The 71,277-nt window shown below is 40.7% G+C and overlaps 5 protein-coding genes across 5 annotated transcripts; 2 read left to right on the forward strand and 3 right to left on the reverse strand.

Annotated features, from left to right (window-relative positions):
* Window positions 1–70: 70 nt before the first annotated feature.
* On the reverse strand, window positions 71–2,663 carry sp5l (Sp5 transcription factor-like). The gene is made up of 2 exons (XM_023425113.1): window positions 2,307–2,663; window positions 71–1,915 (listed from the first exon to the last, which is right to left on the reverse strand). Exons 1-2 carry the CDS (start codon window positions 2,358–2,360, stop codon window positions 878–880), a joined length of 1,092 nt encoding a protein of 363 aa, XP_023280881.1. The 5' UTR covers window positions 2,361–2,663; the 3' UTR covers window positions 71–877.
* A 19,044-nt stretch (window positions 2,664–21,707) lies between these two features.
* slc26a10 (solute carrier family 26 member 10) lies at window positions 21,708–27,768 on the forward strand. Its single transcript, XM_023425096.2, has 18 exons — window positions 21,708–22,129; window positions 22,491–22,601; window positions 22,803–22,960; window positions 23,096–23,260; window positions 23,365–23,517; window positions 23,608–23,690; window positions 23,796–23,943; window positions 24,041–24,154; window positions 24,707–24,784; window positions 24,875–24,970; window positions 25,583–25,689; window positions 26,007–26,076; window positions 26,279–26,461; window positions 26,576–26,630; window positions 26,771–26,859; window positions 26,968–27,022; window positions 27,200–27,306; window positions 27,388–27,768. Exons 1-18 carry the CDS (start codon window positions 21,865–21,867, stop codon window positions 27,424–27,426), a joined length of 2,076 nt encoding a protein of 691 aa, XP_023280864.1. The 5' UTR covers window positions 21,708–21,864; the 3' UTR covers window positions 27,427–27,768.
* Window positions 27,769–30,543: 2,775 nt separating this feature from the next.
* b4galnt1a (beta-1,4-N-acetyl-galactosaminyl transferase 1a) lies at window positions 30,544–46,920 on the reverse strand. Its single transcript, XM_023425180.2, has 11 exons — window positions 46,748–46,920; window positions 42,684–42,895; window positions 42,378–42,560; window positions 40,994–41,100; window positions 40,790–40,827; window positions 40,495–40,675; window positions 35,584–35,676; window positions 35,305–35,492; window positions 34,455–34,595; window positions 32,336–32,573; window positions 30,544–32,190 (listed from the first exon to the last, which is right to left on the reverse strand). The coding sequence occupies exons 2-11, from the start codon at window positions 42,893–42,895 to the stop codon at window positions 31,979–31,981; spliced, it is 1,593 nt and encodes a 530-aa protein (XP_023280948.1). The 5' UTR covers window positions 46,748–46,920; the 3' UTR covers window positions 30,544–31,978.
* A 1,128-nt stretch (window positions 46,921–48,048) lies between these two features.
* Window positions 48,049–54,948, forward strand: c1galt1la (core 1 synthase, glycoprotein-N-acetylgalactosamine 3-beta-galactosyltransferase 1, like a). Its single transcript, XM_023425056.2, has 5 exons — window positions 48,049–48,302; window positions 48,778–48,894; window positions 49,463–49,717; window positions 50,786–51,450; window positions 53,551–54,948. Exons 3-5 carry the CDS (start codon window positions 49,507–49,509, stop codon window positions 53,893–53,895), a joined length of 1,221 nt encoding a protein of 406 aa, XP_023280824.1. The 5' UTR covers window positions 48,049–48,302; window positions 48,778–48,894; window positions 49,463–49,506; the 3' UTR covers window positions 53,896–54,948.
* On the reverse strand, window positions 54,863–57,051 carry tac3a (tachykinin precursor 3a). The gene is made up of 7 exons (XM_023425057.2): window positions 56,805–57,051; window positions 56,278–56,393; window positions 56,087–56,186; window positions 55,835–55,864; window positions 55,691–55,744; window positions 55,488–55,554; window positions 54,863–55,152 (listed from the first exon to the last, which is right to left on the reverse strand). The coding sequence occupies exons 2-7, from the start codon at window positions 56,377–56,379 to the stop codon at window positions 55,134–55,136; spliced, it is 372 nt and encodes a 123-aa protein (XP_023280825.1). The 5' UTR covers window positions 56,380–56,393; window positions 56,805–57,051; the 3' UTR covers window positions 54,863–55,133.
* Window positions 57,052–71,277: the final 14,226 nt, after the last annotated feature.

Genomic DNA, 71,277 nt, shown 5'->3' on the forward strand with positions numbered 1-71,277 from the left:
AGTCACAGTCAGTCAATAAAGATGTAAGAAAATAACATCATTCAAAACAGTGGAATTGTTTCAGCAAGGACAGTGTTTATTAAAATTTACATGCGGCCATAACCCCAATAAAATTGTTCATGATATTTATACATTGTTTACAAAGAACTTGAAATGTGTTCAAATGTTTGCTAATCTGGAGCAGCGGTGCTTCACATTGCTGCTTAAGAGCAGACGAGATAAATCAGTAGATCAGAGACTCTCGTGTTTACATTTCAAAAGAGATCCCTACCTTGAAGCAGACAAATTAGGAAAATCTTTTTGGAATAAGAACCTAATTAGCAACGGGCAATTTTCCATTCTGAACCTGTTCAGAGCAGAAATGATCATTTCTATACAGCAACCTTTTTACTGTACTAAGGCATTCATTTATTTTGAATGTGGCGATATGGACAAAATATTAAGGTAAGTCTCGTGGAATTCTGCCACATCCTTCGCAGAGATAAAATATTTACATCGTCAAGCTTGAAAAATGTTTGATTTTCAAATAAGTTGAAAATTTAGACAGATTGTTCAAAGGCATTAAATCAGTGTTGCTCCAGGTGAAATTTGTGTGAAAAGTACAACGAATGCAGCAAAACACTCACAATGTCACTGGAAAAGGTTTCAAGTTTTCTTTTAAAGGTGGCTTGCCTCAAACAGCACACAGTTACTTTTGTTAAAAATGGTCTCTAAATATATTTTTATGGTACTACTTGAAGTCAAAAGTAGGGTTTTGACAACTGAAGATGTTCGGGGAGCTTGATGCTTACCCTCTAGTGCAAACCTATGGCAGCAAGTGTAAGTCACACAGTCTGTTCATTGTTGATTATCATTTTTAAACAATGGACCACAGAGGTTACTCTCTCTTGATATTGGTGAGCAGAGGGTCCGTGCTCTGTGAAGGCTGCCCAGACCGGCTCTTCCTGGTCTGGTGGGTCTTGACGTGTTTGGAGAGGTGGTCACTTCTCATGAACCTCTTGCCGCACTGCTGGCACCCAAAGCGCTTCTCCCCCGTGTGTGTGCGGAGGTGCCGCTGCAGCTCGTCTGAACGGGTGAAGCTTTTACCGCAGAAGAGCCAGTTACAGATGAAGGGCCTTTCCCCGGCATGCCAGCGCAGATGTGCCTTCAGGTGAGAGGTCTTCTTGTACACTTTGCCACACTCCGGGATGTGGCAAATGTGCAGTCTCTTCTTTCCGAACTCTAACCCCCCACCATTCGCCTGGCAGTTGGGGCATTTGCAGCGTCGGCAGCGGCGTGTGGAGCTCAGCAGCCCCTTGGAGGTGCCCTGGAGAAGAGCCGCTATCTGGGGCTGGTGGCCCAAAACAAGCTGTCTGCCCAGGGAGAAGGGATGGTTGGAGGGGGTGGCGTTGGTTTGGGGTAGGCTCCACCATTGCTGCCCTTCCTCCACATGGCCTCCAGGCAGGTGATGCCTGGCTGAGGAGTTCTGGAGGAAGCTGGGGAAGTTTTGTCCCACACTGTTGTGCTGAGGGTAATAGGGGCCGCTGGACTGCGGCTGCGAGGACAAGACTTTAACAGGGGACAGTTCGAAGGAGTAGGATGAGGGAGGTTCAGCTGGAGGGGTGAGAGGCAGCTCATGGTGGTGGTGGTGATGGGGGTGATGATGATGGTGACCCAGGCCAGACTGCATGTGTCCAGGGAACTGCACCTTGGGCACCGTGAAGGTCATCTGGTGTGTGCTGAGGGCTGTGCTGGGCGCCATGTCGTTGCTCCAGAGCTGAAACATTCCCGATGTGGAGCTGACGGTGCCCTCGTAGGGGAACTGGGAACCTTCTGAGCCCATAGCGCCTCCCACCTGCCAGGCCTGGCTACAGGTGGTGGCCAGGAAGGAGAGGGCGTTAGGTGCTCCCTCTGGAGAGGAGCTGGGCGTCCGGTCCTGCGTGGTAATTCAAAAACACACATCAGATTACATGAGCCACCATTAGGACAACTTAGTTTTAAATCTACTTACATTCAAATAAGCATTTTCTTTTATATGAAGCTCTCCTAAAACGTTCAGAAATAGACTCTCCATGTAAACCAAATTAATTACCAGTTTTCAAATATTTAATTTAAACATTTTCCTGGTATTTTTTGCTCTTACTTGACTTCATCTTAATGTATTCAAATTATTTTACCACTACAACAAGTTAAATCATCTCGCACCGATCAGGCATCAAGCCTCTTCATTCATTTCGCACAAGTTGTGGAGACGTTTCACCACCGCAAAAGCAGGAAATATGTAAATCCGCGTGCACTGCCTCAATAAAGACGGTTACACAACAAACCTGTAAGAAGGTGTGCAAAAAGTTGTCAGTCCTTTGTATCGTCAGCGCAGCCATCTGTGCTCGCGCTCCCTCTCAACGCACCTGCAACACAAACTGCGCCGGGAGGCGACGACGCACAAAGTCTCAACTACAGCTCTCAACGCGGAAGAAAAGGATGCTCACATTCGGGTCTTGGATCCCTCCGACACTTAAGCAGAGCAGACTGGGGAAATCCCGCGTCATTCAAATGTCCACTCAGTCCAGTAGTTTCTTTTTTTTTTTTTTTTTTAGTATGCTAGCAGTCCAGATCACTTGGTGCTGAAGCAGCCGAGGATGCGCGTCTGAAGTGAGAGGCAGAGAAGTGCGCAATAAATCCTTGCGATCATCTCAAAGGCGTCTGAGCTGCATCTTCTCTTTATAGAGAGAAAAGATCCTCTCAACGGGGTCTCCAGTATGATGCAGGAGAGCCAGTCAATAGAGAGGAGATGAGAGGGCGGGAGGAGGGGTGGGGGGGCTGTTAGGTGAAGGGGTGGGCTACTCATAATTTCACTCAATTTCAACCAAATGCTGACCCCAAGAACTGACTCCTCCTCCAATTGTTCTGAGAAAAAAAAAAGAAAAAGAAAAGAGATTTGAGACAAGATACAGAATCTTCTGCAATTTATACTTTGCAGATGATCTAACTTAACTTCTCTTGTGGACTTTTTTTTATTTTCAAATAAACTGATACAACAACTCTCAACCTCCATGATTAAAAAAACCCCAACATTTCTAGTGTTTCAGCAACTTGCACAAGAACAAAATGCTTAGTCTGTTAAAAGATCTAAGATTAATATAGCCTGCTTAGTCAAAAATATTTTTCTCTCTGGGAGTATTTGCATACCGCTTCAACTCCACGGTGGGAATTCAAGTAAAGATAGTAAATAAATAGATTTTTTTATTTGTGGTAACAATCAGTGATGCTATCTTAAATGAAAAGTTGGGCAAAGTATGATCTCCATTCAGCAAATACAAGACAAACAAGCATCAATATAATATTTTACAGGGAGGAATAAAAGTAGCCTTGAATTTTACTTTTTTGAAATCCTACGTCTTGCATCACTTAATGAAACAAAGAAGGGTGAATGCTGAATCAGAGAGGTCGATGACAGGGCGTAAAGGTGAGTACATTTAGTTCAGTTTTTGTTCATGAAATTCCTGATGAAAACACATACATGCATTTTGGTTTAGTTAAATCAGGCATTTCACCGTAGGAAGCCGTATTCACACGCTTAACTGTGCTCAAGTGAGGTAAACCACGCTCTCTTTAAAACTCATCACCTGCTGGATGAACAAAACAAGAGAAAAACGAATTAACAGAAGGTAGTTTGCTGGTTATTTCAGTTTGTGTTTGATTATTAGTTTTCTCAAGGTGACACGTGACAAACTTTTTTTGTGTCTTAATGCAGCCTCTGTGAAGCCAGGCAGAGTGTTTTCCCTCACAAAGCTAATTGATAAAACTCAATCAAAGCCTCAGAGTTCTCACCAGTAGGTGACATGTCAAATAGGCTGCCCTGTGTGACATTCTCACATTTCAGAGTTCAAGTAGAGGCCACTTCAGATGTGCTCCATTAAATGCAGATTGAGGCTTAATCTCATTCTGTAAATCTGTTCACCATTACAATATTAAGAGTTTAAATCCAGGCTGGGAACCTGTTTCTCATGTAAATTCCTAGTTCCTCGCTTATCTACTTCTCTCTGTTTTACAGACTGTGATCCTTAAATAAACATACCCCCTGGGAGAAACCACCTAAAATTAGAAAGAACTGAACAAAATGTATATTTTCTAAATGAATTTGAACAGAAATGTAAGCTTTATTGTGTTGCATGTAGTACTTCCACGTAGAATTAACAGCTTTTAAATAAATAAATGAAAGAGAGGGAAGATAACCAGTAAACTGTACCACTTGGGTGAGGCCTTTTGAAGTTACTGGTGCCAAAGCTGAGCAGATAGAGTGCAACCAACAATATGTCCTTGACAAGGAGACACATCAGCCTGAAACAAAAGATTTCTCCAGACTCACAATGACGTGCAGAGTTTAGCTGCAGCCTGTTAATAAATCACACTGATTGTGTTTATTTTAGGTGCGTACAAAACAGAGCAACTATGAAAATCTGTTTTATTTAGCAGTAATAATGATACTATTTCTTTATAGAAATATTGACAGGATGTTAGATCAGATTAATATTACATTTAGCTGATGCTAATAAAACATTTTAATGACTTCTAATTGTCCCATTGTTTCCTAATACCTCCTGCTTGAAATTTAAACTTGACTAAATCATTTAGGCAAGAGCCAACATCTGCCGATCGATACAGCTATGATATAAAAAAAAATGTGTTCATGATTTATGATACAAATTTCCCATTCAAATCTTAACAAACACGATGCAGCTCCAGCAGCTATGAGAAAAAACACGGATTCCAAATTAAAGTGAACATTTGGGATGAAAGAAAACAGTAGTAAAATGGCAAAGAGTGAGGAGGACATGAAAATAGGAGTGTATCTCACAGGCAGAGGTACACTATGTCTCTGGTTTATTACGGAGCAGAAGTTGTTAATTACCCTGATTCTTATTTCCTGTCCCCTCTCCCCCACGCCACCCCACCCCCACTGTACTGCTTCCCAGATGAGTGGCTTTGAAGTGCAAAGTACTCTCTCCTCACTTTGAACTGTGAAAACAATGCTCATGTGGTGGTGCTTACCTTCCCCATGTTACCTCATTTAAATAGACCTGGATACGGCTTCCACAGTTTTCAAGGGAAAACTCATTTCCAGAGAAAGAGGTCCCTGTGTTCATTAAACAGCTGGTGAGATTGCTTGTAATCAGGTCCGCTCCGTCATACATTGCAGGCTGCTCTGACTGGGGTGGCTACCAGCAACTTCAACTTCAAAACTGACACAGACCCAACAGGACGATACAGACGTTCTTATGCGCCTATTTCTGAACAGCAAAAGACAGAAAATAAATCCAAGATAAAAGAACAACAGATTTTAAAACACTACAGTGATAGTTTAATGTTCTGAATTCTGCCAATCCAGGACGAATTTTTAGTTCTTTTGCCAACAAATGGTGTTGTTTTTGTTGCAGGCATCATCTTACTCTTAAGCTCAGAACATAGAATATGCAAGTGGCTACTCAAGCTGGTTTTATCATGCCTGGGGGGCAGTTTAAAAGCCTCAGATCACTAAATTGTCCCAGCTGTCTTGACCATCTGCACTCGAAAAGGGCAGCCACGGAGGAGAGCAGCCTTTGTACTGGTGGCCATGTCAAAAAGCCAATTTTACAGCACTGTGCTGACTCAATAGCCCTCATGTGACAAATGTGGCCTAATGGATGAGACAGACAGCATGTAAAAGCCTGCTGCTAACTATAGTGCCTCACTCTTTAACCATTCAGCAATCTAAGACAGGACAAGATGGGACGTAATTACCATGACACTCGGTTTCATTGGGATGAGGAGCAACACCAACAGCTGGACTTTACAGTGTAACAATTTGATACCTCATTCAGGAGTCTCTTTCCTGTTTCCTATTGAGGAGTGTTTGAGAGGGAATCACTGAACAGAGGCTGATGTTTGAATTACTCAGGCACACTTAAGGTTCAACTCTGTAGACTGGAGAATTTGCTCATTTCGCATCAATCATGACGCCGTGTTGCGGTTTCCTGCTTCAGTGACGACATATTATTTCATCAGTTGTGTATGTTCATCTCTTCAGATGCACATCGTCCTGCACCAGTCGTCGCTGTAGACTGGTCCTCTCTGTGTTATTTCTGTTCTCAATATCTTCCTTAATATGACATCATTTTCAAAATGTCTATTTGTTTCTAAGAAGATAATGGAAAAAAAAAACAAACAGATAAAACAACAGTTTTTCTTCTTCTGCGTCTAATCACAAATGTGAATGAATTCTGGAGGAATACCTCACCCTATTCAATTTTTCATTCAATTATAATTTTTTTGGTGCGGAAGAATAATTTTATTTCCAAAAAAGATTTTAAACTTATCCAAATTAATAATTAATAATTTTATTTTCCCTTATAAGCATTGTAGCTTTCATTGCGTAAAGGAATTTCATCTAAGGTTTTATCACTCAAGCGTCTTCATTTAGTTTGCAAATGAAATAAAATGGTAGATCCTAACATGCCGAATCCAATCACACATAAATTGAATCACAAAACACAGAATTGAATATTTTTGCATCACTACTCGACTGCCTTGCTATCGCAGCAGGATTCTGTGGTGATTCCCACCCCTGTGCTACAGTTTACATTGCTAGGTATGTAAGAAGCAGAAAACTATAATAATTCCCTCATCTCTTGTCCATTAGCATGTACGAAAACCCCAAAATCTCCAGTCTTGGGCAGACACAGGCAGACAGCACGCATCTCCACTTGTCAAAGAAAACTTTTATCAATACCAAGAGCACTTGAAGTTTGTTTGCATTTTGTTTTCCAGCACTCTTAACAACTTCAGAAGTCAGATCACAGGAGTATCTGATCAAAGCGCTTCGTGGTTAGTTCTGGAAACACAGGAGTGCTACACCACGCTTTGATACTCCACATCAATATTTCAATTCAACAATCACTTGACATGCACCCATACTCCCAGAGACGAAAGACGAAAGGGGATAGAGAGAGAGATCCAGGGAAGATGGAGGGGGTTTGGGAAGTACATATAAAAGGAATAGACTGAAGGAATCAGTGCCTTCTTCACCTTTGTGGTGATGTTATATAAAATGAACTGAATTGCCCTTTACTCTACTAATATAATCTACTAGAACACTGTATGGCGGCCCAAGATAAGTCAATAGGGTTTTATCATGAGACAGATTTTGGTCAGCAAACAACTTCGTGTAACAAAATGAAAATGAAAACCACAAATCAAACAACAACTTTTTGTTCAGTAGACTCAAGATCCACACTAACTTCACTTATATATCAGCACTGAAGCTAAAACACTTGTCACAGACTGAAAATCTGAGGCGAGGATGTGTTTCATGTTTTATCAAAGGAAAGTAGTACAGGAACTCTGCAGTGATAAAGATGAATACAGTCCATCTGCCAAATGTCACTTTCATGGTACTTCATAATCATTTCATCATCTCGACAGGATATGACATGCTTTGAAGGTTTCGGCCTATAAAATATGGCGTTTGATCTGAAAAGAGACTTGTGGCAAAGTTGCATGAAAAGACGTGTAGTCAATCAAGAGATAATAAGTGACACTTCAACTAAAGTCTGAAGTGTGGTTCACAGAACACTGTAAAGGAGAAATAAATGGAGTCATTTACAGTTTACAGCTATTTAGATGAATAGTTTAGAATTTGGAGAAATAAGATTTTCCTTCGTGCAGACGGTTAGATGAGACGATGGATACCACTCTCATGTCTCTTGGCTCAGTAATAAAGCTGGACGTAGCATTTCGTAGCATAGCTTAGCATAAAGACTGTAAACGGAAAATTAAAATTAAACAAGACATACAACATGTTAATCAATGATCTTTAGATGTGTGGGTCAGTGGATTTGGTCAGGGCCAGGTTAACTGCCCCCCCCCCCCTTAACAGTCTGTATGCTAAGCTAAGCTAACTGGCTGCTAGCTGTAGCTTCATATTAAGCGTATAGTCATGAGAGTGGCATCAATCTTCTTATCTCACTCTCATTAAGAAAGAGAATCAGTGTATTCTTATTCCTTTAACCATAAAAACAGCTCTTCTGGGCTCATTGTTTTAATGTGTATTCCTATAATCATACATATATACATCTGTAGTGTATACTATCAATCAGACCACAATAGCCTACATTTTTCAGCAGCAATGTATTCTTCATGTAGATAGTGTATGCATGTATATAAATATATTTATAGCTTCCTGTAGAATAATATGTTTGTGTTTGTCTGCTTTGTTGTCACACGTCTGTATTTGCATCCGCTGAAAACCAGAGTCAAAATCCTTATAACTGTCAACATACTGGGCTGATAAAATTGATTGTGACTGCTGCTTGATAAGATACACTGACAGTGTGTCTGTCAATTGTCTGACATCCTCTGTTAATTTCCTGTTGGTGCTTGAAGTATCCACTGTTGCACCCTTTCTGAGCATTATGTTAATTCATTTCCCCACTACAACATTTAAAATTAATGATAACTAATTTACCAGGAAAAAAAAAAAGAATTGTTTATTCATAGGGTTGGCTGTGTAAATTCCCTAAAAAGATGAATTCCCTGCAATTGCCTGTCTGTACAATGCCACATAAAATGAATAATAAAAAAGCAAATGCAGAGACAAAAGATAAAAAGAAACAATGGGATTATCAATCATAAAGCGTCTCCAAACGCATTTAAACAAAGATGAACAATGGTAAATAATTAGCCGTAACACTTGACGATATCATTTACAGCCATCAAGTTAATGTGGGTATTGCATGCAGGGACCGCTGCCAGTTGATCTTATAGCTGTGTTCAGTGGCTGTGGCAGATGTGAGCACCTGTCACCTGATACTGGCGTCTGATCTAAACTACTGTACTCATAGGGGACTCACTCCAGAAGGATATATAAAAAAAAAACTGAACAACTTTTATGCATCACCGCCATGTTTAACCCTATTTAACCTCACATTAGAAAATGATTGTTGCAACAATAACGTTTAGCACGGTAATTTTCTTTTGCTGAAGGCCTGTATATCACATTAAAACAGGAAGTCAGACCTAAAATGTAATTGAGCCCGTTTCATAAATATTACCCAAGAAGCCCAAACGCACCATCTAGGAAGAGGGACTCGGATCTCGTGGCAAAGGCTCAAGCTGATATCAGAAATGCAAAGCAGGAGCAGAGATACAAGGGCTACATGTGCAGAGGAGTGCCGCACAGCCAGAGCAGTAGATTTATTTGTAAATGTACGCCTGTGATGCCACTATCTGTTAAGCCCCTCAGTCAGCTCAGCCTGCGTAATGTGAGGGGAAGTGTCACCCTGTCACCACCATGCCAGGGATCAGCCTGCTGTTTGTGTGTACTGCGAACCAAGCCAAGCTTTGAGGAGGAGGGGAGAAAATGACACAGAGGCTCTTTCATCTAATCCTTGTGGTGTAATTTGCACCTCAGTAAGTTTAATTGATGACTACTGATCAAATGCTTGCCTTTGAAAATAAAATCTTTGGGATTGTTTTTTTCCCCCTTCAAACCTGCAAAAAGAATTCTTAATGTACCTGATGAGAGGTTTCTAACTGATGGATCAGTTTGTGAGAGTTTGAACCTTGGTACAGTATGAACAAATAAAAAAAAACTCCTGCCAATATTTTGTGTGCATTTCCTTTTATTCACCATATTAACTTTAGAACTATACAAACTTCATTAAGCAAACTTGGAGGGACTTTTCTTCCTCTCAACGGCAGAGCAGCGGCAGCAGGAGCATATGCACCTGGGTTCTGTGTGCGTGTACTACTTCCTCCAGAGATCCCACCTGAGCATCACTGTCATTCAGACAAATGGATAGTGACAGGCCAAGCTTATCAGTGTCAACGTCAGGCTGCTCTGCGAGACTTTGATTCCGCACTTTTCCCACAGCTGAACAGAAGGTTGTGCTTTGCAAAACAAACCAACAAACAGGGAACCTGAAGAGTGTGATGAAAGAGTAAACAACATGGCCCGGTAACATGCCCCACAACCATGACACTTCCTAAGTAGGTTACCATGGTGGGTAACCCAATTTAACACGTGCGTCTGATTGTACTCAGAACATGCTGAGAACTTCAGGAAGTTCACAGCGTCCCGGCGTCGCGAGGCTGATGGAGATTGATCCGTCTCAGGACCTTGGCCTTGAAAGCTCAAATGGGCCCACCGCTAATGCCCTTGCATGTGTACATAGCAGTTCATTATCAAGAAAAATTATAGGGAGTCAATCTATTGATGTTGCTTAACTAATTGTAAAGCAGGGGATTCAAAAGCAGATGTTGCATTTCAAAGCAGTTGTGAGCAAGGAGACAGGTTATGATTTATGCTAAAATGTGTGGCTTCAAAGCGTCGAACGCGGCTTCTAAACAAATTGAACAAGTCAAGAGCTATTCACCCAGGACCAGGAGGGAGCCCAGCGCTTGTAGATCAGAGGCGCACGGCTGCCGCTTGTAATATCACTCAGTGGAGGAGGGGTCCCACTGGGGGGAAGCAGCACAGAGAGGCTAACACTGAGCAGTGCTCACACAGAAAGGAATTTATGTACGAATGCAGCTGCAACACCTGTGCGGAAAATACACCCCCCCCCCCCCCCCCCCCTCTCTCCGCTCCCCTCCTGGAGCATCATCCACACAGGGGGAGTGGAGAGGGGTGGGCAGCACCTAGAGACTTGACATCCTTTCTGTGGATGGCACTATTATTTGGGAGGAGATGGAAGAGATGGTAGAAGATACTGGGCCTATGTCAACATACTGATGCAATTTTAGTAAACAAGGATGCTTGTTGGGAAGATTGGAGGAATGGGGGAGGCTTTAATATGTGTTTATCACTGTCTTCTGAAGGAGGCAGGCTATGTGAAATGTCTTTGGGAAAAAAGATTATAACTGACTGGATTAATCTCAGATCTTTCAATAACATCATAGGCCAAACTTGCAGATGTAAAGAAATAGAAGTGAGGGAATTTAAGAAGTCATGATGATGATGATGGGTTGTATTAAACATTTTTATATTTGATAAATGTGAGTTTTTTTTTATTTGTTTGAAATATACATTACATACAGGATGTGATAAATTTCCTAATGATACACAGTGTATGAATAATAGTAAAATGCTTAAAAGATTGGTGTATTATCCTGAATTTTATATTTCAGAAGTGTTCCTCCTTGTTGACATTACCATACATGTAAAAAGACAGACTGCATGGACTTCTCTCATTTTTCCGTCTGTTTTCTTCTATTTGATGCAGCCTAAATTGGGACGGGAGAAACGAATTGCTAAATTTTTAATTAACTTCATAACATCTGCACTTGTGCTTTGAGAGAGCAGCGAGATTTCCTTTTAACCTATTCCAGCACATTTGCACACCAAGGTAAATCTTGATGCTGGCACTCTTACAGAAAGGAGGAAAAAAAAAATCAAAAATGGAAATGAACTCTCACTTGTGTGTGCAGATCAAAGAGGCAGAATTATTCAACTTTTTGCCATTGCTTGATCTTCAAAAAAGAAGAGAGAAAAAGTAGGGGAGATCTAGATGGATGAATCAGTTTGAGTTAGAATGTTCTTCAGTTGTTTTATGAGCTTTCTTTTTCTTATCTGGTGTATTTACTTGTACATCATGATTTTAACGTCTCTGTTCTGGGCTGTGCTGGTAAAACAGACATATGCTCAAGTGTTGCTTAGTCCATACTCCAAAGCATACTTTAAAATAAAAAAGAAAAGTTGGAATCCCACCTCTCTTTCAATTAATGTGACTAAGTCTTTTAAATTCTCCTGCCACTGGTATTTTTCTGAAAAGGGTTGACTCATTAAGAGAGAATGAATGAAAATAAAATATTGCTGTTAGTTTTAATAACTGAAACACACTATTGTATCAAATCTAAACGCAACGAATGCAGATGCTCCGGACTCTGTTCATGCTGTGCAGTTCTATACAGCAGTCACTTAATACCTACATCTTGTACACTCATGCAGCTCATAATCCCTGCTGACAAATATCCAAATACTGTGCTGCTGTTAATGCTGAAATATCTGAATTACCCTGCGTGAGTCTCCCACACTATTACCATTCCAGTAATAATGCTAACTCAAAACGTGACCTTACAATAAATGCTTTTGTTTTTTTTGTTTGTTTGCACAATGTCTCCTCTCTGCTGTGAAATAAAATTCTTCACTGTGCACGTGTGTAAATTAGAAGGGCAGTTGAATTGCGTTTGATTTAATCAGTTGCATCAATAGATTTGGAGGGAATCAGTCCACTCTCCCCAACATTATTTTCCCCAACAGTGTTATAACTATACTTCTTTTACCAGGCGCTGTGAAGTACCATACAGTTTATTACCATCCCACTAGAGAGGGCTGTTGGGGAGGCTGACAGGACACTCACTTTACAGAAGACAAATATTTACAGGTTCATATACACATTTGAAGGAAAGAGGGATCTGATTTATCATTTGCTTTAAGTCGGCTTACACCTGACTCCTCTGTTGTTTTGATACCTTCCCCTCTACTGTCACAGTCTTTCCTGTCAGGTCAGAAGCCTATGAAATCGGAGCAGTCAGTGAGCCCAGCCCCTCGCCCCCACCACCACCCCACCCCCGGTCGCAGGCACCTGCACGGGCAGTCCTGACTGATGTTGGTGATATCACAGCACACCCAAAGCTCCTTTAACAAATCTCCCTTTGATACAGCACACACAATGATGTCTCTATAGGAAAGCCCCTGACCGCTCTGTGTGTGTCTCGGTAAGAGAAAGAAAATGGCACGGGGGGGGGGGGGGCACAGTTAAATGAAACTAATCTAGTTCTGGATAGAAGAAAAAAACTTTGCTGCATTTGTTTTACCGTCGCTCTCCACAAGAGGACACTGCTCCCATGTTGTATCTACTCCATGCTGTTACAGTACATCAGCATTTCTCATGTTGTGTGTTATTGTAAAATTTGTGATCTTTATTTAGTATACATAATAATTCTGCAGATTCATTTCTTTTATGTAAAGACCCTTTATATTCTCCAAATAACAAATCATGGAACTGTATAATATTAAATGTCTTGACACATACGTTTAACAAAAGCTGAATTCAAAATGTTAATGATAAAAAACAAATCAGAGATTTCAGAGAAATGATAAAAGAGGCAGCTCTAGTGTTTCTAGTGTCTACATTTACTGTAACTCCCTGCAGTTTGCTTACGGAGGATGGCAAACCGACCTTACTGAACTAAAGACAATGTTGGAGATAGTGCCTGGCAACAAATCAGTGAGTAAAGTATCATTATATGACTACTTTTCAAAACAAAAGTTACCAAGTGATTCACAATAAAAGCATTAAATATCAAACAACCAGTAACAAACACAAGAACAGCAAAAGAGAATTTATAAAACAGAATTAACATCAGCAACAAGCAAAAACATCTAAAGCGAGGGAATATATGTGAGTCCTGAAGAGCTCAAAAGACAAACCAACAAATGAACAATTGTAGAGTCTATTTCAAAAACCTCTGCACAAAGACTTTAAAAGTTTTTCCTCTTCCACATTTTTTTTTCAGTTCCTGTTAGTGAGCTTGAATCTGGCCGGTCTGAACAAGCTTGACAGGCTGGCGTCGTATTGAACTGTCCTGCCACTCTATGCAGAAGGACTTTGAGCTCATTTTCCCATGCAAACATTTACAAAGTCTGCTTTGTTAAACTGAATCTGCACTTCTGTCTACATGAATATCTTTGCATTTAAACAATTATAACCTCATTTTAAACATTCAACTTCCAGATGTTTAAGTTTTTCCTTCATTTGATGTGTTATGTTTTTTCTTCCTGTCCTGATTTTCCTCGCACGTTGTATGTCTGGTTGTATGTACTGTATTTGTTACATCTCCTGTTTGTGCTGTGTAATGAATTTAACTTGACTTCCACGCAGCTGGCTGCAGAAAAAAAGGCTCTACTTATTAAAGTCTGTTGATTTGTAATTAAATTCTAAGAGTATCAAAACTTATCACTGTCACTGATGTGTCACTATTGTACTTCTGCGTCCATCAGTCACTCACTTAGACAGGTCATCAGTCTACAGGCCGTGCCATTAAAACATACTTAATACTTTGACCTGCACAAATCACTAATAACTATTCAACAGGCCTGTTTGGTCTAGTTGGCTACAGTTTCCATCTAAATGTCTCGTAAATACGCTGAGCTTTTATGCATCAATCAGTGTTTTCAGAACTCCTTTCTTGAGCTATTGACATGTTGAACAAAAAAGAAGTAGAAAAAAAAAAAAATCAGGAGAGCCTCATCACAACCAGTGAGGTGGGGGGAGCCCCCAGGCTCTTGGCTTTGTCTGCCTGTTGAGTGGGGCCATCAGATAACAGCCAGGACAATGGCGCTCCATTCTGAGGGCTCTCTTAAATGAGCAGGAAGCAGCGGTGAGCGCCTAGCGGAGGCTTCTGGTGGACTCCCTGGGGTCCGCTCAGCCCTGACGGAGCACGCCACTGCTGAATGGCTGGAGAGCATGAGAGGAAATGAGAAGCTGGTGGCCACCCAGCCGGAGCCACGGGTGGCCTTTGATGCTGAATAAGTTCGGATGGGAGCAAGGGAAAGGTGATGGAGAGGCAAGAGGAGGAGAGAGGAGAGGAGAAAAAACGGAAAGGAAAGGTGGTGGCAATGGGTAAAAGAAAGAGAGAAATGATGAAAGGAGAGGAGAGGAAAAATGTATATGTATGTATGTATGACCTGTGCCATTTTTTTTCATTGTATCATGCATGTGACACTCGCCTGGCTTTATATTTTGATAATTTCTCAGCTAAGATACGTAATAATCTCAAACAATGCATCCATCTTTTTTTCTGGTCAGCACACAAACAGACGATTTCTGCTACTTTGGCATCAGTTCGAATTTTCTGCATGTGACACTGATTTGAGAAAAGAGGAGATGCAATAAAAAAGCAAACTGCTGCCTAGAAATTCATCCACATTAACTTCATCCAATGTTTTTTTTTCTTTTGTACAGTTTTTCTCTCTCGCACAATATGCAGTAATACAAAAGCCCTCTTTCTGGTTTGTCCTTTGTTCTCTGGCTTCAAATGTGTGTGCATGAGTGATGGCATGGTGTGGCAGGAAGGTGACCACCAGTACAGCCCTGGGTCCACGTCTCCCCACCCTCCACCCTGCTGCTTTCAGCCTGGTACGTGCTGTGTAGGGTGTCTGGTGATGCAGCAGCCCTGTGAACCACTTCATAGAGCTCTGACGTCAGGAGAATCCAGTGTTGGAATATTACTGAATGGTGACAGAGTCCTGTCCTGGACTGTGATTATTTATACTGTTTTATGCACTGGATGAAGATTAAAAGATTACAACAGCAAATCATATATTAATTACATTACTTTTTATTAGAAAATAATGTTTTGGTTCTTTTTAAACCCTTTTGTGATAAACTGTAGTGTAAAAAGATGTTTTAATCCTTCGTCTTAGTCTTGATTAAATGAAAGGTTTCTGAAGTTTTTGAAAGAAATACCTCCCAGTCATAATCAGTTTGTACCGTACGCACGTCTGCAAGGTGCATGGGAGAGGTAAGATGCTTTTAAACAGCAGTCAGCTTGTGTCAATCAAAGTATGTCGTCAATAGAGGAGCTCAAAATTAAAGGGTCACTTCACCCACATTCTGTACAGCTCTTAGTTACTGCACATGTACCTGTACATCTCTCTGGTCGTGCACAACAAGTATGATACTTGTACAGTTAGATGGATCCGTAATATCATTCCAACATGGGATGCTTAGATTACTTTAGAAAAGTGTACTTGGAAAAGCCACAGAGTTTAGATTGATGCTTTATTGTGTGTATTTTCACTTGTGAGAGAGAAAAGGTTCTGAGGCTAACGACTAACTGATGTATTTTCCAGATATAAAGCTGTCTTGTGAGTTTTAGGACCAGCTCCCGTGCAGTGGCTTAATACTGCACAGTGGACGTGCCAGTGAACTGAACTGGGCTTTTTCTATGTAACCTCACAAAATACTGTAATGTAGTTAGCTAACATTGATGCTCCTTCGCCTCTGAGTTAACACTATATGTTAAGTAGTAAGCCTGTTAGCCAAATATGCTAATGTTGGGGCTTATACCTTTGAACATATAAACAGACTGTTTAATTATGCCCTCACATTTTTGCTGTTGGGTTTTTGATTTAGAAAGGTGATAAAAAAAAAAAGACATTTGACTCCAAACTTTGCTAAGCTGTGATTGGACAGTTACTGTTTGAGGGAGGTGATCAGCAGATGCTCAATTACAAAAACTGTGAACGTTTTTCATTGGAACTACTTTCTCTATAGGTCTTGTAAAAACTGTGAAGTCAGTAACAGGGAGGTCTGTGGATTATTTAGAGTAACCAGGACACTTTCTGGAAAGAGATGTGACTTAAAAATTTTAAATAATATTTTTAATGCTTTGAGCACCATAAATGAAATTCCACACTCCCATTGTGTTGGGGTAAAAGCAGAATATCTTATCTTATCTCTAGCCTGCCATTAGAGGTAAAACACAGGGGGGGGGCATATATTAAATAGTAAAAGCTGTTGAGTCAACATTTTGGGCCATGAGCACAACACACCTGGCCTGAACTCTGTATGAGGTAAGCCTGGCTGCACTGGTGATTCTCAAGGACCCACTCCATCAGAGTCTCACGCACAAGACAAAATGCTAGAGTCACTATGGCAGATTAGACAACCCCCCCGCTGTGGCTGATTTCACAGTCTTTATTTTCCATCATCATCAAGAAACAGGTAGAAACTGTACAAGTACTAGAGATGTGCTGAACATTTTAAGATGGAGCCTGTTCTCTTTTCTAGCCCGCTATTTTATGCGCATGGCATCTGGGACTAATTATTCTTTTCTCTAGCGAACATAAACCAGTTATGAGAAATAATTTACAGCAGGGTGTTGCCTGAATGCTCCCAATGACAACACAAACGTTCCTTCGTTGTGTTGAATGCTATAAGTGCTCTACAGCTGAAAGTGAATCTAGAGTTGGCACAAGTGTTGAGGTGAAGCAGACAATGCAGCAGTGGCTCTTACAATGTGGTTCAAGGCTGTGTCGCCGTTGTGTACTTGAGCTGCACAATGCTTTGGCATGGGCTAGGAAGTGACACATCCCATAACCAGACTCTCCAGTCAACCCATGGCCTCTGTGGGTCAAAACAGCTCCCCTGCATGGTTTAGTAAATCTAGCTGCTATTCTGAAAGTGGTACAAATTCAACAACAAAACTGAACAACAAAACTGCTGATGGCAGATTTTAAGGAGATTGTGAGGCAGCAAGAGTAACTTGGACTGTCAGACAGAAATACCCCGGATCAGACTAAACTAAAGTGAATGGGCGGCAGATGGAGGAAGGTCAGATGGGAATCCAGGTCTCACCTTTTGTTCTCTTCAGAAGACCGACAGGCTGCTTAGGCATGGCATTGACCTTTTTTATTGTCTGTTTTGGTGTGGTTGGGCTTCAACATGGAAGAGCAGAAGAGATCACGCTCTTTAAAGTGCACTTCCTTCACCAGCAGCAGACCAAACAATTCCTGTACATGTGTTTAAACAGAGGGGAACGGCAGTATGAGCATGTGCTGATCCAAGATTAAAACGGATTGGAATCTTAAAAATCATCATCTTTGTTGTTACCTTAATGAGAACACAAAACTTAATTGTGGAGGATGCTTTGTGAGCACATGCTGATCCACAGTTCCTCGGGGAGCCTGAAAGTAGGCGGGTGCTGCCTTACCCGCCCAGGAGATGCATGACCCAGATGTCTGATGAATGGACATGACCAGCGTAGGTGTGGTGGAGGTCAGGAGGCGTTCATCAAGAATGAACAGGAAATCAGCAACTCACTCCGAAACGTACTGGACTCACGCGAGTAACGTTTTAACAGGGAAGGTATGAAAGAAAAACTGAAATCCTTGATGCTTCACAACCATGCCTGGCCTCAGCTGTGTGAGAATTAGGGATATTAACACGGGAGGGAAATTCGCCACAGATCTTTGACAATAAGTAATTAGATTATAGTGTGTTGCCCTATAAATCAAGATATGGCTAATTACAGGTACAGCCAAGAACAGAAGAATTAGCATAGGAATAAAAAAAGTCTTCAGTTAAAGAATGCAAGATTTGTTTGATTATTGTATTGCCTAAATAATAGAGCTTGACAAGCAACTATAAAATATACACTTTTCGCCACACATCAAAGGGGCTGTTAGACAAATTCCTGGGTTGTGCTCAGCTCTTAACCCCTGCAGAAAACTTTGTATAGCGTGAGTGACAAATCACAACAAATTCGTGAACCGACAGGAAGAATTCTTCTGAGAGGCATGATTCTTGAGGTCAAACAATGTAAATACCTGGACAGGCACTAATGGATGGAGAGGAGCAGAAAACGGAAAGGGATGGGAGAGGTAAGGAGACAGGGATACAAGGAGAGGCTTGGCTGCCAGCAGTCAGCCTCATAGACAAGGTCATTTCCAAAGTAACATGCCATGGGGGGTCGGGACAAGCAGCCCATAAAGCAGATAAAGAACAATAGCAGGAACTATAGGCCACAAAATGACTGGAGCCTCTCCCTGGCTGAGAATAATAGAAAGACCCTGTAAGATCAGGACACACACTCAGCATGAAGGAGACAGGGTGGATGAGATATTTTTATAATTTGATTAATGCTAATGCAACAAGCAAAGTGGGATCATGAGGTTATGCTGCCAAACATAACTACAGTTGCCATCAAAGTGTATGTTTTTACAAACCTCTCGACACTGCATAAGTGTTTTCTTCAGAAACATCAACACTGTAAATGGAAACACACACAACAGAGTGACAGAAAATGATTAATTTTTCGTCTAATTTTACACATTCAAACACTGGAAGTGATCTTACACAATGTGACTTCACATTTAAAATATGCATGTATTGTCACACGAAAATGGTCATATCACTTGACACATTTTTAGTGCCCGCAAAAAGGTGCCGGTACCCTGTTTGCCTTGGTGCCGTTAAGCTAATTGAACGCACACTGGATTGTATAAATGGCCTGTTGTGCCACTCAGGTATTCACATTTTCATTGTTTGAATACATAAAGAGCTTGTCTGTGTTTTGATGGAGCAGAAGAGTTTTCGTCTAGTTTGGGGTTAACACTCCATATCCTTTTCCATTCAACACATTGTTCCTTTTACCACTGATTAATATCTTGTTTAAACAGCCCGCAGACACACCAGGCCGTCGGCATGTTCATAAATCCTCTGGAGCTGATCAACACAATGGCCCACATTCCTGGCATTTAAAGGAAGTTCCTTATATCACTGCATCTCCTCTCCACCAGAGACACAGAAATTCTAGGAATATGACACTGGAACAAAAACAACTCTCTACATGCATGTCTGTTTATTTCATTTAGTTGAAAACATTAGTGAGGCAAGAACACATCACAGTTTGGAGGGTGTCCATCCGGCGTTTTACCTTTGTAAGACGTCGCTGGACCTCGCACCTACACCTTGTTCGACTCCAGTTACATGTTCTGCAATGTTTTCTCTAGCGTCGAATAACAACAGCACAGACAAAATTTGGGTCTATATTAGCCATTGTTTTCCTTTGTTAAATTTAGAATCAACAATCATTAGTCATTAGAAAGAAATGGAGACATTTATCAGGGTTAAATCATTTGACCTGTCTCCTACATTGTCGCTGTATGTGGGATTACCAAAACCCCCTCCGCTAATTATGGCTTCATCTGGGCTGATGAGGTGTCATGCTGTATAAAAATCAAAATGATTTAATATCCGTAATATATTAACAATAAATCAAATGACTATATATGTAGTTGCGGTGATGAACTTACAGTTATCATCCAGCTCTACAGAGCGTTTAAGCCCCTTTTAGCTTGTTGTTTTGGTTTGATACCAGCACATTTTCAGACTCAATCTAATTTCCAGCAGAGGCCTCTTCATTTTCACATTTTCCTCTGAAGTTGGTGAGAGACCAAACAGAGCTAAATGTAGAGTGAATATTGAATTTACTTTTATCAGGTGGCAATCAGAAAAAAGGTCTCGTAATGAATGTTAGCGTTGCCACATGTCTGCTGGGTGCGTAAATAATGACATAACAGTTACATAAGAGCTATCACAGCTTTTTAAGGTGAACCGTACCAGCTTGTCATGGAGTCTTTTTTTTACCGACACACGCACACGTCCTCAATGTCAAACGCATGTGTGGACCTGCACATCAAGCAAGTCCATTTAACTCATCTCTCTCTGGACGTGGAGTCGAAAAGCAAGTGTCAACGTACAAGTACAAAAGAAAACCACTTGAATGTATCCGATCACGTTCGCCTATGTGCAACCTGGAGAGTGTACAGTGCTAGCTTAATTAAACATAAAGGTTAAAAAAGTATTATGTTACAGCATTTATAGTATATTGTCGCCGTTCTCATCTGTGTGATGAACAGCGTACTCTGTAAACCACACTGTCTGCTCGTGTTCTTGTTAGCTGGCTGGATGGTCGATGACATTTTCACAAGGTAAAACAACTTCACAAATGCAATACCAGACGTGATACCACGTTTGCTTTGATGCGTGGTAAGGTACATTTTGAGTTTCCTGCTTTAAACGCTCTGCCCTTTCAGTCAAAGTTTGGGCCCATTCAAACCAGAATCCTTGGGTGTTGTCCTGCGCAACAATAGAAAATGGTGGCACTGCCTGCACTGCCTCACGTAGCCTAATGGGATGGGAGACGTCATTCATGAGATGGGAGAGGTTCATTCACCCAAATCTGGGCTTGAACCAGAGATATATTTTCCATTTCCTATGTTTCATATTTGCCAGAGTCAGATTGAACCTCTCTTGAGATTGTGATTTCCTCCTGCCTCATGCTTACTCATACTTTCAAGAAAACCCTCTATATTTTGATCATATCTGATGGTTAGATTTCCTGAGCTGCATTTTGCAAATCAATATGCTATTGGCAATAGACATATTGATCCTGTTGTATCTGTTTTAATCTTGTATTTATCCAAAGCTCCCTTGTATTCACTCCTGCCTGACAAAGAACAACATCTCACTCATCGCACACCATCTCTGATCAGAGTCAAGGTGTGGTTTGATCCATGAACCAGGCTGCCATGTGTGATTGAGTTTCACAGGGGGTCTCATGGGTACCAGGCTCTCTTTCTCATAGCTACACAGTTTAAACTCCCACCCATTACAGACATCCATCCTTCTCGGAAATGAACCCCTCGCTAACAGACATGGTTTGAGGTTACACCTCTTCTCCACCAACAATATGACTTTGATCCCTTTAGGCGTTTCACAGTGCTATACATTGTATGACTTAATTGTGCCTCCTCTGAGCTTGTACCTCCCGCATAGCTCTCAGGAGGCAGGACGTAAGGGAGGATAGGGCTGTGTAGTGCAAAAGGATGGTGTGTGTGTGTGTGTGTGTGTGTGAGAGAGAGAGAGAGAGAGAGAGAGAGAAAGAGAGAGCTTTTGGAGGGAGGGGCTGTGAGTGAAGGAAAGGCAGATTGTGTGTCTGAAGTTCTGCTTTCTGTTAAAAAAAAGAAAAAGAAAAGAAGAAACCCTTTAGCAGTAGGACCCAGGGACTTTTGAAGGAAAAATGGACCAGCACACCTTTATGTTTTCTGAGGCAGGACAAAGATGTGGGGGGGTGGGGGGGGTTCAGCACTGTAACAAAAAAAGGTTGAGCTTTGAGCCATGTCATTGGCTACGGAGAGTCTGACAGGAAAATGCAATGGCTCTTGAGGTCAGGGCAGAGTCTGCTATATATGTATTGCAATAGACAACAACTTTACTGACTCTACAACGGCGCTTGCATGGTGAACTGTCATCACTCGTCTCAACAGGGGGCAACATGAGCGCTTCTGTGGCCGTGTACAGGGACATTTACACGGAGGACCGCTTCAAACAGGCCTACGGCTCCGAGGAGAGCACGAATGGAAGTTTGCGGCTTCGGGAGAAGCTCGCCGGGAGGTGCAGGTGTTCAAAGCGAGCCTTCCTTCACCTGTTGAGGGAGAGGGTCCCCATTTTCAACTGGCTGCCGAGATACAGGCTCAAGAAATGGCTTTTGGGAGATACCATAGGGGGACTGACCGTCGGTATCCTTCACATTCCGCAAGGTGAGTAAGAGGAGAGAGAGGTGCAGTCTAATGTTACCAGAAAGAAGAAAGCAGTCTAGTTTTCCCTTGTGTTATTTCATTTAGAATTTTATTCATTTGTGTATAATTCTTCTTAGAATCATCTAAGCCCAGGATTTTATAATAATAATACCACAATAATAATAACAATAATGATAATAAAAACATATAAACTGCAACTATAAGGTCAAAATTTACATTCACAGAGGAGATAAACACAATCCTTTTTTTTGTTGTTGTCTCCAGTTAACTCTGTACATGCTTCAGCCTCATTGTGAACACAGATGAAGAGAACACATGTGTTTATTGATAATCTGTCCTTTTGAATGTCCCTCTGAAACAGGCATGGCTTTCGCTTTACTCACATCAGTGGCACCAATATTTGGCCTTTACACCTCCTTCTTCCCCGTGGTCCTCTATATGTTCTTTGGCACAGGTCGCCATGTGTCCACAGGTAAGACTCCTGCCCACATAACAGCTATTGTATTCACTAGAAAAACATAAGGGTCATTGTTTTAGTCAACGTGGGTGATGTCTTCGTATTTTGGACAATACTTTAAAGGGTTACGTTATCTCATGCAGGCTTTTTTGATTAAGTTTAAGTGTCGGCCACAATGTTTTTCCACTGTTACTGAGACGACAGGTCTTCTTTCAGGTACCTTTGCTGTGGTGAGTCTGATGACTGGCTCTGTGGTGGAGCAGCTGGTTCCCACTCCTCTGCAACTGAACTCAAGCTCGTCTGAAGCAGCTGACTTTGAGGCCCAGAGGATTGGAGTGGCCTCAGCCGTGGCGCTCCTCTCGGGAATCATTATGGTAAGACAGAAAACACCAAAATGAAATAATAATGCAAAATAGACGGCAGATCTTTTCTGCTCGTTGAGACGATCAGACGAACCCTGACTGACCCCGACGCAGCCCGTAATGCCGTGTTCATCTCCTGTGCCCCAGCTCTGTATGTGTGGTCTTCAGCTGGGCTTCCTGTCCACCTATCTGTCAGAGCCAATTGTCAAGGCTTTCACCAGTGCTGCTGCCTTCCATGTCACCATCTCGCAGCTGCAAAGCATGCTGGGGCTGCGGCTCCCTCGCCACACTGGGACCTTCTCCCTCTTCAAGGTAAGCAGTGCTTCACAATGGGGTACTGATGCTCAAATCTATGACGTTACTATTCGGGCATTTAGTTTTCTGTTTTGTCACGGCTCACTGACTCGTGTGCTCAGACTGTAGCGTCCGTGATGGAGAACCTGCCTCACACCAATATGGCCGAGCTGCTCATCTCCATGGTGTGTTTGGCTGTCTTGGTCCCGGTTAAGGAGATCAACATGCGTTACCGGCAGCGCCTTCGAACACCCATCCCTGTGGAGATCCTCACGGTTAGTCGGGCGGAATTATGAACGCTGTGTGTTTATGTAATATTTACAGCATAACTAAGAAGAGCTAAGGTTTCATGCTTCATTCTTCAGGTGATTGTTGCTACAGGTGTGGCCTATGCCTCCTCGCTGGACTCCTCTTACAACATTGAGATAGTTGGCCACATCCCAGCTGGGTAATCCTTTAGATTTGGAGAAAAAATAAAATAAAATAAAAATAAAACACTGATGAGCTCAGGCGCCTCAATTTAGTTTGACTTTTGATTCTCTCTCAACCTCAGATTTCCAAAGCCGCGGATGCCTGCCTTGCACACTTTCCCTGACATTGCTGGAGACACAGTAGCCATAACATTTGTTGGTTACGCAGTGTCGGTCTCGCTGGCAATGATATATGCTGATAAACATGGATATTCCATACATCCCAACCAGGTAACGTAAGAGGGATGTCACAGCTGCTTGCTGAGGTGTTAAATAAATTCTCAGCGAATCCGTTAACTCTCCGTGTTGAACCTGTGTTTGCTTTCAGGAGCTGCTGGCTCACGGTATCTCCAACACCATATCCTCCTTCTTCAACTGCTTCCCCAGCTCAGCCACGTTAGCCACCACCAATATACTGGAGAGTGCTGGAGGATACACACAGGTACGTGATACACAGCGACTTCTTTGCATCATGTCGAGTCATACTCACAAGCCACAGCTAGGGTCTTAACGGTACAAGTAGCAATTCAAATGTAAACAGAAAGGTTACATCAATGTAGTAAAAACAAAAAAAGAAAAGACTTCCAAACTGATTGAAAGATTATTTAAAATAAAGACAAACACCACAAGTAGATTTAAGTTATGTCTACTGATGCTTTAACCACAGCAGCAAAACAGGCCTATACATGAGACCAACAGAGAAATACAAATGCTGATTTTCCTTGTATAACTCATTGTTCAAGTATGTATTTTTATTTAACAGCTTAAGGTTTTATAAACTCTAATCCACTTGACATTTATAAATACATTTATATTTGACTGTTTTATGATTTGCTTGCATACTGACCTTCCATATTGCCAATGCTAAAAAAAAAGCTCCAAATAAGGAGCAAAGCTTATACGTGACATTGGCATTTTCAGTAAGGGGTGTTTATTGTCTGTGTGTGTGTGTGTGTGTGTGTGTGTGTGTGTGTGTGTGCGCGCGCTCCTGCAGCTCTCCGGCTTGTTTACTAGTCTGGTTGTTCTGATTGTCCTGCTGCTGATTGGACCACTGTTCTACTTCCTACCCAAGGTGCGTTTATATGTTTGCATCTCTACAAACATGGGGCAGCGAAAGAGAGAGGGAAAGTTCACTCACCTCATCCTTTATCTCTCTCCTCAGGCAGTCTTGGCATGCATCAATGTCACCAGCCTCAGGCAGATGTTTCTGCAGTTCCAGGACTTACCTGAGCTGTGGAGAATCAGCAAGATTGACTTTGTAAGGCCATTTATTATTAGCAATATGAGACATTATAGTGTGTTCTGCAATGTGATCCCCGTGCATTAGAATAAAACACAAGAGAGATGGTTAATTTGCTCCCCAGCTAATTGGGTTTTTCAACCGCATCACATAATAGATCGTTATCATCCTGGTCGGAGTGTGAGAGTTATCTGGAGTGAAACATTTTCCTTACGCAAATTGGAGTTGAAATGGCATCACAGGAAAACTGTTGGACTTTATTCTTGCTATTATTTCAAAACATCTGTTCTTCAAACAGTTTGTATCAGCTGTCTGGTGACAAATAGATGATGCATGTATCTTCAGACAATAGTAGATAGATAGATAGATAGATAGATAGATAGATAGATAGATAGATAGATAGATAGATAGACAGACAGACATAGAAATGTCACAGTTGCAAGGTTATTTGAAATAAACACTCCTCCAGCCAGCACAGGTAGCACACCAGATGAATCACCTTCACCCTTCCCCTTTCACACTGATTACCTGGCTGGCATTCACCATATTTGTCACTGACATGCTTCCATTGTCAATTGTTGCAAGCACCCTGACACGACTATACCTATTTGTGGTCCTGTCTCTGTGTAGCTGGTTTGGCTGGTAACCTGGCTGTCTGTAGTGGTACTTAACGTGGACCTGGGCCTCGCCATCGGAGTGGTTTTCTCTATGATGACTGTCATCTGTCGCACACAAAGGTACATTTTCCTTTCCCTCTGCACAATGTTAATATGATGATGTGCTCTTGCTAAATTCTCTGTTGTGAGAATATACCATGTACATCTGAGAGCTCTCAACATGAGCTGACATCACACTCATCTGCAGCAGAGAGTTATGTTTAAGTGTGTTATAGGGAGTGTGTAAAGGATGAGAAACAAGGATATGAATCCTCTTCTAGTAAAAGACACTTTGAGGTTTTTTTTTGGAGACACATGACTTAATGTCTGCTGGCTCAGTAGATCATGTATGATAATGTGCCACTTTATTTTGAAATTGATGACTCATGATTCAACAGGGCTGGTTGTTCGGTACTTGGCCGCGCAAGCAACACAGAAATTTACAGACCTCTGGAGAACCACAGCAAGGTGAGAGGACACTCCTGTTGTTGAGCTTTCTGGGTATCATTCAGCAGTATGTGCAAGTAAACAATGCACATCAAGACACTTTGAGCTCATTTAGCTTAACTTTGAGGCGCATAAAATCTTAATTTCTTATTCAACCAAGAAGCGATAATGCAGGACGGATAGCCCCCAAAATGATGTTGAGGTGATGCTGGTTTTCTTTCAGTGCTATGAGGTGCCTGGAGTGAAGATCCTGACATACAACGGGCCCATTTACTACGGCAATCGTAGCTTCTTCAGGGAGGAGATGAGCAGGCTGCTGGGCCTGACGCCAGAGAAGATCCGCAGCTGGGAGAAGGCCAGGAAAGCCCTGGAGAAACGGGAGAGAGAGGCCACCATCAACACTGTGGTGAGCTTACTGCAATCACTGAATGAGAGGAGACCAAAAAAAAGATACAGATTTGTAAAATCCAATCCAATTTAATGTCATATTTGTTATTGTTTTTCCCCATTCACTGTTCAGGAAAGAGGCATCGCAAACACATCTTTTAACTCAGAAAACGAGTTCTTTAAATCAGGTAAGCAATGACTTTAAATATGCATGCAGTTCCAAAAACTACTACTATTCTACAAGCATTGTTAATTCTAGCCTGTGTTTTTATTATATTACCCTATTTACATTTTCAACCAAAGCCACAATTTCTTTTTGGTTCTGCAGAAACCCCTGAGAGCGATGTCCAGGCGGTGTTAATCGACTGCAGCAGCGTGACATTTGTCGATGTTGCTGGAGCCAGACTCTTTACACAGGTCAGTCTGCTAAAGCGTGACATGATGCGCAACTTAGCTGTACAGGCTTCTCTCCATTTGTTTTTTGCATTTTGTCAACATGATCAAATTGATTTTGGCTTTTCACAGATGTGCATTGAATGCCAGAAAGTTGGAGTTCATGTGTATTTGGCAAACTGCAATGGTAAGACCTACATATCAGTATGACTTCTTTACCTATGGTTTCTGTTATATTCTCTGTTTATACTACTTTATTCAGAGTTTTTATTTTTTATTTTTAGAGGGATGATATTAACATATTACATTTGTCAAAATCCACCTGTATGGAGTGAGTACTGATCAATGATTTCTGCCCCCTCAGAGAGTGTGTTAAAGATCCTAACGTCAAGTGGTCTAATGAACTACATGAACCCTCAACATATTTTCGTCACTGTTCATGATGCAGTGATGTATATTCAACAGCAGAAGGTAAGCTGGAAAGCAGACACTTGATGTCTGCTTACTGAGATTGTTGTGAACAATTAATGATACTACTGTTGTCTGCCTTAGGAAAAACCTCCAGAGAACACCATGACTGTTTGGGTATGAGGCATGAGGACAGTGACGAGTCGTGCTCCTTTCAACCAAGTGTCTGGGACTAAAATGGCAGATGGCATTATGGCTTCTACATTTGTATTATTGGCCGAGACCGTGTCTCTCAGCTGTATAGGAGCGCTCCAGCATTTGGTCCAGATTGTACTGTATACCAGTGTTTTAAAGAACAGTAGCCTGTTGTAGCACTATGTCATGAATTTAAATAATTATTACATTACAGTGTTACCAGTGTTCTCACAGATATTGGGCTCACTCTTGGCACACTTTAATCTGATACTAGCAAAACATTCACAGATTCATATAGAACAGACAAATCATATATTTAGCATAAACAAACCTGAAAGAACAAATATATAATGTTTGACTTATGACTATAAAACTGTATATGACAGATATTGTTGTTTATTATTGTCATATATGCTGGAACATTACCATTAGTAATATTTATTTAGTTTCTGTGTTTGCAATACAGATAAATACACATAAGTGCACTGATTAGTTTGTAAAATGCTTTGTATATTTATATCTTTTGAAATATGTGCTTGAACATGCGGATATGTACAGTAAATGCCATCACATACTGCCTTAAAGCATTCTGTCTTTTAACTCCGGAGAGACTGCACAAAATATTTTGTAAATGTCTTTTGTATTTGTCAGCAAATGTGACATCCAGTGGCTGTTTTGACAATAAATGTATCTCAAAAAAAACTTTGCAGTGAATCAAAACTGAGTTTAATAATTGTCAGAAAATAACCGGGTTATAGGTTTCTTGGGTTAGTGTGGTTATTAAATATGAATACGTTTTAGGTGGAAACACAGTGTGGAATGTGAAGCATGCCACTCTGTCAGATTTTGAAGAGAGAAGAAGAGCAGTCTTTGTTTTTGGTGAGGTGCTGTAGACCTGTGTGTCTGCACTGAGATATGAAAAAAGGAAAAATACAGGATTCAAATGACAACAAAGACAAAGGAAATTTTGCAGCAGCAAAGAATAAAATTGGGAGAGAAGGACCATCAGTCATCTGTCCTGGAGAATGATGGTTTTCTACAGCTAGACTGGTGTCAATAAATGCTTGTTTTCATAAAAGCAAACACAGCAAATACAAAAAACTGTCACTACATTAGATTAAACTGTATTTCCACCATTTTCCAGGGCATTTACACATTATAAAAAAAAAAAATCCTCTGTTATTAGATGTTCAAGATCTGTTTTACCAGAGGCTGTCATTGTCATAACTGTAATAGAAAGTGATGTCTTACCTCACCACCATGCTGCCATCTGCTGTCCAACAGTTAAAGGTTTCCCATCTACTGCTCCCCACCGTAAACCTGTTACCTTGACCTGATAAAACTATATGTAGTGTGAGTTCAAAACCAGGACAAAAAAAAGAAAAAAAAAACTAATTATTTCCCTGCTTGATGTTAGATAGCCAAGTTATTAATTTTTTCCAGTGCATATTTCAAAGAGGCCTCAAGACACTGTACCCTTTGGGTTTTCCCTTTAAAGCTCAAGGAGTGTTTCACTAATTGGCAGGAAGTAGTCCACTTCAATTAAAACACTGTACAAGGCTCTGGCCAAATGTTTACTAAGCCAGATTCTACCGGCAGACTTACTAACGTGTACACACACGCACACGCGCGCACACACACACACACACACACACACACACACACACACACACACACACACACACACACACAAGGAAGGTCAGCAATCTAATGACAAAGCTTTGATTCACCTATGAGAATGTGCTTACAGGTGTGGTTGCAGAAATGGGGGTACTGAGTACATGTACAGCATGCACATGGTTACAATGCTTCACCCAAACATAATCAAATCAAAAAAGAAAAGATACGAAAAGAAAGAAGTCATTTTCATTTGAGAATAATTGTCGGTAGCTCTGGCTTATTTCAAACACTAAGGAAAAGAAAGATAAGAGAGAAAAAAAAAACACAACGAAACAAGTGATCCCTGTCTTGTCAAATTAATAAAACTGAAGTGGAAATGGTAAAAAAAAAAAAAAAGTAGGAAGTTACTGTAAAATGTGTTAGAAAATACAGACTCTATTCCTGTCAAGAGTGTTCATTATTAGTATGAAGCAATGCTACCACTGATACTATTACTCTACAGGTACTACTACTACTACTACTACTACTACTATTACCACCACCGCTAGTAAAAATGGTAATTTTAGGCACCTTACTGCAGAGCAGGAGGTAGTTCATCTAGCAGCCAATGGCATTTTAGCCTGGTGCTTTGTCTCCATCTTGTGGTGAAATGTTGGAACGACAGTCTCTCAGCAGGTTCTTTTTTTGTGACGTCACGTGATTTGCAAGCGACAAAATCAGCTGTCACCATAGTAACAAACTAAAACCGTCCATGCTCAGATCCTTAACGCAAGTAAAAGTACTAAAACAGCCATGTAAAACATAACATTTTTAGAGTTGGAGCTCCTTTTAAATGCCCTTTTTAGAGTGAAGTAGTTTTGTCAAGTGGATCCCAACCCAGGGGTCGGACCCCCTCCAAAAGGTCACAACATAAATCTGAGATGAATAATGTATGGAAGCTGAGAAAGGCCATACTAGAAAATTGGTGAGTGTGGTCATTTTTGGCTTCCACAGTAATGGGACAGGAAAGAAGAGAAACAAAGTTAGGCTATACAAATCTGTATTCATTTTTTGGGGCTTTTTGCTAATCTTTGCTTTTTTGCAAATTATTGAATCATTTGAAAATCTTTGGGCCCCAAACAGTCATTTAAATGAATCTATCCTAGCAGTCTGTGTTTGGCTCATAGATAATCCGAAACATAACAAGGAGCCCCAACCAAGCCAAATGGTTTGCAGACAATGCTTTTACTTTTAATCTTCAAAATTGTGCGTATTTCCCTCTAAGTTGTAGCGAATTAGAAGCCCTTACATGTATTTAATTGTTGCTAACTGTATTTATGCTCTCTTTTTTAAACAACAAATGGAACATATATATAGATGATACAAAATCTGACACTAGAGCACTTTCACCTTTGTTTTGGGAATCCCTGTCATTCACAAAGCCCCCAAACAACAACACGTAGTAGTTGACATCCACATCAAAACAGTGAGGCGGTCACAAAGAGAGAAAATGAGACAGTTTTTAATTAAAAAAACAAAAACCTTTTCAGACACTTTTCAAAATACAGCAATACAACAGTTAAAACAAGCAGTAAGTAAGTCAAACAAATATAACAGATTCTACTGCCATACATCACTGAATGTTTCAGAGAGATATGCACAGCAGACACTGACTCTAGACAAGCTCAGGTGTAACCAGTACCCCTAATGATAGAGTCATTACATTTACATGTGGCATTATTATTATTATTATTATTATTATTATTTATGTTATTAGTGACTGTTGTCTCAGTCATTCATGTTAAATGTCCATGTGAGGAAAGCCGGCATCTTGCTTTTTGCAGCAGTTTAAAATAGTATAATAATTATACTATTGTACTTTAAGAAACATTCCATCTTTAAGGATTGTAATAATTCCCGATCCAAAATGTATATTTGTCATTTTTATTTTTTAATTTTCTTAATTTTTTTAACTGTATTTTGAAAAAACCTATCTGTATCTAAAAATAGAATAAACAACAAACTCATCTGAGTTGGAGACATTTGACAAGATTTGATCTGAAAAGAAATTTCTAAGAAACCAGTGAGGTACAAAAAGACTGAGCTGAATAACAGGTAGAAATGCTGCGAGATATCAAAGAAATGGATAACATGAGGAATGATTTATTATATTATGATCGGATTCATGTCCTTTAATTTTAAAACAATTGGGAGGTGTAGTTACTTTTGATTTGAGTAACACTCTGCACAGATTTTCACGTGATTATCTATTTGTCCTGAATGAATAGTTACAGCCAGTAGCATGAGCTTTATTTCCTCACTACAATTATTTTTAGCAAAGATCAGATGATGGTAAACTTAAGCCTAGATTAGTGCTTCAGTAAGTCAACTATACAATGGTACAAAGACTCACTTTACAGCCTTTTCAGTTTACATGCACAGCATGTCACGCCCAGTGATAAATACAGTGTCTGTCACAATAATTCAAAAAACATTCTTGAGTAATCAACTCTTACAAATCCATGGGCTGAGCTGCTTTGTGTGGGAATGACAGTGTAAGTCTGATGAATAGTAAGCCTTTCAGTAGCTTAAATATACTCAGTTGTTGTGCAATAAGTATGAAGGCTTATTCAAAGTTACAGTAGCTGGATCAAGTTCAAGTGCTTTGAAATTTCATGTGTCTGAAAATAAATATTTACACTTTTGTATTTAGGAGGAAAATCAACGAATACGATCTCAAACCGGTGAGATACTGAGAACAAAGAATTGTGATCTGTTCACAGAACAAAATCTGTCTACACAGTCAATAAACAAGTTTAGTCAGTAAACAAGCTGTAAAAATACATACACAATACATTCTCTGTCTTTGCTCCGTCCGAAAACAACATCCCATCTTTTCTTACATCAAGGCAGCTGTTGATGCCTGTCGGGAGCCCTGGTTTCAGGGACTAGTCATGCACTTGAACCTGTTTTTGAAGTAGAAGATTTCATTAATAATGTTACCATTAGCACTGGAGGACGAGTAACGGAATTTTTTGTAGGCCTTCTGGTCGTCTGTTTGACCCCAAGGTAGATGGATCTTTGATGCGTGGTTTATAATGATGTCACTACAGGAGCCAATGTGGAGAGAGCCCAGAGCGTCGATGAAGAACTCTGCAGAGTCGAAAGAAAATTAGGTTATGATAATCCTTGCTTTATTTTTTGCAGAGTTTGTTTCTTTGCTATCTGCAACTCAGCAGTGTCATAATGGCGATATACAGAGAATAGCTTGGTATGAGCTAAATATAGATAGACTCACCCAGATGAGCGCTCCGTGCCAGACGGGGGTTGAAGCCCACCTGCTGCACCTTGTCTGTTCGCACCATGAAGAAGTTGATGACGGCATCGGCTACCACACAGTTCGGAAATCCCTTGACGACGTGGTGGTAGCCATTTCTGATATGTAAACAGTCTCCCTCCTCTCCCCCTTCTTCCACTGAAATGGTGTGAAGGTATGTCGTAGTGTAACCTGTCACCTCTCGCACTGCACCACCAACCTGAAGTCATAACGGCAGAAATGTTACGACAATCAATACACAAGAAATAAAATTGTTAAGAATATATAACAATGACACTGTACTGTACTATATATTATACAGTATGTTATACCCTCCATAAAATGTGATTCACCCAAAAAGCGTCTCCCAGTTTAAAACCAGGCATGTTGCAGTCCAGTGACACACGTCTTGGATCACTGAGCATCCACATTTTATGTGAAAGAAGGCACCAGTATAAGACGGCCTGATTTCTGATCTGATCCGTACATATACACGAAACTATACAGCACACATACTTACTTACTTGTTTTAAAGAGAAGTTCATAAAAATCTGGTCATGCCTTTAATAACTCAGAAAGAAGGAAGTTGTTGACACTTGACCACACTAAATCACTAATGACATGATAAAAAAAAAAAACCCACCTCTCCAACAAAAGAACAATATGATATATTGTATTGTAAAAACCATGAAGCTACTTCTACTTTATTTCTTTTGGAGGGAAAAATGATTCACAACTGTTTTTACAATCAGGTTACACTGACTTTACTGTACTCAACTTCCTGCATCTGGGTAGATACTGAAGAAATTGCAGTCTGCATTAAATGCTCTGTATCAAATGTGTTTTTAAATTTTTTATGACAGTACAGCAGGACAATGATCCTAAACAAAGGCCTTATTCAGGCAATAACAGCTGTCACTGTGTTATACAATGGGTTACTGTTTAGACACCCCTATGGCTGACACTTTTATTGTCCATTGCGTGGGGTAGAGGAGAGCATAACTTAGAGAATACAGCCCAAATGCAATTATTGTCAATGATTAGCTAAGTAGGGCAAAGGACAAGACACATGTAATATTAATTAGGTAAGAACATGTGACAATGCAGTTTTTAGTGTCCAACAGCATCTTCACACATAAATGTTTAGGATAAAGTTTTGCCTTATTCGGAGTAAGGTGCAGAGAAATGTTGCAACCATGTGATACCTGGGAATATATAACCAAATATAGACATCTTCAGAACTTGGTGTGGCGCAACTATGGTTCACTTGCTGTCATTGCACTGCTCATCACTTTCTCTGCGGCACGTCAGTTTGCATCAATACTTCTGCCTGAGACGTGAACTCCTGGGAATCACAAGAATTTCAATCACAGAGGCCAGGTAACTCAAGAGTTGAAAAAAAAGTAAAAAAACAGGAAATGTTCTTGATAGCTGACCTTAATCCTCTTGTACATGTGTTTCATTTGCTTTGAACGACAAAAAGACAACAAGCTAAATACACAGCACAACATAGGCCTGGTAGATCATCACCAGGGAAGTTAGTAAGTGTGTGCCAATGTCTATAAACCTCAGACAGCTAAAAAGCAGTTCTCTCTGTTAATGTAATATAAGGTCAGGTATAAGTTTATCTACTATATATACGGTATGTAGTACCTCCTAGAGCAAGTGCGTCACGAGTCAATGAAAACAATACAAGACCAACAAGTACCACAAAATAATACCATACCAAGACATTTAAAACAGCCCAGAGAACGGCCAGGAGAGCAAAAGCTCCAACACTGTTAGTTGTGCGTTTTGATCGAGGGACAGACAGCAAAGCCCAGGTCATAAGACCTGAGAGACCTGCCTGAAGAGGTGGGGGGATAAATGAATCATGGATGCATCTGGAGCTGGATTATAGAGTCGTGTATGTGATTAATAGAATCTGAAACCACATTCAGATCGGTTCATTTCTCTAGGGGAGGTGTAGTGATTTTAACCCCACCTGTGGTGGTCAGAGATTCTAATCTATTTATTTTAATTAGTACAGTATGTACAGTTGCCAACAACGCATCAGATATCTGTAACACACAATGTATTGCATCTGGTTCACGCATCTCACCAGATCTAGAGTGGTCTTCTCCAGGATGTCCACCATCTTCTCCAACTTGGTGTTTGCAGTGAAGATGAAGTCATCATCCGCCCAGAGCACATACTTGGTGGTCACTTGAGACACTGCCAGGTTTCTTCCTGCAAACCAGCCCTGTATACAGCAGATGAACAGCGGTCAAAATGCATTAACTGCACTTTTATGATTCTATTCACATATTTGCACAATCACTGTGTGTGTGGGTTGAGATTTAACAGTCCTTAAATCTAAATAACATGCTTGGAGACTCACTAGTTCTCTGATATTCTACAAATAATCTCACTGTATAATCTGTGTCAGAAATGCACATAGGATCAGTTAAATCCCGGTGTTGTGTCATGAGACTCAAATTATGATCATGCTATGCCTGCTTTGTGTAATATTACGCAATGTTTTGGAGAGATGAGTGTGTGTCTCGTTTGTTTCTTGAGCAAGAGGAAACAATGTTGGGTTTTCCCTGAATAGTTAGTTAGTTCCTAGTTGTGAGGACCTGGGCTGCGGCAGCTGAAGGAATGTTTAGTCAGTCTACTGGTCCAGTCCCGAGTCTTATATGAACATGTCAGGCTGGGTCGGGACCAGAATTTAAAGATATAAAGATAATTGTAGGCAAAGTGTCCGATGCTGAGCTTGGCAGGTGCGCTCTGCAAAACTGCAAAACTGTAAAAATTCATGAGTCTGGACAGAAGAGGACAAATGTGTTCCCATTCTGAAAAAGTGTTTAAACCTATCAATTATATTATCTAACATAGGACCCAACTGTCATAGCATATATGACACACTGATCACAGTTATACTTCACAGAGACACACTCAAACTTCTTTACCTTTCCAAATGGCATGATGTAATGTTCAATGTGAGGCCCAGTCACTGGCTGAGGGTGTTCATTATCATCCGCTATCACTATGGTGACGGTGGGATAGTATTGCCGTATGCTGTCAATGAGATCTTTGAGTTTGTCATAGCGTAGAAAGGTCTTGGTGGCGATGGTAACAAGGGCACTAATATTGTACTCTAAATGGAAACAAAAAACACAGTTATATTCCACTGTGGCATTCAGGCGCTTTGAACAAATAAAAACTGATAATGACTGCTGCTCACAAACCTCTTTGGTATCCGGAGTTGTAAAGTCTGGGGATGGTTCCATGTCCAACTTTAATGGTGAAAAATGACTGGTGGCCTTTAGTTGCAAACTCCACTGCAGATCAAAATGACAATTGTGATGCAATCAGGTTTCAGACTTCAGGGGTGGATATCCAAAAAGTACTTTTCAGTTCGTTGCCACAGTGTATCATTTACTTCTCAGAAACACTAAGCACCCCACCCCCCACACAAAGATTTGAGTGTGACCTATTGTGAAATCACAAACAACTAACTGAATCTTTCATCAGCTTGTGGTTTGTGTCTTCCCTTCACAGTCACAGTCAATGATAGTTCTGTGAGTTGGTGACATGTGCAGTTCAAGAGGGTGGGGATATTAGCAATCAATCTTGAAAAAAAGATTCATTTTAACATGCTAATGGCAACTGAGAATTTTGAAATTGTCTAAAGAACAAACAAACACGTTTTCAAGTTTTAAATTTGTATCTCAACCTCATGCAAAAACTTTCTTTAGAGGATTATTTGAAATGAACAATTTATTGTGACGTTCTTAGACGTTTCTAACAGGTGTTGGACCGAAATGTTGCAATAAATTACTTGCTGCAAGTCAGACAGTGTGCAGCATTTTTTGATTGCCACTTTGGATCCCACATCCAGTTCCTATGCACCTGCCTCACATAAAAGATGTGCAAAGTTTCCTCTATGAAATTATCTGCCAATCATTCCAGATGTGGTCAGTCAGACAGCTTAAGAAACACAATGTTTGAAATAAGCTTAAGCTAAGGTTTTGAACCTTATATACAGGTGCGGCTATTCTGTGGATTTTTCTTCCACCGCTAGGGGGCGCTCTAACTGGAATTAGAATAAAAAATAAGATAGACGAAAAATCAATGCAAAGAAGAATACGCTACTTTTTCTTTAGCAGATAAATTACCAACTGGTCATTATAAAAATCCACCATCACCAACGGGTTCCGAAAGGCTGGACTGCTACGCGAAGAGAGCGGCGCACCTTCAGGGTCAACTTCACCGGAGGATGACAGTGACACGGAGAGCGAGACTGATGGAGACAGATGTGACGAAGCGCTTCTGAGGCTGTTCAACTCCGACACTGAAGAAGACGACTTCATGGGTTTCAGCGAAGATGATTAAAGTGACTTGTGGTTTCAAACACAGGAGAAATTAAAGTAAATAAATGCTGTTTTCTTTATCTTGGTTCTGTTCCGTTTTAATCAGCAAAGTTGCTGCCGTGTTAAAAGGCACTGTTCGGGAAGAATCTGTTCAGGTATATACATGTACATTTACAGTTCAAAATCGTTCTGTACATGCAGTAAATATCTAATTTTCCAACATAGATATCTGCGGCTTATAGCCCGGTGCGGCTTGTATATCTCTTTTTTTTTTTAAAATAGAGCGGATGCGGCTTATATACAGGTGCGCTCTATAGTCCGGAAAATATATATATATATAACATATAGTGCGTGCATCTAGCACATCATGCCACAGTTTAGTTTCGGTATGGCACAGCCTCTCAGAGAAATGTGTTTCAGGGAGTATCTGTTTGACAATCCTTTGTGGCTCTGTTGTTTGTCACGATATTGAAAGTGTTTTTGGACACCATTAAAACAATCTTTGGCAATGAAGTTTCCCACAAAGCATTTGACACATTTCTCCAAAAAAAGAATCACATACTGGGTCTTAACACCGTCACGTGCGCAGGCCTTCTAAATTTCTCCTTAAAAATGAGATAATAGATGTCTTATTCCTATTAAGGCTTCATCTGCCAGAGGCTTTACTGATCAGCCTGTTACTGACAGTCAAATTTGGTTTCCTCAACATCACATCACTGTCTAGTAAAGCATTACTAATTAATGACTTGATTCTTAAGCTGGATATGATTGGTCTTTGTGAAACATGGCTTAAAGCAAACATTGTCCTACCTGTTAATGAAGCCTCTTCATCTGATTCTACTAATGCACACGCTGCTCCAGCTACTAAGCAAAGATGGGGGTCTGGCATTAATCTACAAGTCAAGTTTCAGATGAACATCTAAACTTGAAGTGACTTTTCACCTTTTTGAAGCTCTTGTATTGAAATCATCTCCATCAGCTGAGAATGGGCCTCTCCAGGATGACAGACTACGACCATTTCATTTTGTGGCACTTTACAGACCAGCCGGCCCTTATTCACAGTTCACAGAATCATTTGGTGAATTTATCCAAAGTCTTATTACAGACACTGACCACATTCTAACATCTCTTAGCTGCTTGTCCTTTATACCCTATCATTTTCTAGATGTTCTCAGTCATAAAATAGATGAGATTAGTTATACAATCACCTCCTCTACTCCAGCTTTTACAGAACAAAGCTCTCCAAAGACCAATGTTGGGACCTTCAGTGTTGAACATTATTAATTTATCATTAACAACTGGCACTGTCCCCAGTAGCTTTAAGGCTTTAAGTCTGCTGTGATTAAACCTTTATTTAAAAAAAAAAACACACCTTGATCCATGGTCCCTAAATAATTATCAGCCAGTCTCAAACCTTCCTTTCTTTTCTAAAGTATTGGAAAAAGTTGTGCCTCAGGAGCTTTCACCTCACTTGTCTAATAATAATCTTTTTTGAAGCGTTCCAGTCTGCCTTCAGGGCCAGTCACTCCACTGACAGAGCGCTCACTGAAGTAGTAAATGATCTTCTGATCTCCATGGATACAGACTCCACCTCTGTGCTCCTCCTACTGGACCTCAGTACAGCCTTCGATGCCAAAGATCATTCACATTCAGTTTCTAGCCTGGCCATACCCTGGTTAAAGTCCTACTTATCTGACACAGTGTGTCTCCTATAATAACACTATATCAACACACCCTGCCTCTGCTTTTCTCTATCCACATTTCACCTCATGACCAAATTATGCGCAGCCATGGAGTTAATTTCCACTGTTATGCTGATGATACTCTAGCTGTATGTGCCCATAAAGGCTGACCATTCCTCTAAGATTATGAATTTAGAGGTCTGTTTGTCTGCTGAGAAAAGCTGGATGTCTCTCACTTTTTTGCTCCTAAATTCAGAAAAAACTGAGATGCTGGTCATTGGCCTGAGCCGACATAGGCACCAGTTTGATCAAGTTACGATAACTCTCTCGACAGTTTTGTGATTTCTCATAGTCTGACAGCCAAGAATCTGGGTGTCACATTCGATCCTACCCTCTCCTTCAATCAGCACATTTAAGATATCACCAAGACTGCCTTTTTTCACCTACATAACATAGCTAAGATTCAGTCTTCTCTATCTATGACTGATGCTGAAATCTTAATTACTGCCTTGTTTCATCAAGACTTGACTATTGTAACATTTTGTTTTCTGGCCTGCCACATGTTATTGTTAAAAGTCTTCAAATGGTTCAGAATGCTACAGCTAGAATTGTTACCAAATCCAGAAAATCTGAACATATTACACCAATTTTAGCTTCTCTTCATTGGTTCCCTGTCCAAACATACAAAGCTGTATATGGACTTGCTCTTATGTACCTGTCCGATCTGCTTAAACTTTATACTCCATGTCATGCTCTCTGGTCCCAGATTTTATTGCTCCTGTCCTGTGTGATCCTCAGTTGTTCAGTTCCTGGGTCAGTGGGACCAGTAACCAGTAACTAATTTCTTGCTTTATCTCTTCTTTGCTGACCCCCAGCCATGCCGTCTCCAGGCTGCTCTCCAGCTTAGAAAGCAAGGAGGTGAAGTTCCTCCACCTGGGCCTGCAGCTGCTGTGAGCGACTACGTGCAACCTCCACCTGCTGCCACCCCTCAGATGCCGGCTGTGCTGCTGGTTGAGATGATCGCGCAGAGGTAGACGTGTCTGTGAAGAAGCCCCTCTGTTCAGCGTTGTTCTTGACACACACTCTCCAAACGCTCCAGCACCTGTTCCTTCTGCGTGAGACGCAACACCTGCTCCTTCATGGCACTGATCAGCTTCACATCCTGCAGCCTGTTGTGGTTTCCTTTTTCTGTTGGAGCTTCAGTTTAAACCGTAGCTCATGCCTTTCTCTGCTCCAGCTCCTCCTGCTTGTCTGCATACTGCTCATGAAGTTTTTCCCTCTGCTCTTTAAACGTTTTTCCAGGAGCAACGTTTGGTCCTGCCAAAATAACCTCTTCTGCCTTTTTGTACAGCTAGAAGTTAATTGGGATCTAATCTGTTACTTCCTCATCTCCGTAGTCTAAATAGAAATCCTCCTCCAAGTCCAGTTTCTTGGACTTGAAGCTCCATTCATCCAGTTGATCCATGACAGAGTAAATTCAGATTTTTATGTTTTCTTTTTCAAATCAGCCTGAAATGGTGCCTCACATGTATGAATAAGATATCTATCCATAACACCTGACTGCTGCTGCTGTCTCATTGAGTATCTGCATGTGAATGAAGCTCTACGGTGAAAGTAAGCTGCTGCTCCCTCCTGTCAACAGCAGGGGACTCTTTGCCTCAACCACTAACAACCTATACTAAACCAGGGCTCAAAGTCACCAAAGTCATGCTGTGTCACAGAAAATGACTCATACAAAACCTCATGCAAAAACTTTGGCACGCTTTTCTGTTTAATTTTACATTGTGAAAGCAGTCTTTTGCTGTCTGTCACATCTCACCTGGCTCCACCTGTGTGCTGTACACTTCGCTTGGCAGACAGCAAGATTAAAGGTAGTTATTTTTTGGTGTTCATTCACAATCCCATGGGGATTGATTGCACCTGAATGCACTATATATTTACGGATAAAAATAACCTTGTATTGATATTTCTTACACTCCTTAAAGTGTAGTGAGATACTTTCTCCACCTTGAGGAAGTATGTCATCACTTCCCTCTAAAAGGTTTAACGGTACATATGACATTCTACTTTTAGATTCAACATAGGATCCACATAATAACTTTACCTGTATCTGCTGTCTTTGGATGGAAAACAGTGTTTCTATAGGTGACGAACTGCAGCTGCCGGTTCAGAGCTGAGAGAAGAGGACTCGACAATATCATATGCATCTCTCCATCTCCTTTGACAGAGACACTGTCCACTGTAGCAGCAACATCAAAAGTCCCCAGCTTCGCTGTCAGAGACACCTGTTACACAAAATGCATGTTTTGGGGGAAAAAATTAAACAAAGACATTTAATGTTTATGCAAAAAAATAGCATATGTCAACCCCAATGAAAAACCCAGAATGAGAAAAATTACCGTATGGCTTGATTTTGTTTCTTCTTTAAGACCCAAGCCTATGGAAAGAGAGGAATCATTATCAGGGATATCAACATGGGATGATAGTGAAGCATTTTAACAGAGTTAAAGAACAAACACTGCACTGACAGTCGGTGAAGAGGTAACATTTAAATCATCAGTTTTTTTATATTGTGTATTGTGCCGTGTTAAATATGCTTTTACCAGGAATGATGATTGTTTTGAGGGGTCGCACCTCCACCCCCTGGGTAGGATACTGAAGAGGACTGTTGGCCTCAGCTACAATAAGCAAATCTGCAGGACTGAAGGACCTTTACACACAGAACATACAGTATTAGATATATAACGTAGCTGCACTGCTTCATCACCGTGCAGTCAATACCATAGTCTTAATATTCACAGAGAAGGCAATTCAATGCGATTTCACTGTATGTTTCCGGTCTTGAGCTAAAGTAAATCATTCACTGGACAAAACTAGCCTTAATTGATATTATATTTCATTTTCAGGGGTTAGGGCCCCTATCTTACTTCCAGCAAAGTGCCTTTGCAAGTTTCTGACTGACACAGTTGTCATTTTCCGGGAAACAACTATTTTCGGTGTAAAGATATAATGGTGTCCTGAGCAGAGAACAAAGTACACCCCTTCTGTGTGTGTAGTGAAGCAAGCTTCTCTGTTCTTTGTTTTGGTGTACTCGATGGGTACATAATGTTAGATGTCTGTTTTCATTAGTGACCAGCTAGCTGTTCATCAAATGTTGCTGTCACTAGTCGGCTTAATGCCAGCATTGCCATGGAGCATATCACAGCAAAGCTTACAGATTATTTAAGAAACTAAGTACAACCCTTTTGAACCATGTGCCTGGTGCTTATCCACTTTTGCTAGTTCTAAAAGTGGATATGGACACACCCCAAAAGCGCCTGGGTCGTACACTTTGAACACTGCGTTTTTACGGAACATCACTTAGAACAGTCTTAGATGTGCATTCAGTGTTTATGCACCAGAAGTATGGAACAGTTGGCCTGCTGATTTGAGCTTTTCACTAACATCAAGTTTATATGCTTGTTTATGTAATTTCAGGGCAAAATAATACAAACAGCACACAAGGAGGGATGCTGTTTAGCTGCATATAGTGCAAGGACAATGCTAGCATAATGACAATACAGTACTAGGTAAGATGCTAAATATAAAGTGGACAGTGCATGCACTGCATCCTTTTGAAAACTATGCAAGATGCTATGCAACTGTGTGATTTAGAGCACCAAGGGTGCAGGCAAACATAACTAAAGCAGGTACACACTGGAGTTATGGACACTAATGAGAGCAAACACATTTGAACAAGGCCTTTAAATAGACTGCACTGGCAGTGTATTGAAATGCTATATCAGTGGTAGGTTAGCTGTCAACTGATACACTACAGAATGACTCGAAGGTATCTTAGCAAACTAGCAGTAGGTCATTCAGTAATGACTAAAGCTTGGTAACGGGAACCAAAACTTATTTCATACAGACTTTTTGCTGAGATCATCAAGCTGACAGTCATTACACAAGGGTTCACTGTCTATCATTTTCCATTAACTAAAACCTTACCTGCTCTGAAAGCTGCTGTACTCCTGAGCTCTGTGACGCTTTACACCCTCAGGGTCAGGGTGGGACTCTAAAAACGCGACATCAAAATTGTTGGCCCACACATGTGGGTTAAGCAGATTGGAGAATGGCAGTTTAAAAGTCTCCTTATCAGCCAGACACACACAAGTATTCTGAGCCAAACGACTGTGTAAAAAAAAAAAAAAAAGGCAGTGAATTGATGAGGATATAAATATGAATTCAGAGCAGAATAATATAATATAACAAAAATACAAAATAAAATCACAGTCATGCTGACAAATAACCCACCATGCCACATCCTCTTTTATATGGTAGGTTATGTCATTATATGAGCCAGTGATGTCTCGAATTTTCCCATCCAGGAGTTCCTTTATTGTACCCCCCTGTCGTGGCCGAATGTCAACTTCTGAGCTGGACCCAGGGCACCAAACATGATGCAAGAATAGCAGCACACCAATGCAGACAATCAGTCCAACACACTTCTTTGAGGTCTTATGCATCTAGAATGAAGATTAATACAAATGTCAAAATGGTAGACAAGTAGGCCTCACTGGATAAGACAAACAATACATGCATGTGAAAGACATAAGCCCTGTTTTTCACATGGGAAAAACTGAATTTGACTGGATTGTTGACAAGTTCACATGATTTTTCAGTTGGCTTGAAATTTATCTGGACTTGCCTGGATTATGTATTGTTCTGTAGGCTACAAGTGTTAGACCTTAAAAATCACGGAACATTGTTAAATTTCAAATTAGGAAAGATGAATTTTAACCCAATTAGGATTATCTGATCTAGAATCCATGTATCACACTGCAGATGCACAACTGACGTGTAAACCAGGTAATACACAACTGTTCATGCATCAGTATTGATCATTTAAACCACCTTTAATGAAAATAAAAAAGGTGTGACCTTTGCTTTAAAGCCCATGTGTATTTGAATGAAGTTTGTTATGAGGGGAAAGAAGGCTTCAACCCTAAATGTTACTCATTGTAAATGTTAAGGTGAGGTGAAGGTTAAATGTGTGTGTGAATTTTGCTATTATTTCCCTACACTGAAGCTAAATTATTACTCATTTAGAAACCGATTGTTGGGACAGTTATTCTCCTTAAAAGTAATATTGATGCCAGAGCAGAGTAATAATACCTTCTTGTTACTGTGAGAAACTTCTTGTTTTATGTTAGTGGGTGAATGATGCATTGTCAGTATTAGTGTTATTTTTGCATGCAATATCATGCTTCCGAATTAGTGTTTGTTATCTTCAAGAAACTTTCCTATCTCAGGCTGAAGACTCAGTTTTACCTCCATGAGACCATGACGGCAGAGTAATTACTTTGTCTCTTAGAAGTGTTGTTTATTAAGTTATTCCATTTACATTAGTTTGGTGTATTACAAAACATATGTAGCCTATTACTTACAGTGAATTGTCCTTCTATTCATGGTCAGTTACATGTTGTTAGGTGTGTGACCTGTGATCTTGTACTCTTTTGTTTCACTGTAGACCTCAGACAACCCTAAAGACCTTCATAACACAAACGAAAGTTCTGTCTGATGCACTTCCTCTTCATTGACTCACCCTGTCGACCACATTCACTTTATGGCAGGTTCACATTGCCAGATAGCTAACCGTCCTGCAATAAAGCCTCCCTTCTCCATGGCTGTAAAATTCAAATTGTGTTGATTCAACTTTATGGTCATTCTGGAGGCTGCAGCTTTTGGTGCTGTTGACTTGGATCATGTTATATAGACAGGTGTTTCTATTATTTTGTTCATCCCGTTTATATCAATGAGGGTAGGCTAAATGAAGCTTAGCGTAAGTTCAGTCAGGAAGTGTATCTCTATTCCGCTTCCATTCACAACTCTCTCATTTTCTCCCTCTCTCGCCCCTCTAATTGTAATCAGCTTGACTTCAGGTACCACTCTGTTCTCTCCCTCTCCACCGGTGGGGTTTTTCCTATACTTCGCACAGTCTCACCCCCTTTTCACATATGATGACATCACGATGGGGTCTAATCGCCAAAGACTCACATCTCTCAGTTTCCTTCCCTTGTTTCAAGCACATCAACTCAACTTCATCACAGCAGAAATGTAACAGTTTAATTACGTAATGTAAAGTGTCAAACTGCCTCCACCATTGTAGTTGGTGCAACTGCTATGTGGACAGTTAAAGTTCCTCATATGTTATATTGGTGCATCCCATATTTCCTCTTTCCTTTTTTGGTTTGGTAAATTACTGGCCCCCTGGTTATAATGCGAGTCAGTGAGTTTATCCTCTGTCGTTAGGTAGGACAGAGTTATTATGTTTGGAGATTTAAAAATTAACGTAGATGATGTTTCTTGTAGCTTTGCTGCTGATGCATGTTACTGATCATTAACACGTTCTGTTTAACTTGACTTCCTGCCCAGGAAACATGCGATTCTGAAATTATGACTTTTACTCCACTACACTTACACTTACACTTAAAAGACAAATATTGTACTTTTGACTCTACTACATTTCTGAAGTGAAGTACTTGTTACTGTGAAGCAGAGCTTTTAGTCAGAGGAATGAATCACGGCCAACTCCTCCACTGTCAGTCATGTTGTGCTGCTGCATGTTTGAACAGCTCGGTTGGCCACGCTAGATAAAGATGATTCTGAAGATTCTTCTAGTCCGTGTTTACATTTTTTAAATTAAATAAAGATTCATTTTGTTTTAAATGTTTTTAACACGTGTTTAACACGAGCAACATTCATCACTACCTACAGAAATGTGCTGTCCAACTTTAGAAAGCACGTCAAGGTGTTAAATGTTTGCTTGTTTCCAGATAAAGAGTTTGTAGTTGGCATCGTTTTGTTAATTCAATTGTGTTTTCAGGGTCATTCGATTGTATTTTGAACACTTGAGTATTTTTAAAGCAAGTACTCCAGTGCAAAGTTTAAAAAATATACTCAAGTAAAAAAGCTCAAGTAAAAATTTAACTGAACAACTTTCACTTGTATAGCAGTAATATTTGACCAGAAATATCTATAATGTGACTCAAGTAATTCCGCTGAGTACTTTGTCCACCTCTGTTCAAGGCACAGATGTCAGAGGACAGAGCAGCTATGGAAACCCACAAAGCTTCATCTGCATCAAGTGATTTTTAAATACAGATTACCAACATGGTTAATGCTTAAAGATGCAAGGGCTTCTTACTTTGCGAACCAGATTTAACACAATCCTAAAATCCTGTTGACACCATCAACAACATTGTCACTCCTGCATCTCCTGATGTGCCTGTTTTTTCAACAACAGCAACAAAATCATCCTTCATTTCTTAAAGTAATGATGGCCACTCGTTTCTCTTTACTTAGCTGATTGGTTCTTGCCATAATATGAATTCTAACAGTTGTCCAATAGGGCTGTCGGCTGTGTATCAACCTGACTTTTGCACAACACAACTGATTGTCCCAACCCCATTAATAAGGCATCTGATTCATTGAGGAATCTAAAATATAAGACCTATTTAAGAGTTAAGAGTTATTTCACACTTTTTTGTTAAGTACATAATTCCACATGTGTTCATTCATAGTTTTGATGCCTTCAGTGAGAATCTACAATGTAAATAGTCATGAAAATAAAGAAAACACATTGAATGAGAAGGTGTGTCCAAACTTTTGGCCTGTACTGTAGAACCTTAGGCACCTGCGTACATCTGTGATCTGCTTCATCCTTGTATCACTAGTAGGTCACTCAGGTCTTCTGACCAGGTTGTCATTTGCACTTCGCACTTTTGTGAAGCAGTTTGTGACTTTGCTAGAGCCTACTACATAAACTTTACTACTTACTGTACTGTTACTGTATTAAACATCTCAAACGCTAAAACGCTTATCTATAGGTCACTTTGCCTCCCAGTTCAGTAAAATGTTCCAACGTCATTTTCAAGAGAAAGTGAACGTGTAGCCTATACAAGCAACAAACTGGTGCATGATTGACGACTGATTGCGTGTCAACCGAGTTATTAAGCTGAATGAGCTCCCATAAAGGATATCCACATAGGATACACCAGTTATTAAAACTCTTTATTGAAAGGTCGAGCGTTATATTATAAAGCAATGAAAATAAGGTTAGACATTTGACCTTTAGAAGACGCCCTTAACTTTCTTCAAAAAATAGCCGATGTTTAACCAGAAAAATGTTCGCGCATTTCCACAAGCCTTCAAACTGCTCCCTTCTCTTTGGGAAATACTTGTCATGAAAAAAGGGGGAAAAGCGATGAAACCAACATTTCAAAACAACACGCCAAAAAACCCCAACATTTCTGTTCATAGACATAGCAGATATATAAAAAAAAAAAGACAGGAGAAAGATAGATGAATATTCTTACTGTTGTCGTTTCCGTGAAACAAATAGACTACTCCTCGTCCCTGTTCATCCCCACTACTCGCAACAACTAAGTGTGACAGCTGGATCAGAAAGGCGTGTTCATGTAGGTAAGTACGGATTCAAAGTTCGTTGAGCAGAAGCGACTCACAGACTTTTCTCGTACCCCACGCCAATGTTTGGACGTCACGGAGAGAAAAGTTGTATTTCCAGATTTAGAATAGACAATTGATGAACTAGTTTTCAGTGTCCAGTGATCCTGGACCTGTCCTGAGAACGCTTCTAAGCACACTCTGAAATAAGCACCTACATGTTTGAGTGTTTAGGAAGCGAAAAATAAACTTTACAGTGTCACAGAACAAATTTAAAGTCACCATCCGTTTGAATAACATGCTCGGCCTGATTTCAGTTGGCCTTAACTGTGCACAACAAATTTGTCACAAGTTTTTCGATTGATTTTGTCACATCACAATATTTGCAAAAGTTTATCATGGTCCAGTGTTTAATTTACACATGGGGAAGTTTAAAACCTGATAATGATAATGAACAACATTTGCATATTAGTTATCCGGATTAAGTAATTAATTCAAGATGAACTGCTGTTACCTGCCACACCTATTTTGGAGAGTAAAGAATGTTCTCCTCGCAAATATGCTGCTGTGATCAAATTAAGTTTGACCTTGTTCTACGCGTTTGTGTAATAGTTGTTTTTCCCGGTTAACCAGTTCTTCTTCTGTGTTACCGTTCATGTTGCCATTTCAACAGGAACACCGCACAATCCTGGTGTATGGGTCGATGTGGTATGAGCTATGATGAATCTGTTTCTGTTTTTATTATTGTGTATCATTTGTTTTACAAGCTCACTTTCTATCTTTATTATGGAATCATCCATCCATGCATTGATAAATATTAATCCTGTCTTGATATGACAGTGCGTATCCTCTGACTGTGTTTGTGTTCCAGCTGCTCAGACAGACTGGATTGCTTTAACACAGTCTATGGCTGGTCCTTAAAGCATTACATTGACACATATTGATTATAACTGTAGCTGCTGATCGATGGGAATATTGTAGACTTTGTTAGGGTGACACCCTGTGGCCAAGATTGATAGAGCAACTGCTTTACCCTGTATTTCTTTCATGGTCTCTCTGATCATCATTTAAAATACACATTACAACTATCATAATTAATGCATCTAGCATTTAATCAAACTATAAGCTAATTGCCGTTAATGCGTTTGAGACGAGGTGAAAAGCTGCTTCCTCTAACGTCACATGCAGCCAGCCAATGAGAGGCCGCATTTTCAAAGCTTAGCCCGTGAGGCAGAAGAATGTAAGTCTGTGCACCGGCTTCCCACTTACTAATCATCTTATTTGGCGACTCAAAACACAGAAGACGTCAGTCAGAAACAATACGTCGGGACCAGCACGTGACGATATGACTGGCAGCTGTAACAGGCCTGTTCCTTTTTCACAAACGGGATTTTTTTTCTTTTTTTCTCCGCTGCTTCAGGAGTTGCAAGCATGTCGTGCTCACAAATGACTCATCTACCAGCAAAGGTAAATGACACACACAAGCGAAAATATACATAAAATGAATTATGTTTTTAGCTGATTGGAAACAAACACACACACACACACACACACACACACACAGCGGCGGTTGTGTACAAAGACAACGTGGTGTAGCCTGTAGATGCAGATCTGGACTCCACATGGCCTTACATCGCAGTCAAAGCAGTCTGTCATGTGTTTTAGGTTTGAACGGATGTAATGCCTCGATCAGGGTGACTGGATTTGTCGCCTGATTCTTATTTCTCGTCAGGATAATGAAGGGGAGCAGTGCGCGTGGAGAGTTAATGTAGAAAAAAAAAACAACCCTTGTCATGTTAATCGTTAACATCTGTCTCGAACTGGAGGTATTTAACCTCACCGTGAGACAACACAGTCAAATGAAGACATTTTTTTTTGGGCAGTGACATAGTGACACTGAAGTCCATGTCGATAAATGTATCTGTTTAAATCAATGTTACAGCTGAGCCAAAGGAGGAGGCATGAGTGATGATGTCATCAAGACAAACCCAGGAGCTTCTCCACAAACAGTGATCAGTGGGACAGCACCATTTTACTGGAGCACATTTTCTCCTTCACAGTAAGTCCTACTTTCAGGCTAAAATGATTTGGTTCACAGTTACAGTCATTAGTTCAGTGTTGGCATCCAACAACTGTCAAGTCTAGACACGTTTATTTCTTGCTTTGTGAGACAGGTTGTCTCTGTTGTCTTTTATATTTTCATGTCCAATTGTATTGTGGCAGTAAAGTTTCTTTGAAGTAAATGTTGATGAGGAGATTGAGCCCCAGACAGCAATGCTTAAAATGTGTTGCAGTCTGGGTGTAAACAGTATATCCAGTATGACTGAAAGCAAACACTGACACCACATTGCAGCTTTGCATTTTTTAATGCACACAACAAATACATGTCTTGCTGTGCAGATATCATGGAGTTTATAACCTTTTCTGTCACCATGAAGGTTTTAAAACATTTTCATGATTACATAACACAGTCCAATGTGCAACTTTGCACAGTCTTTTCAAACTCATGCGCTTTATACAGATAATACAAAAAAAAAAAAAAAAATGTTGAAGGGGGAAGTTTAAAGTCGCACTTCAGGTTGGACTACATCAAATTGATCCTAGCGTGTTGTTGCGGCTCTGTGTAGACATGCTATAACTGGGACGTCGCAGTGCTGGAGAGGGTGTCAGTATGAAGGGCCCAAGCTCCAGATGGGCCTTCTCCCTGGGCTTCTTGGTGGGGGCCTGCAGCGTCTACTTCTTCCTGCGCCAGGTGTGGTTTGAGAGGAGCTACCCTGTTCTGTCAGAGGCCCAGGAAAAAGCCACAACGGTGGGGGAGAGACCAACCAGCTGGAGGAAAGAGGGAGCTGCTCTCATCAACCTGCTCCACCCTCACCATGCAGGTGCTCCAGACATCACTGTGTCAAAAAAGTATATGCATGACAAGCATAGCATAAGTAAAATAAAACCTTGTATCCTCATATGTATTTTCATTATATTTAATTTTGCAAAATTTGCTACTGTTCTATTAGATCTATCTTGTCTTTGTTCTGTATATAAATTAGGGTAATTAGCTTAAATGTCAGCACTGGCTCAAACAGTCAGTGAGTGATTGTGGAGTGACAGACTGATAGATAAGATGTGTGAAATGCATTTATATGATAAACACAGACAAGGTGTATATATTATTAGCTTGGATGCTTTCATTGGTTTGGAAGTAGCCGTGGTAAAAGAGGGATATGTACACAGAGGACAAAAAGATAATTTTGCCTTTCAGTCAGTGGGATGAAACCACTCCACCGCAATGTCCACACATTTCATTTAATCAGTTTTTAATGAAACTGAATAAAAATGTACATATACATATGGTGTAGTACCTCTTCAGTCTTCTCGCTAATCCATCAAGGCATTTAGAGCTGTACTACAGTGCTCCAGGAATGTTGTTCAAGGTTTCCTGAGCTGGGGTTTCGCACATTGAAGGAAAAGGTCATTTGCACTGCTTACATGAAAGGTTTGAGAGTGCTCATAGCAAGTTAGAAAAAGGCATTAAAAGGGATAAAACGCAAGAAGAATGTGGAGTCAACTGAATGGATGAGAGCAGAAGGTAGAAGTCATGCTCATGTGTGAGGAGTGCCAGGGTGGTGTGGTGTGATGGCGGAATTATGTCTCCCAGAAGATGCATGATAAACGTCAGGCCTACACAGAGAAGGGTGTGAACGCATGTGCGGACCTGTGTGGCGAGCAAGCTGAGTGGTTGAGTCTACAATTTTTAGAAACAAAGTTGAAAAGAAACGTAGATCTACAACTAACAAGTATAAAAGAAACTTCCTCGTAAATGTATCTGCACTCTCGAATACATGCAACCCAGAGAAGTATAATTTGGGCCTCGCTGGTAGAGCCACACTTACAAAAGCTCCACTGCACGCCAGTTAACATTGTTATGTGTTGTGCTGTTTGCTGTGTCCTACTAGATGAAGACGGCCGGGTGGCAGATGTGTTGTACCAGAAGGTCCGTGTTCTCTGTTGGGTGATGACAGGGCCGTACAACCTGCATAGCAGGGCCCGCCATGTCAGGGCCACCTGGAGTCGCCACTGTAACGTGGTGGTGTTCATGAGCTCTGTGGAGGACCCAGACTTCCCCACTGTGGGACTGGGCACTAAGGAGGGCCGCGACCAGCTCTACTGGAAGACCATCCGGGCCTTCCATTACGTGTACGAGCACCATGCGAATGAAGCAGACTGGTTCTTAAAAGCGGACGACGACACCTATGTGGTGGTGGACAACCTGCGCTGGATTCTGTCCAACCACACCCCCGAAGAGCCCATCTACTTTGGTAAACGCTTCAAACCTTACACCAAGCAAGGCTACATGAGCGGAGGGGCAGGCTATGTACTTAGTAAAGAGGCCCTCAAGAGATTTGTGGAAGGTTTTCGGACCAAAGTTTGCACACACACCACCCCTGTAGAAGACCTAGCGCTGGGGCAGTGTTTGGAGAAGATGGGGGTTGTGGCCGGGGACTCGAGAGACACTTTGCAGAGAGAAACTTTCCATCCGTTTGTGCCAGAGCACCATCTGACTGGCAAGTTCTCCAAAAGCTTCTGGTACTGGAGCTATTGTTACTACCCAATTGTTGAGGCAAGTACTTTCACTTCTCTCTGGTACTACAGTGTAAGTTGGAAAAAAAAAAGTTGTGAAACCTATAAGTCATATCTGTGCTCAAAGTGTTGAAAATGCAGCGTCCATTGGACTGATGGTTAAGAGGCATAACATGTAAGTGCAATATTCCCAGTTTGATTCTCGCCAGAGATCTTTGTTGCATATGATACTGCCCTTCCTCCCCAGATTAATAGTCTATATCTTCACTGTGAGCTTGATGGTAACTGGACTTGCACTTTAATATAGTGCTTTTCTAGTCTTACTGACCACTCAAAGCGCTTTACAATACTTGCCACATTCATACATCACAGTCGCACACTGATGGAACAGCAATGAAGTGCAAAGTGGGGTTCAGTATCTTGCCCATGGACACTTCGACACCCTGACTGGAGGAGCCGGGGATTCAACCACCGACCTTCAAATTAATGGTCTACCTTCTGAGCCACAGCCGCCACAGCTTGCCAACCAAGACAAATGTCAAAAAGCAACTAGAAGTGGCACTATCAGTAAAACCACGTGTGTGTACCACCGAGTGGTTTACGGATAGCTCCTAAGTAAGACGACATTCTGTGGTGCGGATTAGTCTTATTAGAGAGGGGCAAGTCAGGCTAGGAAGAAATACCAGGGCGTGAACTGGTGAGTTGAAAATCCTTTAATATCATTAGTGTACATCTTAGAAATGTACAGTCGGGAGTGAGTATAATGCAACACAGTGTACTGTTAATTTTAGTTTTTGATGAAATAAACAAAATGTAGGTGTTGCTATAAACCACTTATCAGAGGGATAATAGCTAAATAAATGAATACGTGATTACCTGGCTCATCTGAATTCTGTATCTGACCTCCGCATAGTGAATTGAAAGAGAAATGAATTCATTTTAAAGTAGATGAATGCAGTAGAGACAATATCCTGTCAACAAAAGGAAAATTGGTCAATTTGTCGCTGATGATGCAACTAATTTATTGTACTTTGCAATTATAATGAGACAGGTCCATTACTGATCCTGTCAGATACAGCCTGCCAGTGTATGAAGCTGCTTTGTCCCGTCTTTCAAAGGAAAACAAGGAAACAAATTTACTTTTAATATTAGAGTAATTATTTTTTTTAATCAGACTGTAGAAATGGAAATTTGTGGTTTCAGAACTGTCAGCATATTGCAATTTATAAAAAGGCAGGTGATATTTTATATTCTTCTTGTTGTGAAACAGAAACAAAAAGGCAAAAGGCCAACGACGCATTGTTCCCACAAACAAGTATTTCTATGTAGCCAAAACCTGACGTACACAGATTTTTACTGTATGTCGTTCCTCTGCGCCGTAGACCGCCATTGTTGCTCAAAAAACTTTTAAATACGCACGAAAGAGTCACAGTGTCGCACTGGTTATCAGCCTTGACCGCAATGAACATGGGCACAGCTGTTTTTCTTGAGTGAGCCCCCTGCACACTGTCCTGCTTTTGAAAATGCTCACTAGTGCACAAAATGCGTATTAATCCACAACAGAAAATAGTGCCGGACATAGACGCAATTTACTTCATTGCCTGTTTTTGGAAATGAGTGTGTCTAAAAAAAAAAAAAAAAAAAAAAAAATTAAACCATAGATAATGACTAATCCTTAAAACAAATGCAACAAAGAAGATGTGCTACATGTACCTTTTTCATACAGGAGAAAATCACCTTTAGATTTTTTTGATTGAATTTGTACTAATCATCTCAACAATGTAAGCTCCTCATGCCAGTGAGATTCTTGGTGCTTGTTTTGTTTGTTTTGTCTTGTTTTTCTTGTTGTTTTTTGTGCTGTGCAGCAGAGTTCAGTTGAGCAATGAAACCTGTGAAACCAGATTGCAGTCTGGTGATTGATGGAGGCTGCCACACAATGTTTATATATATTTTTGTTTGTTAAATGCCTCAGAATTATTTATACTACAATTATAGCGTCTTTTGAAAATGTCATATTGCACAGTGTACAGTAATATATATATTTCTGAATCTTTCTCTGACTTGGATTTTATGTGCATGTGTGGACGTGCATGTTTTTGTCTTTGCTTGTATGTGTGATCTGTGTGTTATTCTTCCTCAGGGTCCACAGTGCTGCTCCGACCTGGCAGTATCGTTCCATTATGTGGAAGCAGAACTAATGTACACACTGGAGTATTACACCTACCACCTGAGAGCGTACGGCTACAGGCCACGCTACCGGCCGTCCCTACGCCAGGGACTTAGCCTCGGCGCTCTCACGCAGACCACCGTGACGGCGGGATTTGAAGGGGTTGGAGAGGTGACGGATGGAAGGAGTCTCACAACTGCAGCCTTCTCAGTTAATGGTAACCAAACCGAAGTGGAGACAGAGGAAGGAGAGAGAGACAATCTGAACTCGCGCCTCGCTGAGAACAGGACTGCAGTCACACATGGTAGACGGCACTGATCCTGTGTTCAGATGAGGCCGAATGTGTTTTTAACTGTGACGTGTCTGACGAATCTACGTTAGAAACACTTGTAGCTACTGTCACTCAGTGAGAAAGACCTATTATCATGGCCACTGTCTTGGCTAACTGGTGTTTTTTTCTGACACAGTATACCACAGCCAGTATGACACTGTATGCTCCCAGCACAGTGTGGTTCAGTGGGAGCTAAGAATGGCTCCGCTATTTTCATCCAAGTTCACAAGAACACTTGGTTTAGCTTAAATTAACTTTGACATCATCAGTGTCAGAATTAGTGCATTTGTGACGTTACACGGTCACAGATGTTCGCTTGGAGTGATGTAAGAATAGCCGGATAGAATTTTATTTTAATGTGTTTAACAAGTACCTGATCTGAGCCAAAAATGCAGTGACAGATGTATGAAATAAGCTCATAATTTTTTTAAAATTAATTTTCATTTCATTCATTATTTTCAAAACGTTTTTTCAAATGGAGAGCAACAGAAAAGTATATAGCCTCTTATGGCCCCTCTGATTTTTCTGATGTTAATGTTTTTTCTGATGTTATATCTGGTGTTGCTGATGTTTTTAATTTTAATTATTTATTCCGTTGTTTTGAAACAACATGCAAGAAATCCATTTCAAAGAGCCGTTGTATCTTCGTTTGCATGTTGCCTTTTAATGTCATTTTTAAATCCTCTGCAAATCGTGATATGTTTATTTCAGTGAGAACGACTGTGCTGTGAAAGATCTTGTTTTTAGCTTCGAAAGATGTAAGACGCTCTGATGCGGAAGTGTGCACTCGAAACCCTCTGTGCTTCTGTTTGGAAACACTGTAGCCTCTGATGAACATTATTATACAGAACTCCAATGATTTCCCTCTTGTAGCAGGCGTGATTGGACATGACTGAGCACTGGAGCCAGGCTTGAAGAATCACTCATAAACAGCTTCAGGAAAATGCACCAATGTTTTAAATGAATAAATTATGTATAAAAAATTATGTTTATTTTGAACTTTGAAGAAACAGAAATAACATGAAAAAGAAATAATCATCTTTCACTTCTAATTATGTTTTGTTTTCAGGTAAAGCAAATACAATCTGTGAAGTTTATGGTCACTTTCATAAGCCAGCCGGCAGTTTTACAGTGTGAATCATGGTTTAATCATTTCCATCAGACATTTCATTCATTGTTTGTGTTCTCTGTGATCTGTCACTGTAGCCAGATGAGTTGTTTCAGTCTACAGCCCCTGAAGAAACCTGCAGCACACAAATACACCACATTTATATAATCAATAATGTATAATCAGCATCATGTGCAAAATCAATTATTTAATACACAGTAAAACTAAGGTGCACTGGCCTTTTATGATGATTTAGAATTTTTTTTTTTTTTCTGTCACAAAGGACAAAAAAAAGTCATTTGAGTCATCAGTGCTTCTAACACATTAAACCTTGGAACAGCAGAAATCTTCAGAAGCTCTTCTGTCCTATATGGTTTTAATCCTTTACTCAGTGTTAACTTTGTCTTTTCAAGTCGTGGAGACTTTGTGTGTGATGTTCCATCTACTGAGTGAAACAGAAAAGGCACTGACCTCAGCCGGCACTTGTTGAGAAAAATGCCTCTCCTCTCTGGATACTCTCTCCTCCAGGGACCATTATCTGTGAGAGCAGACAATAGAAAGATATATTGTCCGTATGATGAGCATCAGAGACATTGTGAAATCTAACTCTAAACGCCCATATCAGCCAACAGGGCTGCAGTGGGTATTTGACTCTTGTAAATTGCCGCACTCACCAGGCTCTGAGTTTCTCCTTCCCATGAGGCCAACAAAAATGTCGTGCATTTCTCCTAGTAAGAAGAATGAGAACCGTTTAACGATGTGTTTTCCAACGAAAGTAAGCGCTTTATCGTATCATTGGTAAATGACAAAGGTCTTACTTTTTTGGGGTGATTGTACAGTGTTTGCATCTGATGAAAAAATAAAAAAAGGAAAAATAACAGCTTTTTGAAACAAGTTGTGGGAGATTTTCAGGTTACAATCCTGACTAGATCTAAGAAATTTCTAACACAAAATCTTAACATTTTTTGTGTTTGTTTTTTTAGTCATTATCATTAACATTGCTACTGTTATTAATACTACCATAAACACATGAATGTTATCGCTCGTCGTCAGTCGGAAGGAAGACTCACCGGCGTTTCTTCTGCCCATCAGACCCACAAAGCTGTCATAATCCAAATCGCTATACCTCTTCAGAATGTTCCGCTTGAGGTTGTCCAAGCCTACGGTCTGCTGCAATTACGAGAAGCACAAAGAAAACATCAGTTTCTGTTATAAAGATTTTCCGTACATGGTTTTGGTCGTTACGCGTCAGGAAACCTACATCTGAAGGTGATCTGCGCGATCCGGGTTCCTCGCATCTGCACTGGCTGTAGCGAAGTTTCATGATGAGGAACAGAGTCACCAGTAGCAAACCTCTCCTCATTTTCTCGGCACCACCTGTGCAAGGATATTCACAATCAACATTTTGTTGCTTCTTTACGGGCAACTAGCCTACATCACTGAAAACTGCATTTTCATCAAGGAACAACTTGTACCTGTTGCGCGTAACTCGCTGCGTAATTGGTGCGTAAAAGCGCGCGGGTGTAAGGTTTACAAAGGTATAGTTCATGGAACGTGTTGTTATTAAAATCAGTAAATTATAGTTTCAATTATCTTGCACACATCCATCATAGAAATAAAGACATGACTCCAATAATTTCACTCAATCCTTTTGTGTTCCCTCTCCAAAAAGTCGTGATAAACCTTAAATCCACTTCTCCATAAAAGGAGGAAACTGTTGAAAATATAATAAATACGCACACATTTTACGTTAAGCATTCAAATGTGCATTTTTTTTTTTTTTTTTACCTGATTTCTGTCGAGCAGGTAATTTGGTAAAAGAGTCAGCTGCGTGCGCCCTGGTGCGGAGTGGAGTGGGAACGGATAGATCCTGCAGTGAGATCCGGTGAGGATAAATGAGACGTCCAGGCTTTGGGCTAATAAATAATAACTGGATACCTGCGTAACGCCAATCAGCAACTGGAGCGTAGGTGGGGTACCAGGTCTTATATCACGTTGTGGTGAGCGCTACGTAGTCTACTTATTGGTGGTCATGATGCTGCTGCTGAGAGCTTATGCCCCCTACTAAACACGCACGCACACACACCCTCATAAAAAAAAAAAAGTCCAGGCAACGTCACGAGGACATAGGTTAGTGGACTCAAGCACATCCCTGAACATATTTGGAAATTTTCTTTACAATTGAGTTCAGTTGGCTTTGGATATAAAGGGAACAAATAAACACAACAATTTTTAATTGTAGTTTATCTTACAGTTTGAGTTAAAACCTGAGCTTCTGTGTTCAAAGTGTCATTTATCCATCTCTTTGCCATCAGACTCACATGCCCCTCTGGGTGCCCTTCCACCCCACTGACCAGTTGACATGGTCACTGATAAGATACTAATCTTTTTAGGAAGTAATTATATAGATAGCCGCTGCCTCTGCATGTCACTGTAGAGGATGGTGATTAATGTGGCTAGACAGGCTACACAGCTGTGTGTTTGCTATTGACTGCCCTCGTTCAAACACAAAATGTGAGACAAAAAAAACATTTGTGCATCTACACCTGAGTAGCTATAGGTTTTGGTTAGTTAATAGAATAACAAGTTAATGTGCCAACATGCTGTGTGGGTTTAATTTAATATAAATTTCAAATATTTGACAAAGTTTAAGAAATGTTGTGGTTTTTTTGTTGCATACAAAATAAAATAAATCTGTTCATTTTATTTCATTTTATTTTTTGGCTACAACCACAAGTCAAGCAGTAAATGCATGCGTTATCAGTGCAGCCACTGAACAGACAAACACGCTGAGTTGTCATGACTAAAATCCAGAAGTGCCGTTTGGACAGACACATCTTCATACCAGTATTGACACAATGAGTAACACGTGATTCTGAGGGTCTCTTGAAAGTGTTCCCATGGCTGCTGTTATCTGTTCTTTGTTAAAGCGCTCTGACAGGTGGTGAGATGAAATGTCTGTCTTGTAACATGTATAAGCACCGATGGTGTGATAGTGTTTTATACAGCAACAAACGGTGCTACAGGATTTAGTTGCTCTGACATTGCAGTAAAGGCATCATATGAAATCAACAAATCTAAGTGTATCGTAAAAAAAAGTATTTTCCTAACATCAGCAACAGCAGAAAACAACTCAAATTTAGTGCTCATACCAAACCTATCATTTTTCTTGCAATTACACAAGCAATTACACTTATGCTGATGTTTGTGCGCACATGCACAATGCAAACAAGCATGAATATTTCAGCAAAGCAAAGTTTGAGATCATAGCTGTGAACAGGCAGGAGATACTGCTGCAGATTGCTGTGGCCTCTGGAGACTTAGGCCTCATGGAGGAGGGTATGACACCAACAACAAAGCACCAGGCAAAAATCCAAATGGTGCATTTCACAAAAGGTTAACACTGCTGCGATTTAGTAATGACTTCCCATTTCCATATTTGTCCTGTTCCCGTATGTAGTAGCGCGGGGGTGAAGTGAGGTGTATGCAGCAGTGCAGGGGTTCGGGATGGGAGATCTGACAGAAGTGGGGAAGTCATTAATTGCATTTTTACATTATTGATGAGTTTTTTTTTTTTTTATATATCTCTTGGTAATCAAAGCGACCCTGTTTTTGGACCAACAGAGTGCACAGGGAAAGAGTGCCAGGGGCTGTTTATCCACAACATGCCAGGGCAGAGGGAGCTTCTCATCTCACTGAAAGGCAAATGGATATTGGGTTGGATGTGCTGCAGGGCTGGATGGATGTCCTCCTATACGTCACAGGTACATGCCCTGCGGACTGCTGAACAAAATCACATGCACCCTTGCCTGTATTGCATTTGGATGTCACTCATTCCTGACCTCACAATGAAAACGGTAGCACTCCCACTATGTATGAGCTCCCCTCAGAGCTGCAGACAGCTGCAAAGACGATTGGACAGTATTTTCCCTGACAGGTCAGCAGGACTTTCATGGTTGGCTCAGTAACAGCAGGTAGCCCACGGTGGCTATAGATGGACCAATATGAGGGAAGACAAAAGGGAAAAGGCACAGCTCAGCTTCATGCTGAGATCATCTGATATGAATGCGTATGACTCAGTGTGCACGACAAATTTAAGCGATGTTGAGGTCTTATGCGAAGTAGTGTGACTATCAGTCAGTTGGCCAATTGAAAACATTTGTATCTTCTTTTGCTAATGATTTAATGTAAAAAGTTTATTTAATGTTGTCGGGCTTCATCATTTTCCCATTCAGATTTGTTCCCCTTCTTGCATCCCCCCCTAATTTAAAAGTTTCCTTATATGATTTTGCCCATTTATCCTGCTACACCTGTATTGAATTACTGGATTAACAGGTTGAATAGATTGACATAACCTTGCGGTGGAACATATACAAAGAGAGAAACATAGAAGGAAAAATATTAATAAAAATCTGCAGAAGGCCGGGTTAACTGAAAAACAGCCCGGCAGGTCAATTTGTTGTATGATCCGTGTCAGGACAAGAGAATACAAATTTGTTCCTCTATAGTTGCGTATCTGGCGAAGGAGAGCAGCAGGAGTACAGTCACACTGTTATCCCTCTGTTCTCCCTCTGTTCTCCCATCTAATGGAGCTGCCAGTCATCCATTTGTGCAGGCTTTCATGGCCTGAGAGGGACAAGATAAAGTAAGTTCCACCCTGGAGTTGAGAGGAGACAGTGACGCCACAGCCCTTATATGGGAGAGACGTTATGAAAGAATGAGTGACCAGGGGGAGACGGAGAAAAAAAAGAGAGTGGGCAAGGACGAGAGGCGAGAGTGAGATTGCAAAGACGTGCGACAAAGTACAGGGTGTAGATTTAGCTATATCTTCGGACAGGCTGGGGTTGGATGCACAGCTTGGAATCTCTAGCCAGAAAGTCCAAAGGGGATTCTGCATGTGTGAACACAGTCAACAGGAAAACAGTCCCTCACACACTCAGTGGCCATCCCTGCTGTTTGCTGTTGCTTGTGGCGACATGGAGACTAAAATAAGCCGATCTAGACGATGATTTCAGGCCTCTCAACGTTAGATCATGAGGCACACCTGTCAATAATTGAGTTAATGGGCTCTAATCTAATGGGGGAATTTAACTTAGAATGTACTTCTCCCTCTCCTCGGGGCATGCAAAATGACTTTGATGGATGCAGTTTTTTATTCCACCCACTCCTCCCTGATCTCTGACTTGGAAGGTCCAGAAGTGTCACTTCCATCTAAATGTTAATTTGAAGACTGTTCCTTTACGACTGGCATGGATGTTGATATGCTTTGAAAGTCTATTTGCATTTGACCACAGCGGGTATGTGGAACTGTTGCTGTTGTGTTGCCAAAGTCATTCTTTTTTTCCCCCATCGTTTTCCAAAGAGCTCCTAAAAGTGTTTTTCTGCTTCCCCGTTGTCAAAAGTTTTTTGTTCCCTCTAATTTTCTCTCAGTGGCGATCGTTTGCACTCGGGTCTGTGCTGTTTAGGCTCATGAATCTCTCTTTTTTAAGATTGGAGGATTGTTTTGAGACAGTATTGCCCATTTTCTACTCATCAGGCAGTGAGAATACTCCAGAAAACACATTAGCATCCCGTTTGTCACAGACGCAATATACAGGCTGTGATTTGCATTGTAGTTATGGTGCAATCAAACACTCGTGTTTGTTGTGTTTTCAATTCTAGAAATATGTTTTCTATCCTGAGCAGACTCAGTGTTGTGCATCAGATGAACAGGGGGCATTGTAAGTTTGCTGCAGAATTTCTGTTTTCTGACAAAGGGTTTTGCTTTTTAATGTGACAATTTATTATTAAACATACAACATAACTGAGTTATGAGGATTTTCAGCAGTGGGGTGCTGAATGCCTCCCATTTTCTGCAATGGCAAGATGTAATGGTCGCTTCATGGTAGATTTATTTCCTCTGCCCTCCCTTCATTAATCTTCTTCCAGCTTTCCAAACCTTTCGACTTAGCAAACCTTTGCATTCAGTTTAAATATTGTTTATCGATGGTATTTAACACTGAGGCAGCCGTCTGCTGTGGGATTCTACTCTGTGATGAAGGAGCTGCAAAGCAGCAGCCATTGCACAAACAGCAAGGAGATGCAACAAGTATGATAGTTGAAAACCCCTCAAATATACACTCACCAAGCATGGTAACCCTTTCATTTACAGGCTGTTAATTATGTAGTAATTCTGTAATACTGTGAAGAAATGACCAAGAAATAACAGTCAAGTGAAATCAGTAAAATCAGTATAAAGACAAAAATTGTAGTAGTATAATTACCAGGAATTACTGTAAAATACAGGGTAATTACAGAGTAAAATTGAAGCAGAATAAAGAGTATTCATTGGTAGTTGTATGAAAATGAATTGTTATAGTAAGAAGAATAGCCCACATACAGGGACAGATCGGTGTCGATAACCTTGTGTTTCCCGAAGGCAAGCCGTGTATTAACACCATAGCCTATAGGCTGAACAATTAATGCTAAAGCAAAAGCATGTCTCTGAACAGTTAGTTTCTTAGCAGTGTGTTGTCATTTAGCACTAAATTATTTAAGTCCATCTCAACGTGGGATGTCCAGATTGAGCATCATGCGGATCCGTCAATGCCTTTGCCCTTGTGTTGCACCCCAATCAAAATGATAATCCCATTAATATCGGTTAATAACCCTTATTGAATAACGACAGGCTGTTTCAAAAGCCTCAGTAATAAACCTAATGTGTTTGTGATTTCCACAGTCTTACATTCTAATAAGCCAAGAAGAGTGGTAACCACTGTAACACTGTAATCAAAAGCAAACGGGGCGAGGTGAAGTGTGTTAAGAAAAACATTCCCCACACCGCTACACCACCACAATCAACCACCAGCCTGGACTGTTGAGCCAAGGCAGGGTGGGTCCAAGGATTCATGCTGTTGATGCCATATTATGACAGTATAGATCAGACCGGGCTGCATCTTTACAGTCTCCAACTGTCCAACTGAAGCTGCAGATCTCTCTTCCTGGCTGACTGGAGAGGAACCTGATGTGCTCTTCTGCTGCTGTAGCCCATCCACCTCAAGGTTAAACGTGCATTCTGATGCTTTTCTGCTCACCGCGGCTGTGAAGAGTGGTCATCTGAGTTACCAGCTCCAACCAGTGCGACCGTTCTCCTCTGGCCTCTCTCAAGATGTTTTTTTTTTGTTGTTTTTGGCACCAATAATCACGCCTCAGAGATCACATTTTTCATTATTCTGATGTTTGATTTGAACATAAACTGAAGATCAAAAGTGGTTTCATTGTGAAGCTGATGAGGACTGCCAGCTGGAAGGCAGACTGGCAGAGTGTAGGCCGACACAAGCAGACTGAGATCAGAGGAGGACGATTATATAACCTTTTAGGCACGAGTAAACAGAGTCAAACATGGTTCAGGCAAACATGAGTTTGTCAAATTCAAACTTGAGTTAAAGTTTGGCTGTCGTGTTAGGACCATGTTGGCGCAGGTGGACTGGCAGCAGGAGGGAAACACAGAATCACACCCAGACCAACACACACATACACACAGACAGACAGAGACAGAGAGAGAGAGAGAGAGAGAGAGAGAGAGAGAGAGAGAGAGAGAGAGAGAGAGAGAGAGAGAGAAACAGGGGACAAACAAGAAGCAGGGAGAGGAAAAACAGCATGAACACTAGCAATGAGGGAGGTGTGTTCCAAATAAAGTGCCCAGTGAGTGTGTAGTAGATAGCTGAACAGACAATAACTGAGAGGCAGAGATGTGCTATTATAAAAAAATTTGAGCAACTTCCCTGTTTCATACTTGAACCTAAATTCAAGGCTAACAACCAATGCCAATATTAATTATCCCAAAAAACACTTTTGTTGTAGACGTGTTGTTCAGTGCACGAATCTTTAACATCCTCACACTGAACTGACCACTTTAATCCCCTCACTGGTAAATAGCTATTCCACTTTTCTGCAAAGAGCTTTACAATTTGCCTGTCATTCAAAAACATAAACATAAACACACACACACACACATTCACACACTGGTGACAGCAAGCTACAAATGCAAGGTGCACGCCTAACCATTGGGAGTCATTTTGGCTTCAGTGTGTTTCTCCGTCCACATGTGGAAGGACACTTTTGACATGTGGAGAGGAGAACCTGTGTATTGAACGGCCAACCCTGTGATCAGTGGAGGACCTGCTCTGTCTCTGGCCGTTACTTCCTGGTTTGTAGCTTATTAAAAGAATATGAAACTTAATCTGTTTCAGATATTTGGATGCTGAGCTTTTAACCTTATAAACTGTAAAACAACAAAATCAGGGTTTGTTATTGTAACCATGGCAGAGGTCCCCCAACCATGTTTGCCTCGACCTTTTTGCGCCTCAACCCAATCCGACAGTTTTGAGAGGAATATATAAAATGTGTCGTCCTGCTGACAGGGGCATCAGATCCGAAACCACCTCTATGTGTCACTCTGGAAGGCATGAACAAACAACTTATGTGGCTGTTAAATTTCAATGACTTGTTGGGTAATTTGCTCCGCTGTTTTATTGTCTTGTTTTTGTGTCTTGGTGCAGCTGCAGGCTTTCAACTTGACCATTTGTCTGTATATATTCCTGCAGCAATAAGTTGTCGGTCTGGCCTCTGAGCTGCCAAACTAACTTTATTATTATATGTGGGAATTTGCAGTAGGTCACCAAAAGATGTGTTCTTCTGGCACAGCCATAACCATCTCGAGAGCAGTAGACAAGGCTTTTGACTGATATTTTGTGTTGGACCCACGATGGAGGTGTCTGTTTTTTGGACTTCTGGGTTGATGATGGAGATGTAACATAGGGTTTATAGCTCATTACTGCGGTGTGAACAAGAGCCGGCAATATTGCAATTGAGCTTCCAACACACCTTGATATTAGACTGACTGACTGTTCCCAGAAAATGACCTCTCTCTGCTGCTTATTTCATTTTGTTCCACCTGCTCATAAAATTGTGTCAAGGGAAATTATGGAATCATAAGATCAAAGTGTGCAACATAGCGACTGAGACAGAAATTGGAAACCATGAAACAGTTCACGGTCGCATTATTCATCCACTGATTGATTTTGAATATTTGATATTAGGAGTTTTGTGATTTCCCCGCTACGTGCGCGTTCTCCTGTTTCTACGTGCGACCATACTGTGCGTTCATGGGTGAGGTAATGACAGCATGAAAATTTAAAGGAGAGATGTTGAATACACATATAAACACTCAAACACCAAGCAAACTGCACATGTTTTATTCAGCTGTGATGTGTCAGATACCCATGAGACAATGTTGAAAATTTCCCATGACAGTGCTGGAAATACAACTGGCCACATTGATCTGAGGTCTTTTCTATGGCAATCATCCCAGTCATTTCCTGAGGGGGTTGCTTCAGTCCTTTGTTCTTTGTTTCCTAATATGGTCATTAGGTTCAATGTTAGATACAATCCACCACTGGCCCATGTCCACTGTATGCTCATCATTTCTGAATTTCAAAGCAGAATACATATTATAGATTGACACAATGATAAGACTGGACCAAAGGTGAGTCCTGCATAAGGGGTAATTTCAGAGACAATAAAAAACTTGGCTTTGAATGCCTTCTGGCATTTTTGTGCTCCGCTTTGTCTTTTTTCACTAGAGACCAAGTCAATGAAACACATTATTCATGGAGCACTCACCTAATTTTCTGGCCAACATCACCTTCAAGAAACAGCTGTTATTGCTTTCATGGTATGAGGGGTCAGCTACTGATCAATCCTGACACATCAACACAGTTGTACTTTTCTTGAAGGCAAAGCTAAAGCATGGATGACATCACAATCATTTCAGGTGTTGGAGGTTGGATTTAAGATAGTAGAAGATACTCAAATACTCTTTATTTTAAAAAAAAAAGGAGTAATAAATAAGATATTTACAAGTTGTAGACACAAATCTAGAGAGACATAAAGACGCAAAAGCTTTCACATTTACTTTATGTTTTCTCTAGTTTTCATGCTTTACAGAATGAGTGGGGATTTCCAGCACGTGTATTGAAGCATGAAACATGAACAACAGTGAGATCTCAGTTGTACAAAACAGAGAATTTTGTTTTACGGCATATTAATATTTATTTTTCTGTTCAGTGATTATATGTGAGGAGACTTTACTGTGCTGACTTCCATGGAGCCAAAGACGGACAGATAGACCGATAGACAGATAAAAGCCCCACCAGCACCACCCCCTCAACACACACACACATACACACACACACATACTCGAGCACACAGATGACTGATGGCCCAGGGCTCTCCTCTGTAAATGACAAGTGCCATCCATAACAGGCAGGCAGGGGCTGGTAAAGTGATTACGTTCATAACACACGGTGTCCTGGTAAACACAGCTGGCACCACGTCTGTCACGCTAGACATGAGGGCAAATTGCTCAGTCCATGTAAAATTATGGATTGTGTTTTAGGTTCATCTTAACAGAGAGTTGTCAGCAACATAGCAGATGGAGGGATTACACCTTTATTCCACCTCACTTACTGTAACAACTGGCTGTCTGAGCCAGAGGATGTCAGGGATGGCCAAGATTGATCAAAACTGATAAGATACTGGGATGACTTAAGGTCTATTGTGAGCATGGGGAGCACATTATAAACTCATTATACATCACTATCTGATAATTACATGCATCATAATTCATTATAAATCTGCCACAACTGTATAATGAGACAGTGCCATGTTCTGATTTTAATGATTGTGCTGTGATTCACTCATGATAATACAGTACATACAAATACGAGGTTTTGTGCTGTGAAAAAGGCCAGTTGCTTTTAACATTTAAAACCTTTACATACCCACGGTACACCTGCACCACTCTCCCACTTATTTGCTTGATTAGACCTCTTCTCAGGATTTTGTACAGACTGTTTGTGGTCTTTTCCTTACCTTATTACCATTCACTCACATGCTTCATACTACATACCAATTGTATTTTAAGAATCATATATTATACTATTGTTTTTTAAAAAAAAATCTTTTTAAACTACTGTGCCAGGAAATGCAATACCTCAGCCAACAGACAGCCAACACCAAATAGCAAATTCAGGATGCCATGCACAGACAATTCAGTTTCACAAAGAGGAAGTCAAATGTTCCTTTGAACATTTTGTACTGATTTTATTTTGCAAGTTCTGCATGGATCTTGGGTCTCACCAACGTCGCATAAAATATTTCAATGTTTTTCAGGTGGGAGTGCCTCCTCCATTTCCCTTGTGCATTGCATCATGGGACAATAGTGTACATCAGCAGCATACTCAAAAGTCAAATGCTTCTAAAGTATGCACACTGACGTTTTAAAGCATACTTAATTTTGTCACTGAACATGCTACATGCTAAGAACCTCACTAGGAATATTATATAAAATGTAACTGGGACACAACTACCTTTTTGACATCCCATTGGAAAAACACAGGTGCAGTTCATAATTATAATTTCATGGTCCTCATATTGAGCATGCTAGCTTACTTGGGCACTTAATGGAGTATGCATCATTAGTAATGACATCAAGTTCCATTAAGTGTCATTTTCCCTCTACAAAAAGACAAATTCCCAACTGTCTATTCCCAGTTTAACTTTGCCCAACTTTAGCCTGAACAGAGGTGCAATCATCCGGAATAACTGAAAACACCTGTGTAGAACAGAATGTAAAGGAGGTAAGAGGGAGCATCTATGATTCCATTAAAACAGATATAAACCATGAAAGGTCTCACACTGATTAGGTAGAATCTGTTACACCTCCGCGCCGGCGACAGCCAGAGCTGGAGGCATATTGTTTTCGGATTGTCTGTCTGTTCCATTCTTGTGGACACGATATCTCAGTAACGGCTTGATGGAACTCCCTCAAATTTGGCACAAACATTCACTAGGACTCAAGGATGACCTGATTAGACTTGGTGGTCAAAAGTCAAAGGTCAAGGTCAGTGTGACCTCACAAAATGTGGTTTTGGCTGTGTGAACACAATATCTCCATGCCTTGAGGGAATTTCTTCAAATTTTGGACGAGCTTCCACTTGGACTCAAGGACAAACTGATTAGATTTACTGGCTAAAGGTCAAAGGTCAAGGTCAGCGTGACCTCATAAAACACTTTTTAGCCATTACTCAAGACTTCACACAGTTATTATGACAAAATTTCACACAAATGGTTAATATTTCATATGACTCTGGACAATCAGAGATGTAACCGGAAACTAGTCTGAGTGATGGAGGCCGACAACCATGAGGTGATAATCTGGTTTCATCTGGTAGGAGCCTAAGGAAATCGTCATCGGGTTTGCTCTTCTCTCATTTTCTTTATCTTACATTTTTAGACACTTCATCTCAAAGACAAACACTTGTTCATAAAAGTCAGTTTATCAATTATGATATTTAGTGTGATATTTGATAACAACAGTGTGAAAGTGAATATTGCTTTGGACCTAAGGAAAGCAAGACGCCGGCGTCAGGGGACAGAAAGATAATTAGTGAGTGGCTGTCACAACAGGACACCGTTGAATGACAACATTATTTGTTTCCTTCCGTCAGTAACTCATCATCTAATTAAAGGTGACACACTATCTTTCACATTACATCCAGTGTCTCACCATCAAGCCTCAGTGTCACTGTTTCCCCCCATCTCCCACTCGTCCCGCCATCGTTTTCGTCGCCATCATTTCCTGAAAATGCTCCGGGGTTTACATTGGATGTATTGTGGGAGATTTAAATAGAACATTCTTGGGAGGACATCTGTGACTCACTGTGCCTTTTGGGTAATCACATCATCAAGGAGCTGTACAGTAAGGACAGTAGTAGATCAGCTGGGCAGGAGTTTGAATACCAGAGGGTCGTTGCGTAAATGTGATATTTTCTTCTAATGTTGTTGGTAGTTGTAGATAAGTACAACTACATTTCAAAATAGAAATGAACAACAACTCCTCTGCTATGTTTTCTCAGTTTTGCCTATGGTCTGTCTGATTTGCATTTGTTTTGTTGCAAACCTGCCACTCCTGGTCATCCAGTCTGAATGTGGCTAAAAAAGGTACCGCCCCTGTTAATCACGTATTCTGTCATATCCCTCGGCATCTGCTTTGCATTTGGCTTTAGTGTCAAACTGTCAGTTTATATAGTGTTGCAGTTTGCCTCATCTGACTGCATTCAAGTTGTTGACTTTAGGTCCTCCAAGACATTTTGAGATGTCACAGTAGGAAAGGCACAAGTGTGAATAATAAAATGAATGATGGCAGAATTTCATTTAGATGCTTTTGTTTCAGGGTCCTAGTATTGTGCCTGCCGGCTCGCTGTCACACTGTTGTAGAAGGCTGGGTCACTTAGACCGGAGCCATCGTTAATGCAATTAGTGACACCTGTGCAAGTCAAAAAAAAAAGTTACTGACAAAGTCAAGACCGTTTTATTGCTCCATGATAAAACATAACACAGGCATTTGGTGGAATCAACATTTTTTTTCTCATTAACGTAATGTAAATAAACATGTTTTATTAATTTAACTACTTAATTCAACTTCAACTTAAAATGAATTTGTAACAGTCTTACTGTTAAGATTTGCCTTCAGGTTACTCTTCAATTAATTTTTTTTCCTGTTGTACGTTTGGACTTTCCACTTCCTGACATTTGACAGATAATTAAAGGATTAGCCAACATTAGCATTGACAGCTGTTTGCTTACCAGATTTGCCAGGAGCTCCTGTCATTGTTGCATTTACAACACAAGAGGTTATAATACGCCCTCGAAGCAACGCTACTTCTTCAGGGCAGCATGGGCGCTACAGTGACTCCCATATCAGAAAGTGATGGGATGGTCTGACTGGGCCGGGGCTAGCTGGTTAGCATGCTAACTTCAGTAAGAAAAAAGAAGCGATACAAATAGAAGCAAATCAAGAGGGTTACTTTCTCGCCGCTGGAGACAGCTTTTGGTGAGAAAGGCAATGAAATTTGAACGTTTCTTCTGGGCTAGTATATAAATAGCTGTTAATGCTAATGCAGACTATGTAGAAATAGCCAAAAACCTTTAAATAAACATAATAATTTATAGTACACTTAATTGCTTTGCTAAAATCATGTTCTTGCTCAAAGACAAAAGTCTATGTGACACACCGTAAATTTTCCTCTTATTGAAACGTCTCCATTCACTGCTTGAGAACGGTTAATTAGATTCTCTCCAGCCATGGCCTGTGCTGCGTCAGTGCAGAAGGGCAATTTGCTTTGACCGCCTACTCTGGCATGAAGGACTGCAGACCATTCTCTCACAACTGTGGCTTTTGTCTCGAGCTGCTGCCATGCCCACACAACTGAGCCATCTAGCTGCTGTCAGCTCAGCCCTCAAACTACTGAGACATTACTAGGATGCCTTGTGAGAGCAAGAGCTGACACTTTAGAGCTGTTGATGACACAAATAGGAGGCTCTAGGTTCACTTTTGTGCGCCTAAATCAATGCTGTATTACATAGTCCCCTTATATACAGATATTACCCGAGGGAATGTGGCTATTTAGTTTGACCTGAGTGGGAGTTTGGTTATTGCTGAGCATTGACTTAATTTCCCTGAAGAAAACAAGATGTTAGTCAGAGGACTGATCCCTCTATCTCATGCCCTCCTCAGATGTTACTGTTGTGTCTTGAGGTTTCCTTTAGAAATACTTCAGCCAAGGGAGGGCTGATAAATGTTTGTCACAGCAGGATGTTGCCTGTAGACCGATGAGAGTGGTTGGAATATAGAAAGCAAAGAACACAAATGAAACTGAGGTAGAAGAAGTGGAGTCTGCAAATCTGATAAAAAGAAACAGTTTTCCTCTGAGATGATGATGAGCATACACTGCTGTGTAATTCTGGGGCATACATACAGGTACAACACAACCCGAGCAGCCTCACAAACACTGATAATGACATGCAGCATTTGAGAAAAGACAACAAGCTGAAATGAAAAGAACAAGTGCTACAGTTGGTCTCAACACAATTTTGTGACTAGTTAAGGAAATGAGATTACAGACTTGTTTGCTGTGCTGTGTCTCTCTCTCTCTCTCTCTCTCTCTCTCTCTCTCTCTCTCTCTCTCTCTCTCCTCCCAGACTGTCTGTGGAGCCTGAACTAATTATCTCCTCACTGATGCACCTGAACCTGCCAATTCCTGTTCGTGGAGACAGACAGGAGGGTACACGCCTGGATTAACCTTAACTATAACACTGAGAGAGAGATATTTTCGTGCTGATGATGTCCTGTTCCATGCCACTCTGCATTTGATATGGTATCCTCTGTGGGATTTGACAATTTGCAGTACGATCACATGCTTGCACTTGTTCTCCCTGTAGTTGAAATGCAGCACAGTGTGTACACATTTTGAGTTAGTCGCAACTGTTGGCACAGAAGATATTTCATAAGTATTAAGGGCTGTCATGACTTTTTTCTTACTAATGCGTAAAAGCTTGGAAAAACTTTTTTGTTTACATTTATGTAGACTAATATCCTGTAGATATCCTGTATTCATTCTTCTTGCAGACAAGATTTTGTATTGCCAGCGTAGGTGTTAGTAGAAGTAGATGGTACCCTTACACCCACAATACAATACTTTCAACAAAGGTTCAGTTCAATTCTACAAAATTGACTGCTTCAACAATGTGAAAATGCCTGGTAAACGTGAGAGGGTTCTTATCTTTTGTGTTTCGATTTCTATAGTCTACCTGTAATTCCAAAGCAAATGCCTCAGATTTCTTATTCTCTGAGCTCATTCAATCCTTGAAAGAATGTGTTATCTGAATTAGACTGGAAATGTCGGCACAGAAAGCAATTATAGCATTTTTTTGTCATTTACAATTGAATCCGGATTCTTTCATCTCATTTTTTCCCCTTTGGGTTCAAATCTTGCCAAAAATCAGCAAATAACTGGACATCTTATCGTATTTTTACAAGCAGAAAAAAACATTCTTGCCGTCACATCAGTATTAAAGCTCAGTCTCATAGCTTCCTTTTTGCATAGAACATGTGTGATGCAAAAAAAAAAGACAGAAGGAGGAAGAAAGAAAGGGAGACTGAATAACATGCCCACTCCTCTCAGGCGCAGACTTCCATTTGGAGAAAAGTGCGGGTACGTATCTCTACCTCTTCAGATTGCATTTGAAGATCCCTGTCTAACCATCTCTCTGTGTTATTGCCACATGTCGATGGATGGAGCTCTCTAAGAGTTTCTGGGTCTGCCTCTCAGATCCATGCCATTATGCTTTTGCTTTTAGGAATTGCGATCTATTAAAA

The sequence above is a fragment of the Seriola lalandi genome, unplaced genomic scaffold (genome assembly GCF_002814215.2).
Source record: "Seriola lalandi dorsalis isolate HSWRI2012SDOR001 ecotype SW California unplaced genomic scaffold, Sedor1 jcf7180002054767, whole genome shotgun sequence".
NCBI lineage: Eukaryota > Metazoa > Chordata > Actinopteri > Carangiformes > Carangidae > Seriola > Seriola lalandi.

Coding starts and splice junctions, on each gene's coding strand:
- sp5l (XM_023425113.1), bottom strand. CDS start 2,360: ATGGCTGCGCTGACGATACAAAGGACTGACAACTTTTTGCACACCTTC. Junction 1,916..2,306: donor TTTTGCACACCTTCTTACAG/GTTTGTTGTGTA, acceptor ATTACCACGCAG/GACCGGACGCCCAGCTCCTC.
- slc26a10 (XM_023425096.2), top strand. CDS start 21,865: ATGAGCGCTTCTGTGGCCGTGTACAGGGACATTTACACGGAGGACCGC. Junction 24,971..25,582: donor GAATCAGCAAGATTGACTTT/GTAAGGCCATTT, acceptor GTCTCTGTGTAG/CTGGTTTGGCTGGTAACCTG. Junction 27,307..27,387: donor TGTATATTCAACAGCAGAAG/GTAAGCTGGAAA, acceptor TGTCTGCCTTAG/GAAAAACCTCCAGAGAACAC.
- b4galnt1a (XM_023425180.2), bottom strand. CDS start 42,895: ATGCATAAGACCTCAAAGAAGTGTGTTGGACTGATTGTCTGCATTGGT. Junction 32,574..34,454: donor AGAAGACCACTCTAGATCTG/GTGAGATGCGTG, acceptor TTATGACTTCAG/GTTGGTGGTGCAGTGCGAGA. Junction 32,191..32,335: donor GGCACGGAGCGCTCATCTGG/GTGAGTCTATCT, acceptor TCGACTCTGCAG/AGTTCTTCATCGACGCTCTG.
- c1galt1la (XM_023425056.2), top strand. CDS start 49,507: ATGAAGGGCCCAAGCTCCAGATGGGCCTTCTCCCTGGGCTTCTTGGTG. Junction 49,718..50,785: donor GCTCCACCCTCACCATGCAG/GTGCTCCAGACA, acceptor GTGTCCTACTAG/ATGAAGACGGCCGGGTGGCA. Junction 51,451..53,550: donor GTTACTACCCAATTGTTGAG/GCAAGTACTTTC, acceptor ATTCTTCCTCAG/GGTCCACAGTGCTGCTCCGA.
- tac3a (XM_023425057.2), bottom strand. CDS start 56,379: ATGAGGAGAGGTTTGCTACTGGTGACTCTGTTCCTCATCATGAAACTT. Junction 56,187..56,277: donor CGCGCAGATCACCTTCAGAT/GTAGGTTTCCTG, acceptor TCGTAATTGCAG/CAGACCGTAGGCTTGGACAA. Junction 55,555..55,690: donor AAGGAGAAACTCAGAGCCTG/GTGAGTGCGGCA, acceptor CTGCTCTCACAG/ATAATGGTCCCTGGAGGAGA.